The sequence below is a fragment of the Apium graveolens genome, unplaced genomic scaffold (genome assembly GCF_009905375.1).
Source record: "Apium graveolens cultivar Ventura unplaced genomic scaffold, ASM990537v1 ctg5893, whole genome shotgun sequence".
Taxonomy (NCBI): domain Eukaryota; kingdom Viridiplantae; phylum Streptophyta; class Magnoliopsida; order Apiales; family Apiaceae; genus Apium; species Apium graveolens.
The window spans coordinates 7067-79155 of NW_027419140.1; the positions used below are offsets into that span (position 1 = coordinate 7067).

A 72089-nucleotide genomic window follows, 5' to 3' on the forward strand; every position below is an offset into this window, starting at 1 on the left:
ATGCTTCTCGTGGCAGAGAATATCCATAAATATAAGTCCATTTTAATACTCGTCTTTATTACAAAATCTGCTACCAAGCTTTCGTAAAAAAGCTTAGGTGTTCTCACTAACAATGTTTTTTCTCCAGGTTCGAGTTTCTGAAGTTTCTTTTTTTTTTATCTCGCTTAGATCTGATAATGCTTTCTCTCTTGACTTTTCATTTACAGCCCACCTTTTATAAAATTGAGCATATCTCTTGATGTATTCGTGAGCCGATGCTCTAAGTCTAACAACTTCACATTATGCTCTCCTCACAGTCTCCTAATAACAGTTACACGCCTTAGGATCATGTCCATTCCATGATCTTAGGCATATCCAACAAAACTCGTGTTTGCAAGGACGCTTACAAGTACTCAGTAGTATGCTCCAACTGTTCGTACAAACATCGAAAGTTCGTGTTTTATGATTTAGATGATAAATGCATCCAACATGTTTTGAAGACTACACATGTATCATTATTGATTTTTGTATTCTCTCGATAATCACAAGAAAGTTTCTACGATTAAACAACAATACCATGATAAAATCTTACATAGGTTATCACAATTTCCCTGTATATATGACCTTTAAAAGTCATGGCCATACTTTAATACCCAGATATATTTATTTGATTTTCTAATTAGTAAAATATATATTATATTAATTATGTGTTAATTTGTATAAAAAAGCTATTAGAAGAAATAATGAATGGCTTCATCACGGTAATCTTTAAAGTCAATATTAGCAAATTGGCAATGATTACTAAAATCTAGCTTGTAAAGAAAGCTAAAGAAGCTTGACAAGTAAATAGTTATAATATCATTGATTGATCAAATGTAATATCCGGGAAAATTATGTGAATATTATATGTTAAATAAATAAATATTGTGTCTTTTATAAATTTAAAGTAATTATTGCTATGATATGAGGTGTTATAACTGTTATGTGTGTTTTTGTGCGGGCCAGAAATTTTTTTTTCGATTGATTAAAAAAAATGTTTAAATTACAATTATAAGAACTTATTTGCAATCGGGACGTGTATTATTAGCATCTTTATTAAGATACCTGTTTTATTTGATTTTATGTGCGTTTGAATGTATTTTACGTGTTTTCGGGATTTTCTGGTAATTTAGGGATCATTTTTGTTTTTCAAAAATCAACAGACCGGGACGACAAACCCCACAAAATCGATGTTTTTATTTTTATAAAATTATTTGTACTTCAAATACCCTTTATTTTTATATTTTTGAATTATTCACAATTTTTGGGAATTTTGACATTAATTTTTGTATTTTATTGTTTTTAAAATTATTCCCCGTAATTACTATTTTGGGGCCCTAATTATTATAATTAAAGGATAAAAACACCCTAATTTGATTTTAGGGATATAATTTCAGGTTAATATAAATAGCTAATTAAAATCAGTTTAATCCATTTTATTTTAATAAAATTTCAGAAAATAAATTTATTCAAGAACAAGGTTGTTGGGGGTGAAATTTCATTCTTGAACTTTATCTTGTGATTCCAAGAGCGTTTCTGATCCGTTTTGAGCGATCTACATACCGATTTGAAGCTCTTAACGAGCCCAATCTATTGGTACCGATTTCATTAGCTAAGATGTAGTATTTTGTGATTTCGATTTTGGGTAGTTATGGTCTAAATTCATTCTTGATATTGGATGTATTGTTTGATGATTTGGTTGAGTTATAATTGTTTCTGGGATGGTAAGGAGTAGTTTAGCACTTTGTTTCATTAATTTTGATTACGATTTAGGTTAGTTCGAGTTCTTAATTTTCTTGATTTTCCTATTTAATTTCTGAGATTATCGTGATGTTCTTGGTGATTGTGCTGCTTAAGATAGCTTTATATTGATCTGGGCTTTAATTCGAGGGGTAAATCGATGATTTTGGTGCTGTATTTGGATTAAACCCGATTTTGCCGGATTCTGGAACTCGTGGCCGGTTTCTATGGCCGTTTTAGCCGGAATCGACGAACTCCGGTTCGTTTTAGAAGGTTGTTCGGCTGTTCGAGTTGCTGGCTTGGTGTCGTATTAATTCAGGGGAAGAAAGGGGCGAATAGAGGTGTTTGGGGGGAGGTTTAGAACCGCCGGAGTCCGGCGAAGGCCGCCGGAATCTGGGGATTTCCCAGAAACCGGTCGGTGTTCTTCCCGACCCGGTTGGATTCTTTTAACCCGGTTGTGACCCGGTCGTTTGACCCGGGTTCAATTTGATTTCCCCCAAATGCAAACCCAAAAACCTGTTTCTGTTTACTTTTATTTCAAAATTCATTTTCTTACTTTTAAAAATCATTTAATTTGTTTTCAAAAATCATTTAATAATTACTTAAATACTAAAATTTATTTTCTTAATTATTTTAAATTCCTAAAATTATTTTCTTTAATTATTTTCAAAAATATAATTTGATTTAATTATTTATAGTTTATTTTAGTTAATTATTTATGAATTTAATTAATTGATTAAAAATCAATTAATCAATTAATTTTATTTTTAAATAGTTAAATAAATGTAAATTATTTATAATTAATTCAAATAATTTCTGAAATTTTATTTTAAGGTTTTAAAAATTATATTTTGGTATTTAAAAATCAATTATTATTATTATTAATTGATTTAAATCTATTTATTTCTTATTTTAATCATAATAATTAAACCGTTCGTCCGTTTAATACGAAACGAACGCGTACAGACTCAGAAAAATATTGTGCTTCCAATAAAAATACTTTTAAGTCCTAATCTCTTTTGTATTGCAATGTCATGTGAGATATATATCAGTTTGAGTCGGTATCTGATCGGTAAATATTATTATTGAACTGATTTCCATTCTGAACGCACTGAGACGTACCTTTTTAATGATCTGACTTATGTGTTACATGAAATATGTGAGTACATGTTATACGAATACCATGATTACGTGTTACGTGATATACATACTATCTGTTACAGTTTTAAAATGCCATGCTAGTTATAAACGATCGGGTAGATGTTAAGACGTATAGTTACGTCGATTGAGTTTGGTCTATCAATTAAGATAGTTCTTTTGTTTATAGAATCGAGTAGCAAGGAGTGCAGTCAAGTGTTAGACGGAGATAGTAGCCAGCAGTTATAAGCAGAGTTATAGTAAGAAGTTGTCGAGCATACCAGGCAAGTACCCTAACTTCACTTATCGTTCAAGTGATGTTCATTTCGAACTATATTATGCAAGTATTCTCCCCTATTCTAAATTCAGAATTGCTTATTGTTTTACATATTCAAATATAAGAACTGGTTATAAATACTTTGATAGCATATTGAATATCAATATTCCTATATTTATTGACATTCTCGTATTCTAGCAATCATTCTGCTAGAACCAACCTTTTGATTCGATAGATAGTGAATAACTATACTATCCAGATATACTCTATACAGTGAGACTTTGAATTTAGATTAGCGAATAACTAATTGTTCTAGTTATTTCGCCATCAGTTGTTGAGATAACTCCAGACCATGTGACATGGGGAGTTGAATAGATAAGGATATCATTGATCTGACTCCTTTAATCAAAATTGTTTTGTGAATTGATTCTTGGTTAGCACAAGAGACCGAGGCACCGGTCCAGCGTGAGTTATTATACGAAAGTGTAATATCTTTCTAGGCGAATATATGCCTTCTTCATGGATATCCAATAGGTACGGTATGGCTGCGGGATATCGATACCTATATTTACGGTATGGCTGCGGGATACCGGTGTTGTTTCATGACTGATCATCAGGAACAGCATAGTGCATAATTGTGTTTTATTAAACTGTCGCTTAAACTTTAAAGTTTATATCAGCTTCTGATTTTACTCAGATATTATTATTGTTGTTTATTTACAAACTTTATACTGCTTGCTGAGCATTTCTTTCGCTCATACTTGTTTATTATTCTAATATTTCAGCTAAGCCAGAGCAGGCTTGAGTCCCAAGTTTGACCAGAAGTCGAGTGCTTGTAAATAGTTTGGTGTGTTTTCCAGGTAGACAGTTTGGGACGCTTGAATAGTATAAAGGTTTGTAATAAAATTTGAATAAGTTGTAAAACTAATTAGACTCATGGTTTGTAATAACAGTTGGTTTGTATTAGTGCCTGTTCCATACTATAACCTGTGATCGATCCAGTTGCATGCAAGGGGTCATATTTATTATATTATTCCGCTGTGATTATTTTATTATAGTTTATTGGATAGTGACCCCCAAATCTAGACCCCGGGTTTGGAGGGCGTCACAGGTTGGTATCAGAGCTATAGGTTATGGTCACTGAAATAGGCGTAGGATTGTCATAGATGAGTCATAGGAAGATCACATAAGATAGGCGCGTGTAGTTTAGCTTTTATAGGATTAAATTTAGGTTATTGGGTTAGGTTGTAGTTAAGTTGTTTAGGTTTCCAATTTTGCGTTTAGCTTTAGGCCTTGTGTCATTACCCTGCTATTTTGTTGGTTTAGTTAAGATTTCGAGCAAGGATTTAAAAGGTTTGGATAATTCGGAGTAAATTTCCTTTGTGTTATTATTCTCGAGATAATAAGCAGGATTATATGATAATCATGTCGCTTCTGTTAATATGGTAGCAAGTTTATGATATTTTGAGAAGAGATAGTGTTTGCGAACTTTAATATGCTAATGTATTGCTACATATTTGACACAATGCTTGACAAATTATTATATATATTGCTTGTTTCTTACCAGAATAATGGCACCAAAGAGAAGAAATAATTCAGGAGAGGATCGTACCGAGAGCTGTACGGATCCAGTGATTATCCATATGTTGGGACTGATGCAGCAGCAGATGTTACATCTTACGCAGTAACAACAACAGCAACAGCAGCAACAAGCAGCAGCACCACCTGCAGTGACTTTTAAGCAGTTTCAAGCAGTGAAGCCACCTGAGTTCAAAGGAAGTGCTGATCCTGTGGAAGCTAACGCATGGCTCAAGGAGATGGAAAAGGCTTTTGAATTAGTTGGAGCAGGAACTGAGCAGAAGACCAAGTTTGCAATCTACTTTCTGAAGGGCGAGGCGAACTATTGGTGGGAATCCACGCGAGCATTGGTAGGAGGTGAGTTTATAACTTGGGAGAGATTCACAGAGTTGTTCCTGGAGAAGTATTTCCCGAGGTATATGAAGAATCAAATGGAGATTAAGTTCTTGAATCTGACCCAGGGTGATCTTACTGTGGCTGAGTACGAGGCTAAGTTTACTGAGTTAGCAAGGTTCGTGCCAGACCAGGTTGATACGGATGAAAAGAAAGCCAGAAGGTTTAAACAGGGATTGAAGTTTTGGATTCAGAATAGAGTGGCCATGTTTGAGTTGACTTCATATGTGGCAGTGGTTCAGAAGGCAATGGTGATTGAGAGTAGGAGTGATATGTTTCAGAAAGGAAAGGATGGGAAGAAAAGGAAAATGGAAACCTCAGAGGGAGGTCAGCAGTCAAGTAATTTTCAGGGTTGTTTCAACAAAAGGCCAGGATTTCAGGGTAATAGGAATGTGGGATTCAAGAGACCACAATCAGGAAATGGAGGACCAGTCAACCGTTTTCAGAATTCAAATCAGCAGAGGTCCAATCGTCCACCAATGCCAGATTGCAAGTTTTGTGGCAGGAAACTTTCTGGGATTTGTAAAGCTAATTCTGTGTGTTACAAGTGCAATATGAAGGGACATCATGCACATGAGTGCCGCAATCAGATGCAAGAAGTTACGTGTTTCCGATGTGGGAAGACAGGACATTATGCCAACAACTGCAAAGAGCAAGTACAAAGTGTAAATGTTCCAAAGATTGCAGGACCATCATCTCAAGGTGTACCAAAGATTGAAGGAGCACCAGTCAAGAACCAGCCAAAAGCCAGAACATTCAATATGACTATGCAGGATGCTGTTCAGAGTTCTGACGTGGTTGCAGGTACGCTTCCAGTCAACTCCGTAGATGCTAAAGTTTTATTTGATTATGGAGCTACAAGATCATTTATTTCTCAAGATTTTGTCGATAAACTGCATTGTGAAGTTAAGTTGTTAGAACAAGCATTAATGATAGAATTAGCTAATAAGGATCAAGTTTCCGTCGACCGAGTGTGCCCGAAGTGTAATATTGAGGTAGGAGGTCATCATTTCTATGCCAACTTAATACCTTTTAAGTTGGGAGAATTTGATGTTATTTTAGGAATGGATTGGTTGTCAGAAAATAATGCTCATATTGATTGTAAGAATAGGAAAGTAAGACTTCAAACCTTGGATAGTAAGAAGAAAGTGATATTTCGGGGAAATAAACAAGAGAAGAAGTTCTTAACGATCGCTCAAGTGAAGAAGTTATTGCGTCAGAATTGTGAGGCGTATTTGGCTCATGTGGTAGACACCAGTAAAGCAGTTCCAGCATTAGAAGCAATTCCAGTTGTCAAGAAGTTTTCAGATGTCTTTCCAGACGATCTACCAGGATTACCTCCCGATAGAGAAATTGAGTTTGCAATTGATCTAGCACCCGGAACAGAACCAGTTTCTAAAGCTCCGTACCGGATGGCACCAGTGGAAATGAAAGAATTGGCAACTCAGCTTCAAGATCTTCTAGAGAAAGGAGTTATAAGACCCAGTGTATCCCCATGGGGCGCACCAGTATTGTTTGTCAAGAAGAAGGATGGGAGTATGCGACTGTGTATTGACTATCGAGAACTGAATAAGCTAACCATTAAGAACAAATACCCGTTGCCGAGGATCGATGATTTGTTTGACCAATTGAGAGGCGCTGTATGGTTTTCTAAAATAGATTTAAGATCTGCATATCATCAACTGAAGATCAAGCCTGAAGGCATTCCGAAGACCGCATTTAGAACCAGATATGGGCATTATGAGTTTCTAGTGATGGCATTGGATTAACCAACGCACTAGCAGCTTTCATGGATCTAATGAATCGAGTATTCAAGAAGTATTTGGATAAATTCGTGATCGTGTTTATAGACGACATCTTGATCTATTCCAAAATAGAAGAAGAGCACGCAGAGCATTTGAGGATAGTTCTGGAGATACTACGACAAGAAAAGTTATACGCAAAGTTTTCCAAGTGTGAATTTTGGTTAAAAGAAGTACGATTTCTTGGGCACGTGATTAGCAATAAAGGAGTGGAAGTAGATACAACAAAGATTGAAGCCATAATCAACTGGGAGAGGCCAAAAACACCAACAGAAGTGCGAAGTTTCATGGGACTGGCAGGTTACTATAGGAGATTTGTGCAAGATTTTTCAAAGGTAGCTACGCCATTGACAAAGCTCACCAGGAAGAACCAGAAATTTGAATGGGATAAGAAGTGTGAGGAGAGTTTTCAAGAATTAAAGAATAGATTAGTATCTTCTCCAGTGCTAGTCTTGCCAGATGATCAAGGAAATTTTGTAATTTATAGTGACGCATCGTACAAAGGACTGGGATGTGTTTTGATGCAGCATGACAAGGTGATAGCCTACGCTTCAAGACAGTTAAAACCACATGAAGAAAAGTATCCAACGCATGATCTAGAATTGGCAGCTATAGTATTTGCATTGAAGATTTGGAGGCATTATCTTTATGGGGAAAAGTGCGAGATCTACACGGACCACAAGAGTTTAAAGTATATCTTCACCCAGAAGGAATTGAACATGAGGCAGAGAAGATGGCTAGAATTGATCAAGGACTACGACTGTATTATCAACTATCATCCAGGCAAAGCAAATGTGGTGGCTGACGCTCTGAGCAGAAAAGAAAGGTTAAACATGATAACTTCATCTGAGGAATTAATCAGGGAATTTGAGAAGCTGGAAATAGAGGTTAATATTCTAAGTATGTCTACAGAGGTGTTGTGTGCAATGTCTTTTCAACCAGAACTATTAGAGAAAATAAGAAGATGTCAGGAAGAAGTCGTGAGCCATGAACGAGACAGTTTGACAGGAGAAGAAATAGGGAGTCAAAAGGATGATAAAGGGATACTAAAATTTTCTTCCAGAATATGGATACCCAACATAGCCGAGCTGAAAGATGAAATTCTTCGAGACGCTCACAACTCCAGATACTCAATTCATCCCGAAAGTACGAAGATGTATAGAGATTTAAGAGAAAACTTTTGGTGGCCAAGCATGAAGAAAGAAATTGTAGAATGGGTAAGTAAGTGTTATACTTACCAGCGAGTCAAAGCGGAACATCAAAGGCCCAGTGGACTGATACAACCATTGGACATTCCAGAATGGAAATGGGAGCATATCGCGATGGATTTTGTAGTTGGATTACCGAGGACCAGGGCGAATCATGATGCTATTTGGGTTATTATCGATAGATTGACGAAGTCGGCGCATTTTCTTCCTATCAATGAAAGATTCTCAATGGATAAATTGGTTCGGTTATATCTTAAGGAAATTGTGACCCGACACGGAGTTCCAGTATCTATAGTTTCAGACAGAGATCCTCGATTTAACTCAAGATTTTGGAGAAGTTTTCAAGATTGTCTCAGAACGAAGCTGAACATGAGTACCGCGTATCATCCGCAGACAGACGGTCAAAGTGAAAGGACGATTCAGACTATTGAAGATATGCTGAGGGTATGTGCACTAGATTTTGAAGGGAGTTAGGACGAGCATTTGCCATTAGTTGAATTCTCCTACAACAACAGCTATCATGCCAGCATTAGGATGCCGCCTTACGAAGCCTTATACGGGAGAAGATGTAGATCTCCAATATGTTGGGAAGAAGTTGGTGAGAGAAAGATTTTGGGTCCAGAATTGATCCAGCAGACAAAGGAGAAAATAGAACTCATTCAGAAAAGATTAACAGCAGCTCAAGATCGTCAACGTAAATATGCTGATCCTGTCAGAAAGGATATGGAATTTGAAGTTGGTGAAGCAGTGCTATTAAAAGTTTCTCCTTGGAAAGGTCTATCAAGATTTGGGAAGAAAGGAAAGCTGAGTCCGCGTTATGTTGGTCCTTTTGAGATTTTGAAGCGTGTGGGAAAGGTTGCTTATGAATTAGCGTTACCCCCTCACATGCAGCATATTCACAATGTGTTCCACGTGTCAATGTTGAAGCGTTATTTGCCTGATTCGAACCATGTGATAGAATACGAGCCAATCGAGATTCAACAAGATTTGTCTTTTGTAGAGCAACCAGTGCAGATTTTAGATAAGAAAGAAAGAGTACTTAGGAATAAGTCTGTATCTTTAGTGCGAGTCTTGTGGAGGAATCCCAAGGTTGAAGAGTCGACTTGGGAGTTGCAAAGCGAAATGCAATCCAAGTATCCTCATTTGTTTTCTTAGGCTGATTCTGAGGACAGAATCCTGTTAAGGGGGGAAGGATGTAATATCCGGGAAAATTATGTGAATATTATATGTTAAATAAATAAATATTGTGTGTTTTATAAATTTAAAGTAATTATTGCTATGATATGAGGTGTTATAACTGTTATGTGTGTTTTTGTGCGGGCCAGAATTTTTTTTTTCGATTGATTAAAAAAAATGTTTAAATTACAATTATAAGAACTTATTTGCAATCGGGACGTGTATTATTAGCATCTTTATTAAGATACCTGTTTTATTTGATTTTATGTGCGTTTGAATGTATTTTACGTGTTTTCGGGATTTTCTGGTAATTTAGGGATCATTTTTGTTTTTCAAAAATCAACAGACCGGGACGACAAACTCCACAAAATCGATGTTTTTATTTTTATAAAATTATTCGTACTTCAAATAACCTTTATTTTTATATTTTTGAATTATTCACAATTTTTGGGAATTTTGACATTAATTTTGTATTTTATTGTTTTTAAAATTATTCCCCGTAATTACTATTTTGGGGCCCTAATTATTATAATTAAAGGATAAAAACACCCTAATTTGATTTTAGGGATATAATTTGAGGTTAATATAAATAGCTAATTAAAATCAGTTTAATCCATTTTATTTTAATAAAATTTCAGAAAATAAATTTATTCAAGAACAAGGTTCTTGGGGGTGAAATTTCATTCTTGAACTTTATCTTGTGATTCCAAGAGCGTTTCTGATCCGTTTTGAGCGATCTACATACCGATTTGAAGCTCTTAACGAGCCCAATCTATTGGTACCGATTTCATTAGCTAAGATGTAGTATTTTGTGATTTCGATTTTGGGTAATTATGGTCTAAATTCGTTCTTGATCTTGGATGTATTGTTTGATGATTTGGTTGAGTTATAATTGTTTCTGGGATGGTAAGGAGTAGTTTAACACTTTGTTTCGTTAATTTTGATTACGATTTAGGTTAGTTCGAGTTCTTAATTTTCTTGATTTTCCTATTTAATTTCTGAGATTATCGTGATGTTCTTGATGATTGTGATGCTTAAGATAGCTTTATATTGATTTGGGCTTTAATTCGAGGGGTAAATCGATGATTTTGGTGCTGTATTTGGATTAAACCCGAGTTCGCCGGATTCTGGAACTCGTGGCCGGTTTCTATGGCCGTTTTAGCCGGAATCGATGAACTCCGGTTCGTTTTAGAAGGTTGTTCGGCTGTTCGAGTTGCTGGCTTGGTGTCGTATTAATTCAGGGGAAGAAAGGGGCGAATAGAGGTGTTTGGGGGGAGGTTTAGAACCGCCGGAGTCCGGCGAAGGCCGCCGGAATCTGGGGATTTCCCAGAAACCGGTCGGTGTTCTTCCCGACCCGGTTGGATTCTTTTAACCCAGTTGTGACCCGGTCGTTTGACCCGGGTTCAATCTGATTTCCCCCAAATGCAAACCCAAAAACCTGTTTCTGTTTACTTTTATTTCAAAATTCATTTTCTTACTTTTAAAAATCATTTAATTTGTTTTCAAAAATCATTTAATAATTACTTAAATACTAAAATTTATTTTCTTAATTATTTTAAATTCCTAAAATTATTTTCTTTAATTATTTTCAAAAATATAATTTGATTTAATTATTTATAGTTTATTTTAGTTAATTATTTATGAATTTAATTAATTGATTAAAAATCAATTAATCAATTAATTTTATTTTTAAATAGTTAAATAAATGTAAATTATTTATAATTAATTCAAATAATTTCTGAAATTTTATTTTAAGGTTTTAAAAATTATATTTTGGTATTTAAAAATCAATTATTATTATTATTAATTGATTTAAATCTATTTATTTCTTATTTTAATCATAATAATTAAACCGTTCGTCCGTTTAATACGAAACGAACGCGTACAGACTCAGAAAAATATTGCGCTTCCAATAAAAATACTTTTAAGTCCTAATCTCTTTTGTATTGCAATGTCATGTGAGATATATATCAGTTTGAGTCGGTATCTGATCGGTAAATATTATTATTGAACTGATTTTCATTCTGAACGCACTGAGACGTACCTTTTTAATGATCTGACTTATGTGTTACATGAAATATGTGAGTACGTGTTATACGAATACCATGATTACGTGTTACGTGATATACATACTATCTGTTACAGTTTTAAAATGCCATGCTAGTTATAAACGATCGGGTAGATGTTAAGACGTATAGTTTCGTCGATTGAGTTTGGTCTATCAATTAAGATAGTTCTTTTATTTCTAGAATTGAGTAGCAAGGAGTGCATTCAAGTGTTAGACGGAGATAGTAGCCAGTAGTTATAAGCAGAGTTATAGTAAGAAGTTGTCGAGCATACCAGGCAAGTACCCTAACTTCACTTATCGTTCAAGTGATGTTCATTTCGAACTATATTATGCAAGTATTCTCCCCTATTCTAAATTCAAAATAGCTTATTGTTTTACATATTCAAATATAAGAACTGGTTATAAATACTTTGATAGCATATTGAATATCAATATTCCTATATTTATTGACATTCTCGTATTCTAGCAATCATTCTGCTAGAACCAACCTTTTGATTCGATAGATAGTGAATAACTATACTATCCAGATATACTCTATACAGTGAGACTTTGAATTGAGATTAGTGAATAACTAATTGTTCTAGTTATTTCGCCATCAGTTGTTGAGATAACTCTGGACCATGTGACATGGGGAGTTGAATAGATAAGGATGTCATTGATCTGACTCCTTTAATCAAAATTGTTTTATGAATTGATTCTTGGTTAGCACAAGAGACCGAGGCACCGGTCCAGCGTGAGTTATTATACGAAAGTGTAATATCTTGCTAGGCGAATATATGCCTTCTTCATGGATATCCAATAGGTACGGTATGGCTGCGGGATATCGATACCTATATTTACGGTATGGCTGCGGGATACCGGTGTTGTTTCATGACTGATCATCAGGAACAGCATAGTGCATAATTGTGTTTTATTAAACTATCCCTTAAACTTTAAAGTTTATATCAGCTTCTGATTTTACTCAGATATTGTTATTGTTGTTCATTTACAAACTTTATACTGCTTGCTGAGCATTTCTTTCGCTCATACTTATTTATTATTCTAATATTTCAGCTAAGCCAGAGCAGGCTTGAGTCCCAAGTTTGACCAGAAGTCGAGTGCTTGTAAATAGTTTGGTGTGTTTTCGAGGTAGACAGTTTGGGACGCTTGAATAGTATAAAGGTTTGTAATAAAATTTGAATAAGTTGTAAAACTAATTAGACTCATGGTTTGTAATAACAGTTGGTTTGTATTAGTGCCTCTTCCATACTATAACCTGTGATCGATCCAGTTGCATGCAAGGGGTCATATTTATTATATTATTCCGCTGTGATTATTTTATTATAGTTTATTGGCTAGTGACCCCCAAATCTAGACCCCAGGTTTGGAGGGCGGCACATCAAACCTTAATATAGCTTGTAAAGAAGCTAAAGAAGCTTGACAAGTAAATAGTTATAATATCATTGATTGATCGGCCTTCTAAATATTATAGAGCATCCATTTATTCAAGGCATATGTCTACAACTTCTGTGAAAAAATTGGCATTGGTGACTTGATGCAGCTAAATTTTGTGGCTTCATGCTCATAAATATAAGATTGAATAACATTAAAATCTTAATTTATTTAGAATTAAAAGATATTCAAGTTTTAATTAAACAACTTTGCAAACTTAGAGGACTATTCAATTTATTTCTAAAGAGATCAAAATAATACTATATTGAGCCAATTAACAATTAGTCATTTACCCTTCCATTACGCACACTTGTATAGTCCAGTTTCAAAAAAGCCCATATGTCCTTTTGGTGAACCACCAAATCATGAGTATGCATATATCTTAATAATCTAAAAATCATTGTTTCATTTTAAAAATGTATTATCAATAAATATTCATATATTACTACATATTTAATATTTGTCCTTATCATTTTTGTAAAAAAAATGAGTCCCTTACTACTAAAATAATTTATTTTTCGATATACTATCTGTTACTATCCAAAATTGCATAATATTTAAAAATGTTTGTTTTATATTGTTGTTAAGTTACATTGTACCAAACATCCAAAAAATAAGTATATTATGCATTGTGCATTGTATTCAAATAATTTATTTTTAAATATATAAATACCTATCATCAATTAAAATTGCATATTATTTAATAGAAAATGTGTCTTTCATATTATTGTCTTAACAAAAAAGTCCAACTATATTATATATAAATATATGTAAAAAATTGTACTTTATTTTTCCAGCTGTATATAGATTTCACAAATTAAATGAGCATTTATAAAATTTGTATTTCGTGGATGTTATCCTGTTGTAAACATACGTTATACTTTGAAATCAGTGGTAATGTTATTGACTTATTTTTTTCATATCCCTCTATTCTACTATAAATACGTACACAATCTATGTTCCTGCAAATCATAGAGTGTCCTTTTTTTATGTATCTTGTATAGAATGATAGTAAGAAGACCTCTCATATAATGATAGTGTAAGAATATTTAAATTTGTTAACAAAAATGTGTTATAGTTTATCAAATCCATATAATTTGAGGATGTTCATGGTACATCATTATATTGAAATTAATTTTTTTAAGATGATGATGTTTCATAAACAATCCTTAGATTATATAGATTTTGTGTTTTAGAGAAATAGAAATGCATATTAATTGAAGAAAATTAGTGATACAATTTTCTTTTATATTATTGGTTAGTTATATTATTGAGGATTTGTGAATGCAATGAGTTCTTTCAGTAATTTGGAAACTTGAGCTAATCTGATCCTTAACCATATGGGAGATGGGATTGAAAAGTCTTTTTACCATAATTTTTATTTTTCTGTTTATCAATTTTAATTGTGTATATTCATTGGTGAATATAATAGTGGGGTATAGGTGATACATCACTATATTGAAACTGTTAGATTTATGCTTCAAATATTGTCTAGTTAATTAGATTTAATTATTAGATGTTTTAGATATTTAGCAATAGATTAATTATTAGATAAAAATATTATATTAGAATTGTTTAGTTGTGGGGTAGTGGAGTAAATTATGGACATGTAATTTACCCATTAATTATTAGTGGTTAGTTTTGGTAGTAGTTAGTTTTAATATGTTTGTAAAGCCTATATAATGGCTAGTTTACCTTGAGTTTTATAATAAGTAAAAATAGCAGTACAAGTTCTCTGCAAACTCTAAGTGTCTTTTTTTCTCTAAGTTTTTCCAACAAAAATTCAAATATTTAAGTGATGATTTATCATACTTTAGTTTCTAATATAAATGTGTATCAATGGTAGAAAAATAATTACCTAATTTTGTTAATATAGCTATTAGGTACTTTTGTTTCAATCCATTTTTCATTTGATGAAGAGGTCTTTGGAAAATCATCTAATCTCCTTGTTGCCTATATGGTATGTGGTATCTCACATCCTAATTCCATTCTAATCCCCTAATGTGTGTGTAAGGGGTTTTATAAATTTTCATTTGATATGTAAGCGTGGACTACGGGTAATGAGTTTTACTTATGATACTAAAAAAATAACTTGACAACATTCAAATTTGGTATAGGAGTGTTACAAACTACTATTTGAAAATGCTAGTTTATTATGACTACATGTCATATGAGAATTTATCAAATCAATCATCCACTTGTCTAACATATTAGAATGAACTCGGGTGTCTAATACTAAATAACACTGAGAGCTGCAGGGGATTGAAGTTTCTATTTCAGGATGGTGATTTTGTAAGTAAACTCGATAAATATAATGACTTGTAATTTAGAAATTCAGTTTAATTAAATTTATTTGATGGTCCTCTCTTAGTAAAATGAATAATGATACGATCAATACATGAGGTAACTCAAGGGGAAATTGGGATTGATTTTCAACTGTTGTGATGGAACTAATGGAGAAGCAGTCTGCATAAACTACATGGGTTCACTCTTACTCTAACCTTTAGTGTAATCCGTGGAAGCGACCAACATCAATTTATACTTATGGTTTGTGTACAATATTCTCTTAAAAAATTGGTTGAAACATCAAAGAAGCACATATATGTGACGAAATGCATATATTGTATAACATTATGTTTATAGATTCTTCACTTTGTTTAACAGCCTCGCGTATATTCCTTTCTGTTTTTCCTATGTTTCTTTCTGCTTTGAATTATCTCTGCATTTTCTAACGAGTCTGGATATGAAATTTAATAATAAAAATAAATACGAAATTGATGCGTTTCATTTAAGACTTTACAAATATGTAATAATGGTATGTCATCATTTATATGTATAATAATTTGATTTGTGAGCAGGGAATTGGACATCTGTAGTGTGAGAATGTTTCTGTTTGTATAAATGAACGTGTTCGAAGTGGATTGGTACCTTAATCTATTTGTGGTTCGAGATGTGATGGACCTTTGCAGCTCTTCGCCTCCTCATAAAAATCAATTTCTTAATGTCTATATTCAATTGTAATTTACAATAATATTTTAGATCCTAATACGCTTGACCCCCGGGCCACAACCAATGGTTAGAAACAAAGTGGTATGATGTAAGTACAGTTCTATTTAATTATAAGAGAAACCATAATGAATACTTCAAAATAGTTTGTCCAATAATCGTCTAAAAAGGAAAGCCAGCTAGAAAAATAATTGCTGCCAAATTAATGTTATTTGCTACAAAATAATGCTCTCAGACATACACCCTTTCCATTAATGATAAATACCAGACAATGGGATGCTTCAAATCTTTTTGTGTTACTTGTTCCGCTTTTGGGGGTGATAGAGATGTTCTAAACTATTTTTTGGTTTGCTCCTATAATGGCATTTGGTCTAGTTGTATGATTCTTGCTTAGGGAGTGAGATATTCCGAGTTCAATTCTCAGAATTCCCCATTTTCATGACTATTTTAATTTTTTTTTACTGCCCAGCTTATCACATAATATTATAATCCTATAAGTAGTTTTCCACTTTCATATGAGATGTAGCAGAATTAAAATTAGTTCATAAAAATTCTACTACATTAATATTCCAATCGAATTAAAATTAGTTCATAAAAATTCTACTACATTAATATTCCAATCGAACAAACATCAAAATATAGGAATTGTCTAACATAAGTAAAGCAAAATCTAAGTAATATGAAAATTTAAGGTAAAAACAAAACCAGTTCACTTGGAAACAAAGCAGTAGCAACTACTTACTAAATCCCTTAAATTAAGCTGACTTGAAAAATAAGAATTGTTTTTTATCTCGCTACCTTAAAGAAACTCTTACCTCAAAGTTTTTGATTGGTGTCTCTGTTTTAACCCCCTTTACGCACCAAGCACCCTTAGCACATGTTATGGTCACAATCATTTAGGATATTACAATATTGACATTGCCAGGCATCTATCAATTGGACATGTTTTTCTTTCACTAGAGTAACATCAACTTCAGATAGCCCATTTTCTAATCTTTTGAGAAAGTTTGAAAAATATCTTCCAGTTACCTTTGTTAAATTTATAAGCTCGTTACGATTTTTTTTATTAAATTCTTCTGAGCTAGCCTCATCCCTAAAGAATTTTTGCAGCTTATTCTCTGCGTAATCATGGAGCCTTTCCAAAGCCACCTCAGACTCACCTTGTGGTTAATCAAATTGTTTTTTTTTCGTATATGCTTCTGGTGGCATAGAATATCCATAAATATAAGTCCATTTTAACACTCGCCTTCATTCAAAAATCTGCTCCCAAGCTTCCATAAAGAAGCTTGGGTGTTCTCGCTGACAATATTTTTTCTCGAGTTTCTGAAGTTTCTTATTTTATATCTCGCTTAGATCTACTAATGTTTTCTCTCTTGACTTTTCATTTACAACCAACCTTTCATAATAATGAGCATATCTCTTGATATATTCGTGAGCCGATGCTCTAAGCCTAACAACTTCACATTCTCCTCTCCTCACAGTCTCCTAATAACCATTACACGCCTTAAGATCATGTGCATTCCATGGTCCTAGGCACATCCAACAAAACTCGTGCTTGCAAGGACGCTTATAAGTACTCATTAGCATGCTCCAAATGTACATATAAACATCAAAAGATTGTGTTATTTGATTTCGATGATAGATGCATCCAATATGTTTTGAAGACTAGAGCTGTATCATTATTGATTTGTGTATTCTCTGGACAATCACAAGAAAGTTTCTATGATTAAACAACAATGCCATCATAAAATATTACATAAGTTATCACCATTTCCCTGTATATATGACCATTAGAAGACTTGGCCATATAATAATACCCAGATATATTTATTTTACTTTCTAATTATGTGTTAAGTTATATAAAAAAGCTATGAGAAGAAATAATGAACGGCTTCATCAGGGTAATCTTTAAAGTAAATAATGACAAATTGCCAATGATTACTAAAATATAGCTTGTAAAGAAGCTAAAGAAGCTTTACAAGTAAATAGTTATAATATAATTGATTGATTAAGCCTTCAAAATGTTAGAGAGCAACCATTTATTCGAGTCATATGTCTACAACTTCTATGAAAAATTTGGCATTAGTGACTTGATGCAGATAAATTTTGTGGCTTCACACTCATACATATATGATTAAATAACATTCAAATCTTAATTTATTAAGAATGAAAATATATTCAAGTTTACACAGATAATACTTTTACGCAAAATAAGATGAAAGTCGACCCCCGAAACTAGAGTCCTAGCCACCACTTCTCCATTCTTCAACCTTCATCCATCAATCGATCAAGCCCCCCTTCACTCGCCCGTCTCCTCTTTATTTATCTATCATTTTCTCAATAAAACAAAGATCTAATGCTTTTCGGGTGAGATCTTGTCCAGTACCTTGTTATGAAGGTTGTTAGTCCTGCCCAACTTTTTCGGATGTTGGTGTTTAATGTTATGATGTTATTTTATCTTTTGTTTCTGGTTTCGGCCCCTCTAAAAGGGATTTATATGATACTTTTTGAGATGCGTAAGGCTTGTATCACATCTGAGACAATGGTGGATATCGCAAAAGCTCATATTTCACAACATAAAAAGTGTTCATATTTTAGGGGCTTTTGTTGCTCTAATATCAATTGATAGTTCAGAATATTGGGCTACACATAATGCTTATGTGAAGGTCAACTCTTACTACTAATTTCAGAATTGATGTAGGTTGGATTACTCGAGATGTGATTATAATACTTTTTAGATTAAAGAATTTGAATATTGTATGCGTTAAAGAATCTAAAAAAAACACCTATTTGGTGAGCTCATTTTTTGTTTCATAATCAATAGTTGACAGTTAGGGGTTTGTCACCGGTGGGGTTCAATGTTTTAATGAATTCTTCAATTTTAGTTAAACAACTTTGCAAACTTAGAGGACTATTCAATTTATTTCTAAAGAGATTAAAATAATATTATATTGAGCCAATTAACAATTAGTCATTTACCCTTCCATTACCCGGTTTCAATAAAGCCCATATGTCCTTTTGGTGAACCACCAACAAATCATGAGTATGCATATATCTTAATAATCTAAAAATCATTATTTCACTTTAAAAATATATTATCGATAAATATGCATACTCATATATTACTACTTATTTAATATTTTGTCCTTATCGTTTTTGTAAAAAAAATGTGCCCCTTACTACTAAAATAATTTATTTTTTGATATACTATCTCTTACTATCCAAAATTGCATAATATTTAATAATGTTTGTTTTATATTGTTGTTAAGTTACATTGTACATAACATTAAAAAAATAAGTATATTTTGCATTGTGCATTGTATTGAAATAATTTATTTTTAAATATATAAATACTTCTTATCAATTAAAATAGCATATTATTTAATAAAAAATGTGTCTTTCATATTATTGTCATAACAAAAAAGTCCAACTATATTATATATAAATATATGTAAAAAATTATACTTTATTTTTTCCAGCTGTATACAGATTTCACAAATTAAATGAGTATTTATGAAATTTGTATTTCATCGATGTTATCCACTGGTAAACATACCTTATACTTTGAAATCAATGGTAATGTCATTGACTTATTTTTTTCATATCCCTCTATTCTACTATAAATAGGAACAAAATCTATGTTTCTCATACATAAATTACAAATCATAGAGTGTCCTTTTTTTATGTATTCTTGTATAGAATGATAGTAAGAAGACCTCTCATATAATGATAGTGTAAAAATATTTAAATTTGTTAACAAAAATGTTTTATAGTTTATCAAATCCATATAATTTGAGGATGTTCATGGTACAACATTATATTGAAATTAATTTTTTTAAGATGATGATATTTCATGAACAATCCTTAGATTATATAGATTTTGTTTTTTAACCGTTGTATTCACAGAAATAAAAATGCATATTAATTGAAGAAAATTAGTGATACAATTTTCTTTTATATTATTGTTTAGTTATATTATTCAGGATTTGTGAAAGCAATGAGTTGTTTTAATAATTTGGTCTCATTCTTAACCATATATGAGATGGGATTGCAAAGTCTTTTTACCATAATTTTGATTTGTGTGTTTATCAATTTTAATCATGTATGTTTATATTCATTGGTTAATATAATAGTGGGGGTACTGGTGATACATCACTATATCAAATTTAAATATGTATCAATGGTAGAAAACTAATTAGCTAATTTTGTTAATGTAGCTATTAAGTACTTTTGTTACAATCGATTTGATGAACAGGTCTTTGGAAAATAATCTAATCTCCTTGTTGCCTATATGCTATGTGGTATCTCACACCCGTAATTCCATTCTATTCGGCTAATGTGTGTGTAAGGGGTTTTATAAATTTTCATTTGACATGTAATCGTGGACTACAGGGAATGAGTTTTACTTTTGATACTAAAAAATATAACTTGACAACATTCAAATGTGGTATAGGAGTGTTACAAACTACTATTTGAAAATGCTAGTTTAATATGACTACATGGGAAATGAGAAATTCTCAAATCAAATCTCCACGCGTCTAACATATTAGAATGAACTCGGGTGTCTGATACTAAATAACACCGGGAGCTGCAGGGGATTGAAGATTCTACTTCATGATGGTGATATGCCGGTAAGTAAACTCGATAAATACAATGACATGTAATTTAGAAATTCAGTTTAATTAAATTCATTTGATGGTCCTCTCTTAGTAAAATGAATAATGATACGATGAATAGAGGAGGTAACTCAAAGGAAAACTTGGATTGATTTCCAAGTGTTGTGATGGAACTAATGGAGAATCGCAAGCGATGACTTATTCTCCTACGTAAATAGCTTTTGGAAATCTTACCCTTTTCTTTTATGTTCATCCGAAAAATAAAATTATTAAAAAGTGTGATTTTAATTAACACCCAACCTTCGACACAGGATAAAGGTCTCCCCGACTTCTTTTTATAGCTACTTTACTTTAGGTCGAGGTTCTGAAAGAAGAGTTGGCGAAGTAAACAATTCCATCTTCCAACAGTAGCTGCTAGTTCTCGACTCCGCTATGACTCTTATCGAATCCACTCCCGATGCCGGAACCGGTGCTCTGATCAGACAGGATCAGCTATTGATGCCAGATCCAGAGTCGCTCCAAGTGCTAGAAGGATTTTCCTCACGCTGGCCAAGTCTAATCCCATTCATTACAAAACCAATAACCTTTGGCCTTCAACCCCAGCTCGCACTCGACATGATCTTTGACAATCATGAGTCAGGAGGGTCAGCCCAGAAAGAGACTAGCCGGCCAGCCGGGGTTTTGTCTCCGGCTCTTAGACTTATAGAAAGAAGCGAAATCCCGCCGCCTGAAAGCATGAGAGCATCAGCACTCGACGAGTGCCTTGTCTGAGCACCTTTTTTTCTTAGAGAACAAGAGTTGGTTGTGCTTAGCATATTGGTCTGATCCAGTTGAGGATGAATTCCACCTCTGAGAGGAGGGAAAATAAGTCTTGAGAAGAAGATGTCTCCAAACACAAATTAATGGGTACGGACCTTCCAGCTCTTGATGAAATTCCTAGCTTTGTGAAGCGATCTTGTTCCAATAATGAAGAAGGTTTCGATCTGGCACATCTATCTTTATAATTCCCCAGGACTGAGTTCCACTTTCGATTGCTAACGATCAATTAACAAACGTAGGTTTCTGTAAATTCCGGCCCGATCGATTGATTGGTATAACGACCTACGGGGAAGTTATGTTTGTTCGTGCGGGGGGTGCTGTGCTCCTCTTCATTTGCTCCCGTTAACGACCACAAAGGCATACATAGAAGGCAGATGAGAGAAAGCGCTCGATGAACGATGATTGAAGATTGCAGCATCTTTTTTAGAAAGACATCATTATACCACTACATTTTAAAAGCAGAATTCGGCCAGCGCATCGACCTGGGACAAAATGGCCATCTTACTGAATCTGAAAGGTCGACTACGACAAAAACTCTGTTATTCCCCCCCTTTAAGAGATAGGGAAATCGTCCTACGAAATCTATGGTGGTGCTTTTCCCATGGCCAAGAAGGTATTGGGCTGATAAAGCCCCAACTTCCTGTTGGACGGCTTCGACGTGCTGCATAGAGCACACACACCCCGTCGCCGTTGGACATCTGCTTCTCGTATGGGGAAAGTTTAAGAGGGCTGTATTGAACATCTCACTGTGGTACGCGACCACTCGGTCGTCTTGCCATAACACGGCTCCCAAAGCATGAGCAGAAGCGTCCGTCTTGATTTCGAACGGCTTCTGAACGTCTGGCATGGCCAGAACCGGCCCTTCGCAGACTTTCTCCTTAAGTGCCCGGAACGCACGCTCTGGATCCTCTCCCCATCTCGAAAGGAAAGGTCTGTTTTCTTTTCTGGGCCCCGAGTAAGATCAACCGGGAGTCATTTTTTATGAATCTTTAGTGCGGAGGTAGTTGGTCATGCCGAGGAAACTCCTTACCTCCGCCAGCGACTTGGGGGTTGACCATTCCCGGACAGACTTCGTCTTCTCAGGATCTATCTTGACTCCGGATGAGCCGATGATGTGCCCCAAGTATACCAGCTCCCTCATCCCTTTTTGCTCATAAGTAAGCTCTTCTCCGTATGGGCTTTCAGCTGGTGCTCACGCAGAGCTTCTAGAACAGCCTCTACGTGTTTCAGATGCTCCTCCCAGGTATTGCTATAAACCAGATGTCGTCGTCGTAGACCGTGACGAATTCATCCAATCTAAGTAAGGCCTAAGAACATCGTTCATCAGCCACATAAAGGTTGCAGGTGCGTTGGCCTTACCGTAATAGGGCCGAATGGCATGACGACCCATTCATATAACTCTTGCCTTGTCTTTAACGCAGGTCTTCCAACGCCTTCCACCACTTGCACTTGGTGGTATCCCGACTTTAAGTCTATTTTGGTGAAGTAACGGGCTCCCTTAACTAGTCAAATGGGAATCAGACATCTATCCTCGGCACTTGGCAAAGGATAGCGATTCTTTACTGTGATCTTGTTAAGGGCGCGAGAATCCTAATCCACGCACATGCGCCACGAGCCTTCTTCGGCACCAAGACCCTTTAGAGAGAGGGGCGAGGCACAAGAGGATGTACTGGGCCAACCATGACCCTTTTCGAGCAGCTCTTTGCCGCCTGAATCTCCTCATTGGCCAATGTCGACGTCCTGTAACACCGTTGTTGGGTAAGACTGCTCCCTGTGTGAGTTCAATCGAGTGTGCTCCAAGCTGATACAGGCTTTAAATAAAAAAAGAAGCTACAGCTAAATGAAACCAAAGCTTGAAAGCTCAATTCCTAGCTGCTAGAGCTAAATCAAAGGCTACTACCTTAGCTGTTCTAGTAGCTCCTTTGATTTAGCGTAGGGAGGGTGGAAGCTCTATAGGACAACAGCTTTGGGCTATTTGGAAGCTATGCTATATAGGAAGAGATAGCAGTGGCTGGCTACTAGCTTTGCTTTTGCTATTAGCTCGTGCTAGTACTTTAGGAGAGGAGCAACTATCTTGCTTAGGGAGGTATTTAATATCAAAGAATTTCAGATCCTAGATAGCTTAGTAGCTTAGGAGCAGAGCAATTCAATAACTTTAGGAGCCATTTTCAAGCTGTAGAATAGCAAAATAGCCTTGCTTTATTAGCTGTACAACCAAGTAGGCAAAGCTAGTAAGGCCCGCGCAATTACCTTGCAGAACTATCCTTGCTGCTAGAGTGAGCGCAAGAAATAACTTGCGCGAGCAAGTATGATATAAATTGCACTCGCTCAAGCTAAAAGAGTTTTAGAGCAACATTTGCGAAGGATTAATAAATGGACTGCTTTATTGTACCGGTAAGCCCTGCTTATCAATACAATAGTTTCGGAGCAAGCTATGTGGTTCTACACCAAATAAATGGCTCCTAAAGTGAAGCAGCTACTAGAAAGAAAGTAGTCGCCGCTAAGCAAAGCTATTCTATTTTTGTTGAAGGCTCCTAAAGCTATGGAACCTAAGCTCATAAGTAAGAGCCGCAGCAAGCTAGTAGCCGCTCGCTATGTTATTCGACGTTAAGGCAAGCTATTGTGAATTGTTCCTAACCAAAGAAAGGAGAGATATAGATTACGTTCATCTCATAAGTTCCTTTTCACTCCTAAATGAGAGCAAAACTAAACGAGAAATTCATAACTCCTAGCACAAAAGAGTAGCCGCTGCGATGCCTATGCTATTTGATTTCCTATATAGCTTGGGGGGGCCACGCGCAAGCTTCTATCGCAAAGCGCAAAGTAAGTAGCCTTTTTGTTTCTATAGCTTCAAAGCCGCCCCCTACCCTATGATAAAGAAAAGGAACTCAAGGGTTTACGGGTACTCAATTTCGGCTTATAGAGCTTCTTTTTCGCCCTATGGTAAAGCAAAGCCCTATCCCGCCTATGCCTATGCCTCAAGTAAATAAATATGCTAATAGCAACCGCGCGTTGTAGCAGCAAAGAGGAAGGAATTTTCTGCTTCCAAAAGAAGATAGGGAGGTTTCCAATACCAAAGGAGTGAACTTCACTAGAAAGGCTAAAGGCTATAGAAGTACATCACTAGTTTCTATAAAATGAAAGAAATGAAAAAGGCGAATCATAGTATATAGAACGCCCGGTTACTCCCATCTCCTCTTACTTACGCATTTCCAATCAAATCATGATCCCATTTCGATCAATTTCGCATTGATCAAGGCGGGCATTTCCATCCATTTCTATAGAGTAAGGGGGCAGCTCGCGGAGCTTTCTCTCCTGAGAAAGGGCTTTTTCTAGAGCGAGAGGTGAGTAAGGGGGTTGTTGGCTAGCTCGTGCAATCAACGAAAAAATACTTCGCGTTAGTAAGCTAGCTTTGTAAGCCAAGCAAGCCAGGTTCTCCGGGCACTACGGTAGGATGTGGATCGATCATGACGAGAATGGACTTCTTCGTAATATAATAGAAGAGTCACAGTCCAGTTCCCCGGGCTTTCTCCCTTCTCGACCAGACGAGGGAGATATTCATTCCATTCAGGCGGGTAAGGGCTTGTGTGTTCCCCCCCGGTCGGGTCGCAGGCGAAAACTGGCAAAGTTCATCATTCAGCGGTGGGGTGTTCATAGAAAAGAAGGCGTCGCCCAACGAATGGCAGATTTGGGTGGAGTCTCGCTCTATAGATAGAGGAAGAGTACGCGCGCTAGCGCGCTACGGCTTACGCAGTTGATCGGATCAGATAGCCCTTCGGGCAACCCCGACACATCAAATTCCATTCCGATCAACAACTTGGAGGTATGGCTGAGTGGCTTAAGGCATTGGTTTGCTAAATCGACATACAAGAAGATTGTATCATGGGTTCGAATCCCATTTCCTCTGGCACGGAAATGAAACAGACGGGCGAAATTACGTGAGAGAGAGAACCTCTTGGTGGAGTCCAGTCCCTGGATGGCTCTCGGTTATTGAGCATGGTTGAGGGATTAGGCGGCAAAGAGCTGCTCGAAAGCTTGACGAACAAGCGAAAAAGCCTATCAATTCTTTTCTTTTTAGTTTAGGGTTTTTCCCTTACTGGTAAGGTAGGGCGCTATTCGATGAAGAAAACATACTTTAGTCAAGTGGTAAGGTAGTTCAGCTGGTTAGAGCAAAGGACTGAAAATATCCTTGAAGAAAACAGACTTTAGGAAGGTGGTTCAGGTAGCTCAGCCGGTTAGAGCAAAGGACTGAAAATCCTTGTGTCAGTGGTTCGAATCCACTTCTAAGCGGGCGAAGGGTCCAAAGGTCGGGAGCGAGCCGGATTTCAAAATGAAAGTTAAAGAGTAAGCCAAAAAATGTGCGTGCTCCTGCACTATTGGCTTTTTTTGGCGTCGCCCTATCTTGCTGTAGGCAGATAAAAAAGCGGTTGATCGCTCAGATTGGTTCTCGCGTCCCTGCGCCCAAAAGGACGGGCGAGTTCGGTTTGAGTGTTCATCGATCGGGTGGATCTATATGCTCCGGGGTGGTGAGACGAGGTGTAGCGCAGTCTGGTCAGCGCATCTGTTTTGGGTACAGAGGGCCATAGGTTCGAATCCTGTCACCTTGATGTGACGCGAAAGATCATCAAAAAGGATACAACCCCTTTCTCTTTATGATCTCCTAAAAAATAGGATACAATTATGCCAGTCATAAAAAGTAATGCTGTTCTGCAGGAGCTACCAGTTTGTCCGGATATCTTATCGCAAGTATATGAATCACCTAATTTCATTTCCGGGTCCGTTTGTATCCCGGGTGAAATTATGGATCCTAATACTATATCAGCGCTATCGAAGTTCAATAAGTTTTTGCTTGTGCAGCGTTATGAATTCTTTAATGGAACTATACAACCAGATTACATACAATTGATGCAAGGAGAGTTGGACATGACTACTTCAATTTCTCCACTTTTATTCCCCGCGAAGCTCAGCTGGATGCTGAATCGGGAATACCAGAAGTGGTATATAGATTATGCGAAAGGTCTGGATACAGATGTACCATACCATGACTGGTATGTTAGTCAATTCGGTAGTTTCGTTCAATCTCCGTTTGAGCCCCTGTATTATCAACCGTTTTCAATTATTTGGTTTAGTATTATAGCAATTCTAGCTATCGGAATATTATGGCGTAACAATAGAAGGAAGTCTCGGGAGTCGTTTGGCACCTCGATGTCGACTCAGTAGTATGCTCCAACTGTACGTACAAACATCGAAAGTTTGTGTTCTATGATTTAGATGATAAATGCATCCAACATGTTTTGAAGACTACACGTGTATCATTATTGATTTTTGTATTCTCTAGACAATCACAAGAAAGTTTCTATGATTAAACAACAATACCATGATAAAATCTTACATAAGTTATCACCATTTCCCTCTATATATGACCTTTAAAAGTCATGGCCATACTTTAATACCCAGATATATTTATTTGATTTTCTAATTAGTAAAATATATATTATATTAATTATGTGTTAATTTGTATAAAAAAGCTATTAGAAGAAATAATGAATGGCTTCATCACGGTAATCTTTAAAGTCAATATTAGCAAATTGGCAATGATTACTAAAATCTAGCTCGTAAAGAAGCAAAAGAAGCTTGACAAGTAAATAGTTATAATATCATTGATTGATCAAACCTTAATATAGCTCGTAAAGAAGCTAAAGAAGCTTGACAAGTAAATAGTTATAATATCATTGATTGATCGGCCTTCTAAATATTATAGAGCATCCATTTATTCGAGGCATATGTCTACAACTTCTGTGAAAAATTTGGCATTGGTGACTTGATGCAGCTAAATTTTGTGGTTTCATGCTCATAAATATAAGATTGAATAACATTAAAATCTTAATTTATTTAGAATTAAAAGATATTCAAGTTTTAATTAAACAACTTTGCAAACTTAGAGGACTATTCAATTTATTTCTAAAGAGATCAAAATAATATTGTATTGAGCCAATTAACAATTAGTCATTTACCCTTCCATTAGGGACACTTGTATAGTCCAGTTTCAAAAAAGCCCATATGTCCTTTTGGTGAACCACCAAATCATGAGTATGCATATATCTTAATAACCTAAAAATCATTGTTTCATTTTAAAAATGTATTATCGATAAATATTCATATATTACTACATATTTAATATTTGTCCTTATCATTTTTGTAAAAAAAATGTGTCCCTTACTACTAAAATAATTTATTTTTTTGATATACTATCGGTTACTATCCAAAATTGCATAATATTTAAAATTTTTTATTTTATATTGTTGTTAAGTTACATTGTACCAAACATCCAAAAAATAAGTATATTGTGCATTGTGCATTGTATTCAAATAATTTATTTTTAAATATATAAATACCTCTCATCAATTAAAATTGCATATTATTTAATAGAAAATGTGTCTTAACAAAAAGTCCAACTATATTATATATAAATATATGTAAAAAATTGTACTTTATTTTTCCAGCTGTATATAGATTTCACAAATTAAATGAGCATTTATAAAATTTGTATTTCCTGGATGTTATCCTGTTGTAAACATAAGTTATACTTTGAAATCAGTGGTAATGTTATTGACTTATTTTTTTCATATCCCTCTATTCTACTATAAATACGTACACAATCTATGTTCGTGCAAATCATACAGTGTCCTTTTTTTATGTAATCTTGTAAAGAATGATAGTAAGAAGACCTCTCATATAATGATAGTGTAAGAATATTTAAATTTGTTAACAAAAATGTGTTATAGTTTATCAAATCCATATAATTTGAGGATGTTCATGGTACATCATTATATTGAAATTAATTTTTTTAAGATGATGATATTTCATGAACTATCCTTAGATTATATAGATTTTATGTTTTAGAGAAATAGAAATGCATATTAATTGAAGAAAATTAGTGATACAATTTTCTTTTATATTACTGGTTATTTATATTATTGAGGATTTGTGAATGCAATGAGTTGTTTCAATAATTTGGAAACTTGAGCTAATCTGATCCTTAACCATATGGGAGATGGGATTGCAAAGTCTTTTTACCATAATTTTTATTTTTCTGTTTATCAATTTTAATTGTGTATATTCATTGGTGAATATAATAGTGGGGTACAGGTGATACATCACTATATTGAAACTGTTAGATTTATGCTTCAAATATTGTCTAGTTAATTATATTTAATTATTAGATGTTTTAGATATTTAGCAATAGATTAATTATTAGATAAAAATATTATATTAGAATTGTTTAGTAGTGGGGTAGTGGAGTAAATTATGGAAATGTAATTTACCCATTAATTATTAGTGGTTAGTTTTGATAGTAGTTAGTTTTAATATGTTTGTAAAGCCTATATAATGGCTAGTTTACCTTGAGTTTTATAATAAGTAAAAATATCAGTACAAGTTCTCTACAAACTGTAAGTGTCTTTTTTTCTCTAAGTTTTTCCAACAAAAATTCAAATATTTAAGTGATGATTTATCATACTTTAGTTTCTAATATAAATGTGTATCAATGGTAGAAAAATAATTACCTAATTTTGTTAATGTAGCTATTAGGTACTTTTATTTTAATCCATTTTTCATTTGATGAAGAGGTCTTTGGAAAATCATTTAATCTCCTTGTTGCCTATATGGTATGTGGTATCTCACATCCTAATTCCATTCTAATCCACTAATGTGTGTGTAAGGGGTTTTATAAATTTTCATTTGATATGTAAGGGTGGACTACGGGTAATGAGTTTTACTTATGATACTAAAAAAATAACTTTACAACATTTAAATGTGGTATAGGAGTGTTACAAACTACTATTTGAAAATGCTAGTTTATTATCACTACATGTCAAATGAGAATTTATCAAATCAATCATCCACTTGTCTAACATATTAGAATGAACTCGGGTGTCTAATACTAAATAACACTGGGAGCTGCAGGGGATTGAAATTTCTATTTCATGATGGTGATATTGTAAGTAAACTCGATAAATATAATGACTTGTAATTTAGAAATTCAGTTTAATTAAATTTATTTGATGGTCCTCTCTTAGTAAAATGAATAATGATACGATGAATACATGAGGTAACTCAAGGGGAAATTGGGATTGATTTTCAAGTGTTGTGATGGAACTAATGGAGAAGCAGCCTGCATAAACTACATGGGTTCACTCTTACTCTAACCTTTAGTGTAATCCATGGAAGCGACCAACATCAATTTATACTTATGGTTTGTGTACAATATTCTCTTAAAAAATTGGTTGAAACATCAAAGAAGCACATATATGTGATGAAATGCATAAATTGTATAACATTATGTTTATAGATTCTTCACTTTGTTTAACAGCCTCGCGCATATTCCTTTTTGTTTTTCCTATGTTCCTTCCTGCTTTGAATTATCTCTGCATTTTCTAACGAGTCTGGATATGAAATTTAATAATAAAAATAAATATGAAATTGATGTGTTTCATTTAAGACTTTACAAATATGTAATAATGGTATGTCATCATTTACATGTATAATAATTTGATTTGTGAGAAGGGAATTGGACATCTGTAGTGTGACAATGTTTCTGTTTGTATAAATGAACGTGTTCGAAGTGGATTGGTACCTTAATCCATTTGTGGTTGGAGATTTGATGGACGTTTGCAGCTCTTCGCCTCCTCGTCAAAAATTAATTTCTTAATGTCTATATTCAATTGTAATTTACAATAATATTTTAGATCCTAATACGCTTGACCCCCGGGCCACAGCCAACGGTTAGAAACAAAGTGGTATGATGTAAGTACAGTTCTATTTAATTACAAGAGAAACCATAATGAATACTTCAAAATAGTTTGTCCAATAATTGTCTAAAAAGGAAAGCCAGCTAGAAAAATAATTGCTGCCAAATTAATGTTGTTTGCTACAAAATAATGCTCTCTGACATACACCCTTTCCATTAAAGATAAATACCAGACAATGGGATGCTTCAAATCTTTTTGTGTTACTTGTTCTGCTTTTGGGGGTGATAGAGATGTTCTAAACTATTTTTTGGTTTGCACCCATGATGGCATTTGGTCTAGTTGTATGATTCTCGCTTAGGGAGTGAGATATTCCGAGTTCAATTCTCAGAATTCCCTATTTTCATGAGTATTTTAATTTTTTTTACTGCCCAGCTTATCACATAATGTTATAAGCCTATAAGTAGTTTTCCACTTTCATATGAGATGTAGCAGAATTAAAATTACTTCAAAGAAATTCTACTACAGTAATATTCCAATCAAACAAACATCAAAATATAGGAATTGTCTAACATAAGTACAGCAAAATCTAAGTAATATGAAAATTTAAGGTAAAAACAAAACCAGTTCACTTGAAAACAAAGCAATAACAACTACTTACTAAATCCCTTAAATTAAGCTGACTTGAGAAATAAGAATTGTTTTTTATCTCGCTACCTTAAAGAAACTCTTACCTCAAAGGTTTTGATTGGTGTCTCTGTTTTAACCCCCTTTACGCACCAAGCACCCTTAGCACATGTTATGGTCACAATCATTTAGGATATTACAATATTGACATTGCCAGGCATCTGTCAATTGGACATGTTTTTCTTTCACTAGAGTAACATCAACTTCAGATAGCCCATTTTCTAATCTTTTGAGAAAGTTTGAAAAATATCTTCCAGTTACCTTTGTTAAATTTATAAGCTCGTTACGATTTTTTTTATTAAATTCTTCTGAGCTAGCCTCATCCCTAAAGTATTTTTGCAGCTTATTCTCTTCGTAGTCATGGAGCCTTTCCAAAGCCACCTCAGACTCACCTTGTGGTTAATCAATTTGTTTTTTTTTCGTATATGCTTCTGGTGGCATTGAATATCCATAAATATAAGTCCATTTTAACACTCGCCTTCATTCAAAAATCTGCTCCCAAGCTTCCATAAAGAAGCTTGGGTGTTCTCGCTGACAATATTTTTTCTCGAGTTTCTGAAGTTTCTTATTTTATATCTCGCTTAGATCTACTAATGCTTTCTGTCTTGACTTTTCATTTACAACCAACCTTTCATAATAATGAGCATATCTCTTGATGTATTCATTGGTCCTGACCCTCTTGTTTCCCTTACCCTTGTCTCCATTACCCTTCTTCGAATTCGGGCTCGACCATGTCACCTATAAAAAAATAACAATGGAACAAGGATATCATGTTAACTCATCTTATAGCATAAAAAGAATATATGAACATTCAGACTAATAGATACTAGTGTCAGTTTTCAGGGCTCGTTCCTTTCTTAAACACAAAAAACTCAAAAGCAAATTGGGAAGTATTCAGAAAATCAACAATCACAAGCTAACACCTTTGTCAAAGACTCATATTAGTAAATCAACAATGCAGGCAAAACTTTCACCTTTGTACTTGGTAAGGTACAAATTCTGTATATTGCAGATCCCGTCTTGGTGAGAGAAATTAATATAAGCAAAACATTAGACTTGGGAAAGCCTGCTTACTTGCAGAAGGATAGGGGGCCTCTACTACGCAAAGGTCTGATTACAACAAATCAGGAAGTTTGGTCTCACCAGAGAAAAAACATTGCTCATAATCTTTTTGTAGACAAAGTCAACGTACTCCTTATTCATAAGCTTTAGTTCTATATTATCTATTGATTGACTAGTTGAGATTATATACCTTATATAATAATTGGTCGCAGGACATGCTAAGCATAGTGTTAGTTTCCGGGAGCAAACTAATCAAATCTTTGGAGAATGTGGTTGGGGATAGTGGGAAAATTGCAGAGATAAAAGGGGATGATTATGCGAGGGATTTCACATGCCATGTGTTTTCTACTATCATGTTTGGGGAAAACTATCCTATAAACACAGGCTTGTTTTTAAATGTAGAGCTCTTAAACAAGCCTCTGGTTCGCCAACCATACTCAATGGTCGTCCTTTCTACAGGTGAGGAACTCCATACTTGTTCTTTCAGACTAATAACAGTAATTCAGACTAACAATCACAAGTTACTCCGAAAGTTGTTGACAAATTTTTAGTCTGCCCTAAACCAGTTACATATCTGCTAACAGAATCACTTTAAACAAACACCCAAAATCACTAAATCACACATGGCCATAAAAGAATTCACAATTAAAACCACACGAAAGATTCGAAAACCACAACAACTAAACCAAAATCAACAATTAACAAAACAAATAAAGGCCTTTTGAGCAGCCAAAACAGAGTCAACCACCACAGCTTTGACTTTACACAGATGTTCTGTATATGTTGTCTATACACAAATACTAATTTGGGGCACTTTCAAAGAGAACATTAACAAAGTGACATATATATACAGTCCGAGAGACACACAAACAGTCAGAGAGAGAGTAAGAGAGAGAGAAAGAGAGAGAAAGAACATCTGTGTACTTAGCCTCGCCAGTTTCAGCCTCTGATTTGAGGTTTCAGCCATCGTTTGTAAACCCTAGCTGCGCCGTGAAAGAAAGAAGAGAAAGAGGGGAAATGATGTAATTGAAATTTTGGGGGTAAATAAAGTATATACCTAAAAACTAAGTCGGCTAATAATAGTTGAATTTAGCCGTGTCGTGCAATAAGACCTTGTTTGGTTGAAAAAAATGAATCAGAGTGTTCTCCCAGTTAAGCTTCTGTATAAAACCTCCTGTTATCAACCAAAATACAAACACTATCATCCACTTTACAAAAATTTACAAACATTTAATTATATTTCAAATTTAAAAATTATAAATAAAGTAGCAATTGTTTTGATACAAATTTTATTAATAATAATGAATTACACCAAGTCATCATCATCACTAAATTCATCATTTTCCGTTCCATTTTCTTCGTCTTCATCTTCGGCTTCCTTATCATTTTTACTTTCTTCTTCATCATCATGATGTATCGAGTAGTCATTTTCAAACATCCTTAAATCAACAAAAAAATTTGAAGGATCACGAATAGTAACACTTTCGACATGGGAAGATGAAGCATTTGACACTTCATTTTGTAAAGCATCATCGATGATTTTGATATCTTCCTTGGTTGATACACTTTCATCAACTTATCGACTCTTTGTTGTTAGAACCGTGTACCATGATGATTTTGCATTTAAAATATTTGGTGCATAGTACACTTGATGAGCTTGGCTAGCCAACACAAACACGTCATCGACATTTAGTTTTGATTTGACATCCACGGTAGTCATCCGATGTCTATCAACTTTGACATGTGTCGTATGATCAAACCAATGACACTTGAAGACAATCACTTGATGTCCATTATGATAGAAGAGTTTTAAAATTTCTTCCACCCTTCCATAATAGTTTCTATAAGTTTCATTGTAAGAAGTCCCTACAATTATAATTGTTTAAAATTTTGATTAAAAGATAAAGAAAAAGTATGTTTCAAATATTATGAGTAAAAGTCTCACCGATGACAACTATACCGGAATTTGTTGAAGTGAGCTCCTTATCATTTGGCCAACTAAATTTGTAACCATTGAATTTGCACGCTTTATAAGACTCCACTTTAAACATCGGACCTCTTATTAGGTCTAGAAATTTCTTTTTGAGCTCTTCATCATCTTGTACCTAAAACATGTGTGACATGATACATAAATATAAGAATAAATTTAAAGATTGCATGAGAAATATATATAATATGTGTATAGGTGTTTATATATAAATCAAAACACATACCCTTCTTTCAAACCAATCTTTAAAATTTTCTTTTTGGTATTGTTCTTTTTCGGTGTCATTGAGAAGGGGGTAATGTTGTTGCACTAACTTCTGGAATCCACTACATTTTTTTGTTCAAAAATAAGAAAAAATAAGTTGTAAACTAAATTCTTAATTTTTGAAGTAAAGAGGGTTTAGAAAAATCTTACTGCAAGTACTTTCCAACTTCCGGTGAATTAATAAGAACATAGTATGCCACAAGTTCATGTTCATCACCATTCAAGATTCTATCTCTACTTTGTAGACTAGGATGTGTCATATATGTATAAACTTCTAACAATTTCACATCATGAAACTTTCGAGGTGCCTCATTCCGACGTAACTGACCATACACAACTTTTGAATTAAAAAATACTGAGCAAAATTGTACACTTTCCTCCTCAATATAGCGTTGTGCCATGGAACCTTCTGCTCGAGCTTTGTTTCCAACTTTCAATTTCAGGTTATGCAAGTATCTCTCCACAAAATACATCCAACGCCCATTAGCCGGACCCCCCAACTTACACTCGGTAGCTAAATGGAGTGGCAAGTGCTCCATCGGATCAAAAAACCCTGGAATGAAGACAGTTTCAAGTTTTGACATTATTCTCACTATATTTGAGTATTTGAGTATTTGACGAGCATAAATCTTGAAAGAAGTTGCACAACTCAATAATAGGATCAGCTACATGTTTCGGAAGTAAGTCACGACAAATGATAGGCAACAACTTTTGCATGAAGACGTGACAGTCATGTGCTTTCATCCCATGAATGCAATTTTTTTTCCAATTTACGCACCTTGATATATTTGAGGCATACCCATCTGGAGGTTGTAATTCTTTAATCCACTTGAACAGCTTATGAATTTGTTCTTTGGAAAGAGCGTATAACGCATGTGGTTCCGTACCATCATCTTGAATCCACAAATCACGATGCACACTTAATTCTTTACAATCTTTCCTCGCTTTTGTTTATTCTTTGGACTTCTTTCCATCATCAAGAATTGTGTAGATTATGTTGTCAAAGATATTTTTTCAGTGTGCGTAATGTCAATGTTGTGACGAAGGCTAAGTGTCTCCCAATATGGAAGCTCAAAAAATGGAGAACTGTGAGTCCAATTATGTGTCACACCATAATCCCTTGGTTTTCTCTTTGTTGACTTTCCTGGAGAGGGGAATTGTATCTGCTCGCACATGGTCTTTGCAAAAGATCCTGAATGTTTAGCGCAGAATGTTCGGGTCTCAATAATTCCAAACCTTGTACTCCTTCTCAGGGGATCATCTGCTTCCAAAAAATACCGAGCAGTGCCATAAAAAGTAGATTTACCACCATGTTTGAGTTGTTTAGCTTTTAACTCTCCCATGCAAACCGGACATGCCAACTTACCTAAAACATATGTAAAAAACTCAATAAATAAACATATGTGAAATTATATAAAATATGTGCACATATGTGTGTTTATAAAATAAAACACGTACCCTTAGTGGACCACCCACTCAGCATGGCAAGTGCAGGAAAGTCACTAATTGTCTATAAAAGTGCAGCCTTCATCATAAATTTGTACGTGAATATATGTCATATGTTTCCACCCCGATATGCCACAATAATTTCAACTCATCAATTAGCGGTCTAAGATAAACATGTAAGTCTTTTGTAGGATCCATTGGTCCGGGAATAAGAAGAGGCATGAACATGTATGGAGCCTTAGTACACATAGAGGGGGGAAGATTATACACAACAATCACCACAGGCCATACAGTATACTCCTTGGCATGAGCATCGTGAAAGGGATCAAATCCATTAGTACATAGTCCGAGTCTAACATTTCTAATCTCTTTGAAAATCGTGTAAATCTACGATCAAATTGTTTCCATTCATCTCCATCTGTTGGGTGACTTAATTGACCTTCAACAACAACTCTATCATGATGCCATCTCATACATTTTGCAGTTTTCTCAGCCATGAATAAACGCTGCAATCTCGTGGTAATAGGAAAATAACGCAAGATCTTACGCGAGATCTTCTATTTTTTAGGATCCTTTTGCACTTTGTAACGGTCTCTTTTGCATATATCACACTTGGTCTTCTCACTGTGTTCTTTGTAGAATAACATGCAATCATTCTCACAAGCATCAATCTTTTCATACTCCGTGTTCAATCCTCTAATCATCTTTCGTACTGTGTAGTACTTCTCAGGCAACTTATGATCATTAGGGAATACTAATCCAATGAGGTGTAGCAAGTCATCAAAACCATTATTACTACAATTATGCCTATTTTTCCAACGAAGCAACTCCATTACAAACTCCAATGTTGTAAAATTGGCATTATTTGGATATATTGGTTCGGAAGCGGTATTTACCATCTCGTTAAATTCTTTTGCTTTTGCATTCGGTTCTTCATCAAAATCTTCACAATCCTCAAAATCATCATCATGTGCATCATACATATCATTATCTCTGTAGCTAGTATTGCCAAAACTCGTTCCAACATCATTGCGCAACACATCTTTTTCCCCATGACAATCCCATCTAGTATACCATTACATAATACAATGTCGATACAAATCAACTTTCACGGTACTAGGATACTTGTAGTACTCATTACCACAATTTTTGCACCGACATCTTATAAGACCGTTGTCTTCGGGATCAAGATTTTCAATAGTAAATTTAATGAAATTATCCACACCATTTTTGTAATCTTCCGTTAAATATTTTGCCTCGTTAAATCGATGACGACCAATCCAACTACGATCGGATGTCATCTACAAAATGATCAATAAAAATAAATTACCAATTTAATTATGGAAACTAAGATTATCTCATTATTAAATACCATATTAGTCACCAAAAAATAAACAAATAATAATCACATTATTCTTGAAAAAAAATTTAATCTACTCAAATTTATAAAGATTATCACAATTAAACTATTTAAAACAAAAATCTGTAAAATAATTACACTTACTTGATGATTTGAGATTTGAGATGCTCACATGAAGAAGTAATTTTTAGTAGAAAACCAAAAAAAGTAGTGAAATGGGGAGAAAGTATGGAGGGAGAAACCAGAAATAGTCGAATTCAACCAGAAATAGTCGAATTTAGTACGGGTCAATTCCACCAGAAGCGGTCGAATTTAGTAACGCCCTAAAAGCAGTCGAATTTATATTTATGCTACTAGTTATAGTTGTATTTATTTACATTCAACCGCAGCTGGTCGAATATAGTAAGATTTAATTCCACCAGACACGGTGAATTTAGTATGTCAATAAATGCTTCCCACTATAGTCAAATTTAGGAATATTCAACCGCCTACGGTCGAATTTATCTCTGTTCTACCAAGGTCAGTTGAATTTATATAAATTCAACTACCTTAGGTCGAAAATATAATATTCAACCGCCTACGGTCGAATTTATCTCCGTTCCACCAAGGTCAGTTGAATTTATATTATTTCGACTGTTGTTGGTCGAAAATAGCAGAAATTATTCAAAAAAAATTTTTAGAGGGAAATTCCCTGCCCACTGAAAATTTTAAATTAAAGGGCGGCAATTTTTCCCGCCGATCCCACTTATTAAATTCGACCAAATTCAGTCGTGCTAAATTCGACCGAAAAGAGAAGTTAGTCGAAAATAACCGTAAATTCGACTGGGTTATTTCGACTGCCGCTAAATTCGACCAAATGTTGGTCGAATTTAGCCGCACCTACTAAATTCGACCGAATATAGTAGAATTTACGTGCAGTCAAATTTAATTGGTTGAAAATACCCTAATTCTCTTGTAGTGATATTTTGAAGACTACACGTATATCATTATAGATTTTTGTATTCTGTGGACAATCACAAGAAAGTTTATGTGATTTAACAACAATGCCATCATAAAATCTTACATAAGTTATCACTATTTCCCTATATATATGACCATTAAAAAACATGGCCACACTTTAATACTCAGATATATTTATTTGATTTTCTAATTAGTAAAATATATAATATATTAATTATGTGTTAAGTTTTATAAAAAAGCTAATAGAAGAAATAATGAAAGGCTTTATCAGGGTAATCTTTAAAGTAAATAATAGCAAATTGGCAATGACTACTAAAATCTAGCTCGTAAAGAAGCCAAAGAAGCTTGACAAGTAAATAGTTATAATATCATTGATTGATCAAACCTTAATATAGCTAGTAAAAAAGCTAAAGAAGCTTGACAAGTAAATATTTATAATATCATTAATTGATCGGCCTTCAAAATGTTAGAGATCATCCATTTATTCAAGGCATGTGTCTACACCTTCTGTAAAAAATTTGGCATTGGTGAGTTGATGCAGTTAAATTTTGTGGCTTCACGCTCATAAATATAAGATTAAATAACATTCAAATCTTAATTTATTGAGAATTAAAAGATATTCAAGTTTTAATTAAACAATTTTGCAAACTTGAAGGACTATTCAATTTATTTCTAAAGAGATTAAAATAATATTTTATTGTGCCAATTAACAATTGGTCAATTACCCTTTCATTAGGGACACTTGTATAGTCCAGTTTCAAAATAACTCATGTGTCCTTTTGGTGAACCACCAACAAATCATGGGTATGCATATATGTTAATAATCTAAAAATCATTATTTCACTTTAAAAATATATTATGGATAAATATACATATTCATATATTACTACTTATTTAATATTTGTCCTTATCCTTTTTGTAAAAAAATGTGCCCCTTACTCCTAAAATAATTGATTTTTGGATATACTATCTCTTACTATCCAAAATTACATAATATTTAAAAATGTTTGGTTTATATTGTAGTTAAGCTACATTGTACATAACATTAAAAAAATTATATTGTGCATTGTGCATTGTATTCAAATAATTTTTTTTAAATATGTAAATACCTCTCATCAATTAAAATTGCATATTTTTAATAAAAAATGTGTCTTTCATATTATGGTCATAACAAAAATTATTGTGAATAAGTGAATACAGTTCAATCAAACTTGTTAGAGTTTAATGAAATCACTGGGAAAATACACAATGTATGCTAAGTGTTAACTTTTATTATATGAGTGCTAAGTACATATATATGAAAAGCATAAACAGAAACAAATGACTTAGCTACATACAAACTAGAAGAACATGGCAACTAACTTCCTATTACAACTCATTATTCAAACGTAACTGATAAATACCTGATAAACACCTAAAAAGACTCCAGGAATACATTGACTATGTCCAACACATAGACTCCACATTTGCAGATCAACCCAACCAACAAGGACAAACAAATAGCTAAGCCCACAAACTCAGATTAAAGCCCAACAAAAAAGTCCAACTATATTATATATAAATATATGTAAAAAATTGTACTTTTCCAGCTGTATACAGATATCATAAATTAAATGAGTATTTATGAAATTTGTATTTGGTGGATGTCATCCAGCTGTAAACATACGTTATACTTTGAAATCATTGGTAATATTATTGACTTATTTTTTCATATCCCTGTATTCTACTATAAATACCTGCATAATCTATGTTCCTCATATACAAATTACAAATCAAAGAGTGTCTTGTTTATACATTCTTGTATAGAATGATAGTAAAAGGACCTCTCATATAATGATAATGTAAAAATATTCAAATTTGTAAACAAATATTTGTTATAGTTTATCAAATCCATATAATTTGAGGATGTTCATGGTACATCATTATATTGAAATTAATTTTTTAAGATGATGATGTTTCATGAACAATCCTTAGATTATATAGATTTCATTTGTTAACAGTTGTATTCATAGAAATAGAAATGCATATTAATTGAAGAAAATTAGTGATATAATTTTTTTTATATTACTGGTTAGTTATATTATCCAGGATTTGTGAATGCAATAAGTTGTTTCAATAATTTGGAAACTTGATCTAATATGATCCTTAACCATATGGGAGATGGGATTGCAAAGTCTTTTTGCCATAATTTTTAATTTTCTGTTTATCAATTTTAATCATGTATGTTTATATTCATAGGTGAATATAATAGTGGGGTACCGGTGATACATGAGTATATCAAAATTCAAATATTTAATTGATAATTTATCATACTTTAGTTTCTAATATCAATATGCATCAATGGGAGAAAAATAATTAGCTAATTTTGTTAATGTGGCTATTAAGTACTTTGGTCACAATCAATTTTTCATTTGATGAAGAGGTCTTTGGAAAATCATCTAATCTCCTTGTTGACTCTATGTCATCTGGTATCTCACACCCGTAATTCCATTCTAATCCGCTAATGTGTGTGTAATGAGTTTTATAAATTTTCATTTGACATGTAATGGTGGACTACCTCACAATGAGTTTTACTTATGATACTAAAAAATATAGCTTGACAACATTCAAATGATGTATAGGAGTGTTACAAACTACTATTTGAAAATGCTAGTTTATTATGACTACATTTCAAATGAGAATTTCCCAAATCAATTATCCAAGCTTCAACATATTAGAATGAACTCGCGTGTTTGATACTAAATAACACTAGCAGCTGCAGGGGATTCAAGTTTCTACTTCATGATGGTGATATGCCTCTAAGTAAACCCGATAAATATAATCCCTTATAATTTAGAAATTCAGTTTAATTCAATTCTTTTGATAGTCCTCTCTTAGTAAAATAAATAATGATACAATGAATAGAGGAGGTAACTCAAAGGAAAACTGGGATTGATTTGCAAGTGTTGTGATGGAACTAATATAGAAGCAGTCTACATAAACTACACGCGTTCACTCTTGCTCTAGCCTTTAGTGTAATCCATGGAAGCGACCAAGATCAATTTATACTTATGGTGTTGGAACATCAAAAAAGCACATATATGTGACCGACTGCATAAATTATATAATATTATGTTTATAGATTCTTCACTTTGTTTAACAACATCCTGTGTATTCCTTTTTGTTTTTTCTTATGTTCCTTTCTGCTTTGAATTATGTCTACATTTTCTAGTGAGTTTGGATATGAAATTTAATAATAAAAAAGAATAAGAAATTGATGGATTTCATTTAAGAATTTACAAATATGTAATAATGGTATGTCGCCATTTACATGTATAATAATTTGAATTGTGAGCAGGGAATTGGACATCTGTAGTGTGTAGATGTTTCTATTTGTATTAAATGAACGTGTTCGAAGTGGATTGGTAGCTTAGTCATTTTATAATTAAATAACAGCGTTCAAATACCCGAATCTGACTTTAAAATAATTTAATAATAGTTATCGTGCCTTGAAAATAATTTAAAATAATATTTTAAAACTCAAAACTATTTTTCAAAATTTTTAAATCAAAATTAATAAATAAATCTAATTAAAAATCAATTAAAATTAATTATTAATTAAATAGATCAATTAATCAATTAATTTTTGAATTAATTGATCAATTAAATAATTAATTATCCACTAAAATTAATTATTTAATTAATTCAATTTTTTTTTGAATTAAAAATAATTTTCGTAATTAAAATAATGATTTTTGCAATTTTTAAATTATTAAAAACAATTTTCTGAAAATAAATATAGACATAATATCATTTTTATAATTTTTATAAATAGAAATCCATTTTTTATAAGTTTTTAAAACAGGGTTTATAAAAATTTGCCACCTTCTTCCTCGGTCGCCGGCGGCAGCCATTGACGGCCGACCTCAAGCTTGAAAATCTGTCCAGAATTCCCTCAAAAGATGCAGATTAAAAGCAGCGTAGAGCAGGAACATCATCGTGGTTTCTTAGGTCGTAAACGATACTCGAGTCGGCCGGAAAACCGACTGGAATTCACGTCGCTGGTGATGTCAGATTTTCTGACGACTTTCAGTCGACATCCAATAGACAAAATTTTAGCATGGTTTGATTGCTGGTGAGACGATCTACATCTCTACAGTCTGCAAACATGCCCAGATTTAATGGGTTTAAAAATCCGGCCAAAACATGAATTTTCCGATTAATTTTTTCTAGAACACCAAGAACATTCAAACTCGAAGATCAAACCAACTTTTCTACATGTTAATGAACTCACTACAAGGAAAACAAGCTTCAACAACGGTTTATGTCCGTTGTCTGATACCCTATTTTTCCGTTGACTATTGAGCTGCCGTCTGTTAGTTGGATCAGACAACGGCTAAAAAACATTGTCTGAGATTATACAGACAATGATTATGGATTAAGCCCGTTGTATTACATCCAGAAAAGACAACGTTTTTTGCTTGTTTTCGTCGTAACAAGCGACATTACTCAAGTGTTCTCACAAACTCAGAAAACCGTTGTGTAAGGTATAACATTAAAACCAATCCTACAACACTTATTGTTGTATAAACGTTGTTGTGTATTCAGATAGACAACAAAAATGAAATTGAGCTCGTAGAACTCTTGTAATAAATTTCTACACACAACAGTTTTGGATTTTAATGTATGGCATGATCAGATACATATAACTGTTTATTTGTCCAAATGTATTGCATGAATACCTTTGATACAATATCTTAATATTATATAGACAATGGTTTACTAGTGTTGTGAGAGTAAATTTTGCACCAAAGTTTTGTGTTCGAAAGCATTGTTTTAGTATTAAAGACATGATATTTTAATGAAGCTTGGTTCTTAAAAGCGTTATCTTACACAAAATATAACAAGTAATCAAATGAAATTAACTTTACAAATCTAAACAAAAGTTCTAAAGTTAATCCGTGATCGAAAATCACAACAACATAGTTATATAAAAGCTAAAAGCATATTGATATCACTGCTTTCATGATTCTAAGATTTCTACTACAAATTAAAGAAAATATAGAGTCTACAAGGATTTGATGTTGGCTACTCAGAGCTCACTTGGCCTTTTCAGCTTCTCTTCACGTCTTCCGCAAGAGCTATGTTGTCCTTGCAATATCATTACAGCATGTGATAGGCAATTTCCCAATCTGGAGAAAACAAACAATCTTCAAAATAAATCGACAACCACTCTTAAGTTAATATTCTTTTCCTTCCTGCATTATAAGAAAAACAAAGAACTGGATCTCTTAATATAAAGTGAAATCAAACCAAGACATAATAGAAAATAAACAAATGCCCATAGTGTCACCTGGCTCACTTCCATGAAGAGACTGTCAATGTCCTGCTTTCTAAAGATACCACCTCTCCTCGCAGTTGATCTTGGTGAAGATTGCACTGCAAGGAAAACTGGCTCAGACAAGTGTTTCAACCCGTTATCTGATACCTTAAAATTTCGTTGTCTATTGAGCCGCCGTCTCTTACATGGATCAAACAACGAGAAAAAACAGTTGTGTGAGTCATCTCAGACAACGATCAGCCATCAACCCCCGTTGTATTACAACCAGGAAAAACAACGTCTTTCCATACATTCTGTTGTAAGTAGAATAATTAGACATGTGTTAAAAAAACATTGTGTATATGGTCACTAACAGTTTAAGAATAGAACATAACACACAACCCTTATTCTGATATATATATTGTCCTTCACGTTAACAAATAATACAAATGATAACCACCGTTCTTTTACAATCAGAACAAACAATGGCGCGCACATAAGAAAATGTTGTTGGAATGTGGGTATATACAACGATTTACTTGAAATAGACCGTTGTTAGGTTTGTAGTTATTCAAGTAAGAGACAGTTTCCTTCTATTAATATATCTTATTTGTTGACATTAAACAATGGTTTGGTAAGTTAAAATCATTGTTTTTTTTACACACAATGGTTTGACAATAATTATACACTTGTAAAATATACATCTCTTTGACAATACTTTACTAAATATTTCATACAAATATATGAAATGTTTTATATAAAAATATATACGGAACTATATAGAGTTTACAGTGATTTTCTTAAATAAAAGAATACATTTTTCTGTAAATAATTTCCTCCCATCTACAAAGTCCCATTGCGGCAAGAATGTTTGTGCTTGAGCTATTTCATTTAGTAGGTCTTGAGCATAATATCAAATTATGAGGAGATCTTTTGTCCTGGTGTTCCATGTGGAACTAGCAGAAAGTTTTCTGATTTCACATCCCCATGCACAATCTACACAAATAGCAGCTTACCTTAGTATATTAAATGTGATCAATAACTTTATCTAGGGAAGTTATATACAACTTCATATGTTGGGCTGAATCAGTAATAAAAAAAACACGAAGACACACCTAAGTCTCTTTCAAAATGGAAATGCAATTATACATACATCAAAACTGCTTATTGCAGAATAAATGATCCATGAGAGTAGGTAGAAGTCATACATTATTTCTTTGATACACTTCACAATTGGAGACTTTCTATGTGGTTTTAGATTGAACAACATTTCTGCTGCTGCAACCACATGGACAGTGGAACCTTCAAAAAGAAAGTATCATCAGTCTCTAATAATTTAGAAGAAGGGCAGCGGCAATATGATGCAAAAAGTAACAAATCGACCTTTGTTTCGCACAAAAAAATCCTCAATCAATTTGATTAACGATTTTTCACGTAGAGTGCTGCAGAAAAATAATACAATTATTTAGTATAGAACTTGTGAAACAAAGCATATAATAATAGTGTATCAATATAAGGGGGTAAAATAGAAAAGGACCTTATTGGAGATGCCAATGCAGTACAGACATATTCTTCTAAAACCAAGCTATCCAATCTGCCAAGAAACCATACCTATCAAAAAGTATATTATTTTTAATATCAAAAGCAAATGATAAGATAAGATAATATGACTCTACAAAAGCTATTAGATTAAAAATCACTAGGATGTTAAATTGTTGGCCTAAGTACAAGATAACTCAGATTAAGGAATGGAAAACTCAGCCACCTTTGCGTGGGAATTATCCCATTTTCTAGCCGTTGTATCCACCAAGTTTTTAGTATTCGAGTCTCTATTAGCAGTTTTTTCTTGCATCTTCTTTTTAGAGAGAGGCATCTTAACCGTCATAGACATTAGTGCTTCATCGTCTAATTTGGTAGAAGAATCATACAACTTCATATATAACCTGTCCGAGAAGAACATAAAAGCTAATAGATAAAAACAACAGATGCTTGTAATATATTTTCATATGAAAGAAATGAAAAATCATTATTTCATAGTAAAATCCATTGTAATACTAAAAATTGAGCAACGTGTGTATTCACACACTAACAACTGAAAGAAATGGTTGAAAGGCTTTCATAGCCCAGCAAGTGTATATACCATAAAACAACATTACACAACTATGGTGGCGTCATTGCTTGCTCTGTATTTGTGATTATTTGGACACTTGATAATTTGTAAGTAGCATAGGACAGTTGCCCAGTTTGTAAGTAGGCATAAATTTGATGAATTTGTTTATAAACTACATTACCAAGAACATCATCACCAACTACACAGGTGCACAAATGCTTTATAAAGGAGACTTTTACTTGTTCATTCAACATGATTGATTGAAAAGAAAAATAAAGACAATTGACTAAATACTGCTAAACAATATAAGAAAATCACCTAATGATTCCAGTAGCTGATTTATGAAAATATGAGCATGGATCTAGTGGCTCTTGACATCTCAATGATTCAACAAATGTATGAAGAGTCAGTTTCCCTAACTTCTAGAGCCGCTTGACTTGTGTTTTTGTTCCAATTTTCAAGTCTAACCAGAGATGACTCGACTAAGAAATAGCCAGAGGTTATACAAACACATAAACGTAACTAACAACAAAATTTCAGATCCCATGAGAGAAAGGTAAAGGGAATACACAATTACAAAAAATAAAATGAAACATACAAACATATAAATCAATTTACACAGAAAGGTAATGGATACTATACCTCATAATTGAACCCCAAGAAATATTGTAAGCCGTAGTTGCTTGAACCCAAATATATTTTTCCAAATTACTTAAACCTAAAATCCCTTTAACTAAACTCCTCAAATCTAATTGAACAAGAACTTTTTGAATCAAAATTTGTTTCAAACCCTAATTGAAACTAGTAAGAGAGAGAGAGGAGAAGCTCACAGGTGGGTGTGTATATATATAGTGAGAGATTGAGAGAAGGCGGGATGTTTTCCCCAAATTTGTAAAGGGGGAAATGAAAATGATTGAAGGGGGAATAAAAACGGGAGCGGGAGACAAAATTAAAAGAAATGGGAAACAAAATATTAAGATTGGTGGGATACAAAGTTTTAATTGTGTTTTTTATGAATATTCTTAATTTAATATTATAAACATATTTTTTTTAATTTTGAAATAAATTTTTTCACATCAATATTATTTTTTTCATAAGATTTGATTGTCGAAATAATATTTTATAAAATTCTGGAAAGAATTCCGTTTAAGAAAATAATATTTTTACTGGATTTTTGTTAAAAAATTGTAGAAGTTAAATTTTTATTTTTTAATTATTCATGAACATCACTAATATAAGTATGCATTGGCATTATAGACTTACATAATCTAAAGAATTATTTTATAGATGTATATTTGTTATTTGTCACATTAGATCACCTAAACCCTAATTTTAATTTTAATTTTTGGAAAGATAAACCATTGTCTACTGAACCAACTTTTAAATATTTAAAATTCTAATTTTCTTGTTAATTTTACTTTTACCGGATTTTCCTTATAATGTCATGCAAGAAAAGTTTAATTTTTTTATAATTTTTTCACATGACTAAAATCTATATAATTTAACATCCGTACAGTTGAATCATCTAAAAAATAAATTTTTAAAAAAATATTTTGTAATTCGGGAATGAATCTCGTTTAAGGTGGTAGTACAAGTGTTTTATTTTAAAAATACTTGTATAAGGTAGATTAATACAACGTGCTTTTTCGAAAAACACTTGTTTGAATTGAACAATTAACAATGTAAATTTGAAGTGTAATTATTAGGTATATTTGTAGGTTAGCACACATATGATACGCCGAATAATATTATAACGAGTTATATATGAAAAGTAGCACTATTAACATTCGTATATAATGTCAACTAAATCCGGATATCGTTACTATGACTTATATCTGTAAGTTAATATATAGATTATGTGCTGCTTTATGTTGTTATGAGTAATATTCGTAAGTTAACGCCATTAACGTCTGTAGGAAGTCTACAAAACCAACAAATAGATATTACGAGTTATATTTTTAACTTAATCTACACGTTATGTCCTCATCAATATGATAATCTAGTTAACGCTATTAATATTCGCGTAACGTCTAATCCGAATAGGTAAAAGAATTCAAAAAATCTATGAAAAAGATGATTTCAAATCTTAATAAACACAAATTAATTTGGTGTAAGTTATTGGTTACTCGTATAAATTAATAAACGGTGGCATATAATTATTCCGAAAAAAAATTAAAAACTAGTAAAAGTATAGACAACAGTTTTTTCTAAAATCATGTTATAGTAAGTTACTTTACATAAGTGTTTTTTAGGAAATACCGTTGTTGGAATTCTACAACGGTTTTTTCTTTAAGATTGTTGTAGTATTATAAATTTTATAACAGATTATAAATATCGATAACGGTTGTCTGAATGTTACAAGTGTTTTATTTTAAAAATACTTGTATAAGGTAGATTAATACAACGTGCTTTTTCGAAAAACACTTGTTTGAATTGAACAATTAACAATATAAATTTGAAGTGTAATTATTAGGTATATTTGTAGGTTAGCACACATATGATACGCCGAATAATATTATAACGAGTTATATCTGAAAAGTAGCACTATTAACATTCGTATATAATGTCAACTAAATCCGGATATCGTTACTATGACTTATATCTGTAAGTTAATATATAGATTATGTGGTGCTTTATGTTGTTATGAGTAATATTCGTAAGTTAACGCCATTAACGTCTGTATGAAGTCTACAAAACCAACAAATAGATTATCAATGTGATAATCTAGTTGACGCTATTAATATTCGCGTAACGTCTAATCCGAATAGGTAAAAGAATTCAAAAAATCTATGAAAAACATGATTTCAAAAATTAATAAACACAAATTAATTTGGTGTAAGTTATTGGTTACTCGTATAAATTAATAAACGGTGGCATATAATTATTCCGAAAAAAATTAAAAACTAGTAAAAGTATAGACAACGGTTTTTTCTAAAATCATGTTGTGGTAAGTTACTTTACATAAGTGTTTTTTAGGAAATACCGTTGTTGGAATTCTACAACGGTTTTTTCTTTAAGATTGTTGTAGTATTATAAATTTTACAACAGATTATAAATATCGATAACGGTTGTCTGAATGTTACAAGTGTTTTATTTTAAAAATACTTGTATAAGGTAGATTAATACAACGTGCTTTTTCGAAAAACACTTGTTTGAATTGAACAATTAACAATGTAAATTTGAAGTGTAATTATTAGGTATATTTGTAGGTTAGCACATATATGATACACCGAATAATATTATAACAAGTTATATCTGAAAAGTAGCACTATTAACATTCGTAGATAATGTCAACTAAATCCTAATATCGTTATTATGACTTATATCTGTAAGTTAGTATATAGATTATGTGCTGCTTTATGTTATTACGAGTAATATTCGTAAATTAACGCTATTAACGTCCGTACGAAGTCAACAAAACCAATAAATAGATATTATGAGTTACATTTTTAACTTAATCTACACGTTATGTCCTCATCAATGTGATTATCTGTTGACGCTATTAATATTTGTGTAACGTCTAATACTAATAGGTAAAAGAATTCAAAATTCTATGAAAAAGGTGATTTCAAATCTTAATAAACACAAATTAATTTGGTGTAAGTTATTGGTTACTCGTATAAATTAATAAACGGTGGCATATAATTATTCCAAAAAAAAATTAAAAACTAGTAAAAGTATAGACAACGGTTTTTTCTAAAATCATGTTGTGGTAAATTACTTTACATAAGTGTTTTTTAGGAAATACCGTTGGATTTCTACAACGGTTTTTTCTTTAAGATTGTTGTAGTATTATAAATTTTACAACAGATTATAAATATCGATAACGGTTGTCTGACTGTTACAAGTGTTTTATTTTAAAAATACTTGTATAAGGTAGATTAATATAACGTGCTTTTTCGAAAAACACTTGTTTGAATTGAACAATTAACAATGTAAATTTGAAGTGTAATTATTAGGTATATTTGTAGGTTAGTACACATATGATACGCCGAATAATATTATAACGAGTTATATCTGAAAAGTAGCACTATTAACATTCCTATATAATGTCAACTAAATCCTAATATCGTTATTATAACTTACATCTATAAGTTAGTATATAAATTATGTGTTGTTTTATGTTATTATGAGTAATATTCGTAAGTTAACGCTATTAACGTTCGTACAAAGTCTGTAAAACCAACAAATAGATATTATGAGTTACATTCTTAATCTACACGTTATGTCCTCATCAGTGTGATTATCTGTTGACGCTATTAATAATCGTGTAACGTCTAATAGTAATAGGTAAATGAATTCAAAAATCTATGAAAAAGATGATTTTAAATCTTAATAAACATAAATTAATTTGGTGTAAGTTATTGGTTACTCGTATAAATTAATTAACGATGGCATATAATTATTCCAAAAAAAATAAAAACTAGTAAAAGTATAGACAACGGTTTTTTCTAAAATCATGTTGTGGTAAGTTACTTTACATAAGCGTTTTTTAGGAAATACCGTTGTTGGAATTCTACAATGATTTTTTCTTTAAGATTGTTACAATATTATAAATTTTACAACAGATGATAAATATCGATAACGGTTGTCTGACTGTTACAAGTGTTTTATTTTAAAAAAACTTGTATAAGGTAGATTAATACAACGTGTTTTGTCGAAAAATACTTGTTTGAATTGAACAATTAACAATGTAAATTTGAAGTACTTGTGATTATTTTTTTTGTTAATTATAAAGTAGATAATTAAACTATTTTGAAATATAAAATTTAAATATTTAATCTGGATGAAAGTGGATTTAATTAGAATTTGTAGTTTTAAAAAAATTTAAAATTAATTGTTTGGAATTGTTTTTTAAATTGTTTAATATTTTTATTGTAATAAATCAGACAATGGTTTATTTGAACATTTTGTTGTGCAACATGTTTTTAAATTTGGTAAGAAAGATAACTGTTTTAAGAATTAGACCATTGTATGATATAGGTGATATACAATATAGGTAAAACACTTGTCTATGAGGTATCATTTAGACAACACCTAATTTGTACATTGTGCGATTCAAGCTTAAATAACCAATAGAAAAAACACTTGTCTCATTTCCATAACTATTAAACTAGACGTTATCTCAATCATTTTCAGACAATGCATTCTAAAACTCGTTGTGCAAACTTACTCATTTGCACAACATCACTTTAGAAAGGATTGTCTGTCTCCATCAACTAGACAATGGATTTTAAAGCGTTGTATTAATGCTAAAGCCTTCCCATTCGCACAACACCTTGATTTCGAAAATACTTGTCTGATTTGTTTTACTAGACAACATTTTTTAATTGCTTGTAGTAATCAACGTCAGACAACACCAGTTTTTTGGTTGCAGAAAAACCGTTGTATGAAAAATTCGGGCAACACTTTTTTGGTCGAGTGTTGTCTGATCGGTGTTGTCTGATTGTGTTTTTCTTGTAGTGTTGGGAGGTCCTGCTTGTAACAGCTTCATCTTTTCCTCTTTTGTCAACCTCCTTTTTCAAATCATCTATCCCGACAATCTGTAGAGAAAGTCGAAGTACACATAAAATTCACTTAAAATAAGATTGACAAACTACATGCTAGGTTCTCAAAATTTCCAAATAAAAGGAGGCCACAAACATATACAGAAGGCAATTTATAAACCAGGGCACATAGATTTGTAAAGTAATCCATAATTATGCTTCTTTTTTCATAAATAGTTCAGCTGTTTTGTAGCTACCTGATTACCTAAAAATAGTTTCAAAAACCCTTAAACACGGCTCTATAAACTGTTTTCTGGAAACTAGCAATGGTTGCTATAATTTCTCGTAACTGTTAGCATAGAAGTCATTAGTTCAGTCACTAACCAAACAGCAGTCTAGTCAGTGATTGAATGCAGTTTGAGTCCAATGTCTAGTTCTTGATAACTTGGTTAATCTATGCATGTATATAAAACAAAATGATTCACGCTTACTTACCTTCATAATGTAATCCATAACTAGACCTGTTCTCTGGTCTCCCAATGCAATTAACTAGAAGAAATAATACAGTGGTGTCACCGTGTCAGAGAAACCGTATATACTTAAACAAAAACTACAGTATCTAATTAAGAAACTTTCGACCGCTAATACAAACCTTCACGAAAGTATCAAGATCATCATCAAGTTCTATTCCAAGATCCTTTTCTCTTCTCAAAAGTTCCATTAGCATATCTGTATCAAATTCTATATGGTTAGATTCATGATCTAAAATTTACAAAATGAAACTAATCGACAGATAAAAGATAAATATATATTCAAAATCTACACCATTTTCTTTAGGCTTACCTTGCTTGAATCCAAATCCTTGACACCGTCCTGAAAGTTCAAGAGTCTCCCTCACTGTCATTTCAGCAGTGTGCCGATCCCGTTGACTGACATATGCAGAAGTCCTTTGGGCAACAAACTCATTTAGTGAATGCCCATTATAACTGATTTCCCTGGTTATAACGAGTGCTTTAAAAAGAATGCCTCACAATCACATTAAGTATCCATTGCAATCCCTAATTTTTCTAGCACTTGCAACCAGAAAACACTAGAATTTCAAAAGAAAAAACATACAGCAGTAACCATATATCAAAAGAAACAGAGTATTGAGGTGGTATTCTAAATCTATTATTCTTTTGCAATCACTCTCGTCGGCCTGTGCATTCATTATCAGCATTCACCTCATACTTAATAATCTGTATATCCAAGTAATATAAAACTAATGGATGAATATCAGTTAACATGAATCCTTCATATGTTGTTTATGTTTCATATTATTACCTTGAAGACAGGTCCAAAACCTCCCTCTCCAAGCTTATTGTTGTGGGAGAACGAATTTGTCGCCTTTTCAGTTAATCAAAGCTAATTAGTGGCAGTTCCAACTCTTCGCTCTCAATCTTGGTTAGGGCAATACTTTCTGAACTGAATTTCAACCTTTCTGCAAAAAAGAATAAGATTAATATAGAAGGTAGTTTAGTTCTTTATTGGCCAAAAGTCAGTTCATTCTTTGAATGTATTTTCGACTTTTTAAAGTAATTTTAATTAAAATTTGTACCTTCTCTCTTCAGCCTTTTGTTCTTTAATAAGAAGACAAATATCACAGCAAGTAGTACAAATAGTACTACAGAGACTACAATTATCCATACTTGCCTGTGTAATCTGGTTCCCCCTATTTTCTCTATGCAGCCAGATAGTTAAAAGAAAACTTCAAGAAACTTCACTGTTATCAGTAAAAAGTAAAGACCCTTAATATACAGAGCAGGGAGTTACCTAATTCAGATGCTGCCATTCTTATGTAAATATCTGGCCCATCTTCAGAGTATCCTTCGATGTCGATCAAGTCATTAAACCATAAGTAGCATCCACGTCCACCTTTTCTAATGTCTGCCTTCGCATATGCTGTACATGAGTGGTTCTTTAAGCACAACTTCTCGCATTCCTCAAGGTTTATTTTCATGTGATACCAGGCATATCTTGTGTCAGGCAACTTCATACCTGAGTGTTTCATAAATCCTTCCCCAGTCGCACAATCTAATGATTTTCTGCGGACACAACCGTTAGACCAATCACATTAAGTATCCATTGCAATCCCTAATTTTTCTAGCACTTGCAACCAGAAAACACTAGCATTTCAAAAGAAAAAACATACAACAGTAACCATATATCAAAAGAAACTGAGCTTAATCAACATCTAGCTAACTTTTCTTTGCGGATTTTTTGTTTCGACTCCTTTAGCATTTCATCTAGTTGTTCGGATCCTCTAATTGAAACTAGGCCCTCAGCGTGCTTGAGAATTTTACCTGTACCATCTTGGACAGGGAAAATCTCATTCTCTTTCTTCTCCAAGGCCTCAAAAGACGAAACCCATGGAATAAATTAAGCATAACAAACATAGAACCTAACCTTGCAAATGATAAACAAATACTCATCAGTCATGCCCTGAGCTTGAAAGGTCAAATCAGAACTCCAAAAAATATTCCTCAAAATTGTCGCTTTGAACTTGAAAATCAAGGAGATTAGAAATTCCAACCTTCATTTTTTTACTTGAGAAGCTCCACCTATTATTGGAAGTGAATCTAAATAGTTGAGCTGAATTTATAGGTAATTTTGTGAAAGAGAAACAAGATTGGGTGATTGAGATGGTTAGGGTTTGAAAACTCAAAAACCTAACCCATAATAATACACACATAATCCATGTGATTTTAAGCAAAACCAGGTAGAGAGAGGAGAGAGAAGAGTCGTGGGAAGGGGAGAGAGAACCGGTCAGATCTAAGAAAGGGGAAGGGGAGAGGTAATGGGGGGAATGAAAATTAGAAGGGAGGGGGAAATGAAAATTAAAGGGGGGCAAAACCAAAAATTGTGTAAAAAATGGAAATTTAACCAAGAAAGATTTTAAGAAATTAATTATTTAATCAAGAAAGATTCTTAATTTTCGGAGTTGCAATTCTATTCGATTTTCATTATAAAATCATACAAGATAAATTTAAAATTTTTTGAATAATTTTTTATATGATTACAATCGATATATCTCAATACAGTTGGATCTTCGAAAATATCATTTAAAAAAATTACCATATTGATAGGAAAATATCTCAATAATTTTTTCATATAACTAAAATTGATATATCTTAACATCCGTACGATTGGATCTTCAAAAAAATCATTTTAAAAATTAATCTTGTAAATCGGGAACGAGTCTCGTTGTTGGGAGGGGTACTTTTACCGGATTTTTCTAATCCTGACATGCAAAATGAATTTCAATTTTTTTAATATTTTTTTCATATGACAAAAATTGATATATCCTAACATCCGTACGGTTGGATCGTCGAAAAAATCATTTGAAAAATTAATCTTGTAAATCGGGAACGAGTCTCGTTGTCGGGAGGGGTACTTTTACCGGATTTTTCTAATCCTGACATGCAAAATGAATTTCAAAATTTTTAATACTTTTTTCTTATGAATAAAATTGATATATCTTAACATCCGTACGGTTGGATCGTCGAAAAATCATTTTAAAAAATTAATCCTGTAAATCGGGAACGAGTCTCGTTGTCGGAAGGGGTACTTTTACCAGATTTTTCTAATCCTGACATGCAAAATGAATTTCAAATTTTTTAATAATTTTTTCTTATGACTAAAATCGATATATTTTAACATCCGTATGGTTGGATCATCGAAAAATCATTTTAAAAAATTAATCCTGTAAATCGGGAACGAGTCTCGTTGTCGGGAGGGGTACTTTTACCTGATTTTTCTAATCCTGACATGCAAAATGAATTTCAAATTTTTTAATAATTTTTTCTTATGACTAAAATCGATATATCTTAACATCCGTACGGTTGGATCATCGAAAAATAATTTTAAAAAATTAATCCTGTAAATCGGGAACGAGTCTCGTTGTCGGGAGGGGTACTTTTACCAGATTTTTCTAATCCTGACATGCAAAATTAATTTCAAATTTTTTAATAATTTTTTCTTATGACTAAAATTGGTATATCTTAACATCCGTACGGTTGGATCGTCGAAAAATCATTTTAAAAAATTAATCCTGTAAATCGGGAACGAGTCTCGTTGTCGGGAGGGGTACTTTTACTAGATTTTTCTAATCCTGACATGCAAAATGAATTTCAAATTTTTTAATAATTTTTTCTTATGACTAAAATCGATATATCTTAACATCCGTACGGTTGGATTGTCAACAAATCATTTTAAAAAATTAATCCTGTAAATCGATATATCGTGAAGGAACCTTGTTTGAGAAAGTACGCCTTCTACTAGATTTTTGTTATAATTTCATGCAAGATATATTTAAAAAATTTAAATTATTTTTTTACATGAATAAAATCAATATATATCAATATCCGTACAACAATTTAATATGTATGAAACTATTTTTTGTTATATGTTATTATGAGTAATATTCGTAAGTTAACGCCATTAACGTCTGTATGAAATCTACAAAACCAACAAATAGATATTACGAGTTATATTTTTAACTTAATCTACATGTTATGTCCTCATCAATGTGATAATCTAGTTGACGCTATTAATATTCGTGTAACATCTAATCCAAATAGGTAAAAGAATTCAAAAATCTATGAAAAAGATGATTTCAAATCTTAATAAACACAAATTAATTTGGTGTAAGTTATCGGTTACTCGTATAAATTAATAAATGGTGGCATATAATTATTCCGAAATTTTCTTAAAAACTAGTAAAAGTATAGACAACGATTTTTTCTAAAATCATGTTGTGGTAAGTTACTGTACATAAGTGTTTTTTAGGAAATACCGTTGTTGGAATTCTACAACGGTTTTTTCTTTAAGATTGTTGTAGTATTATAAATTTTACAACAGATTATAAATATCGATAACGGTTGTCTGAATGTTACAAGTGTTTTATTTTAAAAATACTTGTATAAGGTAGATTAATACAACGTGCTTTTTTGAAAAACACTTGTTTGAATTGAACAATTAACAATGTAAATTTGAAGTGTAATTATTAGGTATATTTGTAGGTTAGCATACATATGATACGCCGAATAATATTATAACGAGTTATATCTGAAAAGTAGCACTATTAAAATTCGTATATAATGTCAACTAAATCTGGATATCGTTACTATGACTTATATCTGTATGTTAGTATATAGATTATGTGCTGCTTTATGTTGTTATGAGTAATATTCGTAAGTTAACGCCATTAACGTCTGTATGAAGTCTACAAAAACAACAAATAGATATTAGGAGTTATATTTTTAACTTAATCTACATGTTATATCCTCATCGATGTGATAATCTAGTTGACGCTATTAATATTCGTGTAACGTCTAATCCGAATAGGTAAAAGAATTCAAAAAATATATGAAAAAGATGATTTCAAATCTGAATAAACAAAAATTAATTTGGTGTAAGTTATTGGTTACTCGTATAAATTAATAAACGGTGGCATATAATTATTCCGAAAAAAAATTAAAAACTAGTAAAAGTATAGACAACGGTTTTTTCTAAAATCATGTTGTGGTAAGTTACTTTATATAAGTGTTTTTTCGGAAATACCGTTGTTGGAATTCTACAACGGTTTTTTCTTTAAGATTGTTGTAGTATTATAAATTTTACAACAGATTGTAAATATCGATAACGGTTGTCTGAATGTTACAAGTGTTTTATTTTAAAAATACTTGTATAAGGTAGATTAATACAACGTGCTTTTTCGAAAAACACTTGTGTGAATTGAACAATTAACAATGTAAATTTGAAGTGTAATTATTAGGTATATTTGTAGGTTAGCACACATATGATACGCCGAATAATATTATAACGAGTTATATCTGAAAAGTAGCATAATTAACATTCGTAGATAATGTCAACTAAATCCTAATATCGTTATTATGACTTATATCTCTAAGTTAGTATATAGATTATGTGCTGCTTTATGTTATTATGAGTAATATTCGTAAGTTAACGCTATTAACGTCCGTACAAAGTCCACAAAACCAACAAATAGATATTATGAGTTACATTTTTAACTTAATCTACACGTTATGTCCTCATCAATGTGATTATCTGTTGACGCTATTAATATTCGTCTAACGTCTAATACTAATAGGTAAAAGAATTCAAAATTCTATGAAAAAGGTGATTTCAAATCTTAATAAACACAAATTAATTTGGTGTAAGTTATTGATTACTCGTATAAATTAATAAACGGTGGCATATAATTATTCCGAAAAAAAAATAAAAACTAGTAAAAGTATAGACAACGGTTTTTCCTAAAATCTTGTTGTGGTAAGTTACTTTACGTAAGCGTTTTTTAGGAAATACCGTTGTTGGAATTGTACAACGATTTTTTCTTTAAGATTGTTGCAGTATTATAAATTTTACAACAGATTATAAATATCGATAATGGTTGTCTGACTGTTACAAGTATTTTATTTTAAAAAAACTTGTATAAGTTAGATTAATACAACGTGTTTTGTCGAAAAACACTTGTTTGAATTGAACAATTAACAATATAAATTTGAAGTACTTGTGATTATTTTTTTTGTTAATTATAAAGTAGATAATTAAACTATTTTGAAATATAAAATTTAAATATTTAATCTGGATGAAAGTGGATTTAATTAGAATTTGTAGTTTTAAAAAAATTTAAAATTAATTGTTTGGAATTGTTTTTTAAATTGTTTACTATTTTTATTGTAATAAATCAGACAATGGTTTATTTGAACATTTTGTTATGCAACATGTTTTTAAATTTGGTAAGAAAGACAATTGTTTTAAGAATTTGACCATTGTCTGATATAGGTGGTATACAATATAGGTAAAACACTTGTCTATGAGGTATCATTTAGACAACACCTAATTTGTACATTGTGCGATTCAAGCTTAAATAACCAATAGAAAAAACACTTGTCTCATTTCCACAACTGTTAAACTATACGTTATCTCAATCATTTTCAGACAATGCATTCTAAAACTCGTTGTGCAAACTTACTCATTTGCACAACATCACTTTAGAAAGGATTGTCTGTCTCCATCAACTAGACAATGGATTTTAAAGCGTTGTATTAATGTTAAAGCCTTCCCATTCACACAACACCTTGATTTTGAAAACACTTGTCTGATTTGTTTTACTAGACAAAATTTTTTAATTGCTTGTAGTAATCAACTTCAGACAACACCAGTTTTTTGGTTGCAGAAAAACCGTTGTATAAAAAATTCGGGCAACACTTTTTTGGTCGAGTGTTGTCTGATCGGTGTTGTCTGATTGCATTTTTCTTGTAGTGACTCCAAATTTGACATATAATATACCAAAATGAAAAAGATAAAATTATCTACAAGATACAATCATCAATTATATAAAAAACATCAACATCAAAAATTCCTATTTTAATCATTAATTAATTCGAATTAAAATAATTAAATAAGAAAATCACCTAGATTTTTGCACTGAAATGGATGATTGATTATGAAAGAACTTTTCGAGAGCTTCGATTCGGTATATGGCTCGCTTGATTCCGAGTTCGATAACGCTTTCGAATTTGAGTTTGATTCTGAAGAACGTGACGATTTTACAGAGTTTTCTCTGTATTTTCTATATTTTTACTGATCGATTATGATTATATGAATAAAATGAAATAATAAATAGGCTATTTATATTTATGGAATATTAATACGTGTTAGATCATATTGGATAAAAAAATAAGTTACTTTGCCGCTAAAAAACTGCAAAAACAATCCGATTGGACAATGTTTTGGATAACTATCAACCTGTTTTGGATAATTATCAAAACTTTTGGATAACTATTAAAACTTTTGGATAATTATCAAGATCGGGCTTCTTATAAAACACTTTATCTAAAGATAATGTTATCGAAATGGTTATAGTATCGAAAATTTTGCGCCGGGACACGCACGGGTCAAACCGTAATCCGAACAAAAAAGTCAAATCACGGAAAATGTCCGAAATTATCAGATTGGGTTAGGAAGGAATTTTTTAAAGAGTTTCGGGTTGTAAAAATGTAAAAACGGTTGAAGTTGGACGATTCCGGGCTTTATAAAATAGTTTTGTAATTATTCAGAAAATAATTAATAAATTCATAAATCATTATAAAATCGTATAACAATCCAAAAATTACCAGAAAAATACCATAATTATCTATATTTTATGCTGGACATAATAAAATTAAGATGCCTATACTCTACCACATATAAACATCCACACAATAACACCAATCATTAGATAATTCACCAAAAATCACATAAAAATCATATAATAATCACATAATAATTATTTATTGATTGAAACAGTTACACATTATGTCCCGGATATTATAATAGAGGAGGTAACTCGAAATTATAGGGAATGTTGGGATTGATTTGCCAGTGTTGTCATGCAACCAATGGAGAAGCAATCTGCATAAACTACACGGGTTCAGTCTTGCTCTAGTCTTAAGTGTAATCCATGGAAGAGACCACGACCAATTTATACTTATGGTCCGTGTACAATATTCTCTTAAAAAATTGATTGAAACATCAAAGAAGCAAATATATGTGACTGAATGCATAAATTGTATAACATTATGTTTATAGATTCTTCACTTTATTTAACAACCTCCCGTATATTCCTTTCTGTTTTTGCCTATGTTCCTTTCTGCTTTAAATTATGTCTGCATTTTATAGCGAGTCTAGATGTGAAATTTAGATATAAAGAAGAATACGAAAATGATGGATTTCATTTAAGACTTTAATAATATGTAATAATAGTATGTCGCCATTTCATGTATAATAATTTGAATTATGAACGGGGAATTGGACATGTGTAGTCTGAGGATGTATCTGTTTGTATTAAATGAACGTGTTCGAAGTGGATTGGTAGCTTAATCGATTTATGGTTCGAGATGTGATGGACGTTTGTATCCCTTCGGCTCCTCATCAAAAATCAATTTCTTAATGTCAATATTCAGTTGTAATTTACAATAATATTTTAGATCCTAATACGCTTGACCCCTAGGCCACAATAAATGGTTAGAAACAAAAAGGTATGAGGTAAGTACAGTTCTAGTGAATTACAAGAGAACCATAATGAATACTTCAATTCTCAGAATTCCCTATTTTCCCTCACATTCGAATCAAACAAACATTAAAATATAGGAATTGTCTAATATAAGGAAAACAAAATCTAAGTAATATGAAAATTTAAGGTAAATACAAAACCAGTTCACTTGCAAACAAAGCGGTAGCAACTACTTACTAAATCTCTTAAATTAAGCTGAGTTGAAAAATATGAAAAAAATTTATCTCGCTGCCTTAAAGAGACTCTTACCTCAAAATTCTTGAATGGTGTCTCTATTTTAGCCCCCTTTACGCACCAAGCACCTTTAGCACATATTATGGTCACAATCATTTAGGGCAGTACAGTATTGACACTTCCAGGCATCTGTCAATTGGACATGCTTTTCTTTCACTGGAGTAACATCAACTTCAGATAGCCCATTTTCTAATTGTGGCGCCCTCCAAACCCGGGTCAGAAGTTTGGGGTCCACATACACACCTTAATTATAACCTGCTTATAACAATAATAAATATAATAATAATATATACAATGACCCTACTTACCAACCACCACGGACCGCAACAGGTTAAAGTATGCACACAAGCCAAACACACTAATATATATTACAAACCGTTCAAATCCCAACTATTTCAAATTCAAACTGAGTATTAAACATTATTACAAACTTTTACAAACTTAAATTACTCCAAAAGAAGCCTACTAGCTCAGCTTTCTCAACATGAACCCCTAGCTCTCGCGCTGGACTGGGGATCCTCTTTACCAACTGGTTCCTTTTTAACTGGAAAGAATATAAACAACATTGCACGAATGAGCTAACTTGCTCAGCAAATCACAATGACAAAACTGAGAATAATGATCATCATGTGAATATGTTTATGATATTAAGTGAACAATGGATTATGATTTAGAATTGGATATTATACTTTTAATTTAAAAACCAAGGTTAGGCTGTTGATCAGTCACGCACTAACCCCGAGCAAGGCACACAACATTGCTCTAACTACTGGATCCAAGGCACACATTGGCCCAACTTGACCATTATATGGTCTGACCATGAATCTGGTCCACAATTTTATAAAAACAATCCAATTCTAACATAATAACAGAATATGCAATAATAAACAATAACCGAAATCATTAACAATAATAAATGTTTAACAATGAAAGGGTTTAAATCCTTGTAAGGATCAACAAGGTACTTTTAAAGCTTGAATGCTGGGTAATGAAAGAATTGGATAACAAAGGAAACAACGTTTCAGGGTTTCAAGGATTTGGTTTTTCAAAGCATAAGATATCATGGATTGAGTATATAATAATTCAGTTCAGTGTCTGGTATTTAGTTTGTATGTATTTGTAGAGTAGTATCGTAGATTTGTGGTTCTTGTTTGGGTATACAATAATCAATGGATTAGAAAGAATATGGTTCATAGCTCAAGAACAATAACTGAAATCAGGATTTAGGTTTTCGTGCTTCAAAGCACTTGCAATGTCAACAAGACTGTCAAGAATTACAATATCTCGAGAAAGTTCAGAACACTTGCCTGATATTAGCTTATTATCCTGCACTTGCTTTCAATCTCAATCGTCTTACTCCTCAACTACCTGTTTCCCTTTCCTACGCCTTGCCTCTTCTGCTCACATATCATAAGCATCTATCAATCATCAACTCACAGGATTCTATTCAACACATACTTCTATCTACCCTTTGTTTTACCCAAATCCGATTAACGGATTGAAATCTATGCAATAACCAAGTAAACACGGAATATATAGACCGATAGTCAAACAACAGGTCACGTATAACACATAATACATCACATAATCAATGACATATCATCTATAAAGAAGTCTCGGGTCATAAATATGCTTTCGGGTATTTAAAATGATTTTTAAAACATTTTTCGGAATTAAAACGGGTCGTTGGATCAATTTCGAGTTAATAAACAGGGTTCGGTTGGCCCATTCTGGCTCCGAAATAATTTTAGAATAATTATCGAGCATTGGAAATAATTTAGAATAATATTTTAAAGCTCGAAACTATTTTTCAGAATTTTTAAATCATTTTTAAATAATTAAATCTAATTAAATAACTAATTAAAATCAATTAATAATTAATTAAATCAATTAATCAATTAATTTTTGAATTAATTGACCAATTAATAAATTATAAATTAACTGAAATTAATTAACTAATTAATTCAGATTTATTTGTGAATTAAAAATAATTTTCGGAATTAAAATAATAATTTTCTGAATTTTCAGAAATTAAAAATGAATTTTTTTTAATAAAAATAAATAGGAAATATGATTTTTAAACATTTTATAAACAGGAATCCTATTTTTGAAAACTTTGCAAGCTACAGGGACTAAACTTCACCATCTTCAAAAATACAGGGACTAAACTGCAATTTTGCAGTTTCAGTCGTCGGAAAATCGGGGGTGGCCGGAGAAGACGATCCCGGCGTCCTCACCCCACCAACACCTCCAGATCAACACTACACAACACCAGGAACTTGTTCATGCATTCAAAATATTCTAATCATCCCTGTTCTGGCCGGAAATTGGCCAAGAACATCGCCGGTTTCCGGCGAACATCGCAAATCTTTAAAATACAACTCCCTTCGATTCAAGCATCCTCTGTTAATGAGTTATATATCAATCGATTGCAAATTTTATAAGGAACACAACCCACTATAAATCAACAGTTAATAACCCCTGAATCAAGAACCCCCAAATTTCAATTGAAAACATTCATACGGGTTATAAACCCTAATTTTGAAATTCGAAAATTAAACCCACTTTTGAGCATGTTATTGAACTCCAAATCAGACGTATGACATATGAAAATCATCAGGAAAACAAGCTCTACAACATGCAATCATCAAATCATACAAACAATCATCCGAACAAAATTTCATATTTTTAATAAAATAAATTCGAAAATAAATAAATTTTTAGAAAAATATCCTTGATTTCTGCAGTGAAACAAAGCTCAGAATCTGATAGAACACCTCAAATCCTTCGTTTTGGTTACTCAAGCTTTAAAAACAGAGATCGGTAATGCCTTCGTTTTGCTGTTTGATTCTTAGAACAGTTTTAAGAAATTAGGGCTTTTCTCTGAAAATTATATAATTAACTATCTGCAAATGATTTTGATACGAAATAAAATACGGTAAAAGGCTATTTATAATTATGGAAAATTTGTATCCCGTTGGATCATTCCGGATATAAAACGGTACGTTTATTTGTAAAAACTGATCCAAACGGTATCAGTTTTCGGGATAATTATCCAAATCAGTACAATTTGTACTGCGGTCTTGGTCTCAGCGCCTGGTTACACGTATTACGAAGTGATAATTGGGATAGTTTAATAAAAAGCTCCCGTTTATCGAAAATACGGGTTTTATTGATTTACCGAAACCAATATTGTATCGAAAATGTTACGCCGGGACCCGCGCAGGACAAACCGTAAGCCGGATCGAAAAAGTCGAAACATGGAATATACTCGGAATATTACAATTAGGTTAGGTAGGAGTTCTCGGAAGAATTTCAGGTTCCAAAAACGTAACAACGGTTGACGTCGGTTGGTTCCCGTTTTCATAAAATAGATTTTAATTACCCGGAAAAAGATTTTAGAAATTTCATATGATTCTTATAAATCCATAAACCAACATAAAAATAATTAGGAAGATATGACAATTATCTATATTTTATTTTGGACATATAAAAATTAAAATACTCAATTAATATTATTTTTGAATATTCAAATACAGATAACACTTAACAATTAACTCACAGAATAGATACTGAACACACATAATAATTATATAATAGCAAAAATAATTACACGATATATCCCGGATATTACACTAATCCTTTGAGAAAGTTCGAAAAATATCTTCCAGTTACCTTAGTTAAATTTATAATCTCCTTACGAATTTTTTTATTAAATTCTTCTGAACTAGCCTCATCCCTAAAGTATTTTTGCAGCTTATTCTCTGGATAATCATGGAGCCTTTCTAAAGCCACCTCAACCTCACCTTGTAGTAACTCAAATACCTTTGTTTTCGTATATGCTTCTCGTGGCAAAGAATATCCATAAATATAAGTCCATTTTAATACTCGTCTTTATTAAAAAATCTGCTACCAAGCTTCCGTAAAAAAGCTTAGGTGTTCTCACTAACAATGTTTTTTCTCCAGGTTCGAGTTTCTGAAGTTTCTTTTTTTTATCTCGCTTAGATCTGATAATGCTTTCTCTCTTGACTTTTCATTTACAGCCCACCTTTCATAAAATTGAGCATATCTCTTGATGTATTCGTGAGCCGATGCTCTAAGTCTAACAACTTCACATTATGCTCTCCTCACAGTCTCCTAATAACAGTTACACGCCTTAGGATCATGTGCATTCCATGATCTTAGGCATATCCAACAAAACTCGTGTTTGCAAGGACGCTTACAAGTACTCAGTCGTATGCTCCAACTCTACGTACAAACATCGAAAGTTCGTGTTCTATGATTTAGATGATAAATGCATCCAACATGTTTTGAAGACTACACGTGTATCATTATTGATTTTTGTATTCTCTGGACAATCACAAGAAAGTTTCTACGATTAAACAACAATACCATGATAAAATCTTACATAAGTTATCACCATTTCCCTGTATATATGAACTTTAAAAGTCATGGCCATACTTTAATACCCAGATATATTTATTTGATTTTCTAATTAGTAAAATATATATTATATTAATTATGTGTTAATTTGTATAAAAAACCTATTAGAAGAAATAATGAATGGCTTCATCACGGTAATCTTTAAAGTCAATATTAGCAAATTGGCAATGATTACTAAAATCTAGCTCGTAAAGAAGCTAAAGAAGCTTGACAAGTAAATAGTTATAATATCATTGATTGATCAAATCTTAATACAGCTCGTAAAGAAGCTAAAGAAGCTTGACAAGTAAATAGTTATAATATCATTGATTGATCGGCCTTCTAAATGTTATAGAGCATCCATTTATTCAAGGCATATGTCTACAACTTCTGTGAAAAATTTGGCATTGGTGACTTGATGCAGCTAAATTTTGTGGCTTCATGCTCATAAATATAAGATTGAATAACATTAAAATCTTAATTTATTTAGAATTTAAAGATATTCAAGTTTTAATTAAACAACTTTGCAAACTTAGAGGAGTATTCAATTTATTTCTAAAGAGATCAAAATAATATTATATTGAGCCAATTAACAATTAGTCATTTACCCTTCCATTAGGGACACTTGTATAGTCCAGTTTCAAAAAAGCCCATATGTCCGTTTGGTGAACCACCAAATCATGAGTATGCATATATCTTAATAATCTAAAAATCATTGTTTCATTTTAAAAATGTATTATCCATAAATATTCATATATTACTACATATTTAATATTTGTCCTTATCATTTTTGTAAAAAAAATGTGCCCCTTACTACTAAAATAATTTATTTTTCCATATACTATCTGTTACTATCCAAAATTGCATAATATTTAAAAATGTTTGTTTTATATTGTTGTTAAGTTACATTGTACCAAACATCTAAAAAATAAGTATATTGTGCATTGTGCATTGTATTCAAATAATTTATTTTTAAATATATAAATACCTCTCATCAATTAAAATTGCATATTATTTAATAGAAAATGTGTCTTTCATATTATTGTCTTAACAAAAAAGTCCAATTATATTATATATAAATATATGTAAAAAATTGTACTTTATTTTTCCAGTTGTATATAGATTTCACAAATTAAATGACCATTTATAAAATTTGTATTTCCTGGATGTTATCCTGTTGTAAACATACGTTATACTTTGAAATCAGTGGTAATATTATTGACTTATTTTTTTCATATCCCTCTATTCTACTATAAATACGTACACAATCTATGTTCGTGCAAATCATAGCGTGTCCTTTTTTTATGTATTCTTGTATAGAATGATAGTAAGAAGACCTCTCATATAATGAGAGTGTAAGAATATTTAAATTTGTTAACAAAAATGTGTTATAGTTTATCAAATCCATATAATTTGAGGATGTTCATGGTACATCATTATATTGAAATTAATTTTTTTAAGATGATGATGTTTCATGAACAATCCTTAGATTATATAGATTTTGTGTTTTAGAGAAATAGAAATGCATATTAATTGAAGAAAATTAGTGATACAATTCTCTTTTATATTACTGGTTAGTTATATTATTGAGGATTTGTGAATGCAATGAGTTGTTTCAATAATTTGGAAACTTGAGCTAATCTGATCCTTAACCATATGGGAGATGGGATTGCAAAGTCTTTTTACCATAATTTTTATTTTTCTGTTTATCAATTTTAATTGTGTATATTCATTGGTGAATATAATAGTGGGGTACAGGTGATACATCATTATATTCAAACTGTTACATTTATTAGATATTTAATTATATTTAATTATTAGATAAAAATATTATATTAGAATTGTTTAGTAGTGCGGTAGTGGAGTAAATTATGGACATGTAATTTACCCATTAATTATTAGTGGTTAGTTTTGGTAGTAGTTAGTTTTAATATGTTTGTAAAGCCTATATAATGGCTAGTTCACCTTGAGTTTTATAATAAGTAAAAATAGCAGTACAAGTTCTCTGCAAACTGTAAGTGTCTTTTTTTCTCTAAGTTTTTCCAACAAAAATTCAAATATTTAAGTGATGATTTATCATACTTTAGTTTCTAATATAAATGTGTATCAATGGTAGAAAAATAATTACCTAATTTTGTTAATGTAGCTATTAGGTACTTTTATTTCAATGCATTTTTCATTTGATGAAGAGGTCTTTGGAAAATCATCTAATCTCCTTGTTGCCTATATGGTATGTGGTATCTCACATCCTAATTCCATTCTAATCCCCTAATGTGTGTGTAAGGGGTTTTATAAATTTTTATTTGATATGTAAGCGTGGACTACGGGTAATGAGTTTTACTTATGATACTAAAAAAATAACTTGACAACATTCAAATGTGGTATAGAAGTGCTACAAACTACTATTTGAAAATGCTAATTTATTATGACTACATATCAAATGAGAATTTATCAAATCAATCATCCACTTGTCTAACATATTAGAATGAACTCGGGTGTCTAATACTAAATAACACTGGGAGCTGCAGGGGACTGAAGTTTCTATTTCATGATGGTGATATTGTAAGTAAACTCGATAAATATAATGACTTGTAATTTAGAAATTCAGTTTAATTAAATTTATTTGATGGTCCTCTCTTAGTAAAATGAATAATGATACGATGAATACAGGAGGTAACTCAAGGGGAAATTGGGATTGATTTTCAAGTGTTGTGATGGAACTAATGGAGAAGCAGTCTGCATAAACTACATGGGTTCACTCTTACTCTAACCTTTAGTGTAATCCGTGGAAGCGACCAACATCAATTTATACTTATGGTTTGTGTAATCCGTTGAAACATTAAAGAAGCACATACATCTGACGAAATGCATAAATTGTATAACATTATGTTTATAGATTCTTCACTTTGTTTAACAGCCTCGCGTATATTCCTTTCTGTTTTTCCTATGTTTCTTTCTGCTTTGAATTATCTCTGCATTTTCTAACGAGTCTGGATATGAAATTTAATAATAAAAATAAATACGAAATTGATGTGTTTCATTTAAGACTTTACAAATATATAATAATGGTATGTCGTCATTTACATATATAATAATTTGATTTGTGAGCAGGGAATTGGACATCTGTAGTGCGAGAATGTTTCTGTTTGTATAAATGAACGTGTTCGAAGTGGATTGGTACCTTAATTCATTTGTGGTTCGAGATGTGATGGACGTTTGCAGCTCTTCGCCTCCTCGTCAAAAATCAATTTCTTAATGTCTATATTCAATTGTAATTTACAATAATATTTTAGATCCTAATACGCTTGACCCCCGGGCCACAGCCAACGGTTAGAAACAAAGTGGTATGATGTAAGTACAGTTCTATTTAATTACAAGAGAAACCATAATGAATACTTCAAAATAGTTTGTCCAATAATCATCTAAAAAGGAAAGCCAGCTAGAAAAATAATTGCTGCCAAATTAATGTTGTTTGCTACAAAATAATGCTCTCTGACATACACCCTTTCCATTAAAGATAAATACCAGACAATGGGATGCTTCAAATCTTTTTGTGTTACTTGTTATGCTTTTGGGGGTGATAGAGATGTTCTAAACTATTTTTTGGTTTGCACCCATGATGGCATTTGGTCTAGTTGTATGATTCTCGCTTAGGGAGTGAGATATTCCGAGTTCAATGCTCAGAATTCCCCATTTTCATGACTATTTTAATTTTTTTTTACTGCCCAGCTTATCACATAATATTATAAGCCTATAAGTAGTTTTCCACTTTCATATGAGATGTAGCAGAATTAAAATTACTTCATAGAAATTCTACTACATTAATATTCCAATCAAACAAATATCAAAATAAAGGAATTGTCTAACATAAGTAAAGCAAAATCTAAGTAATATGAAAATTTAAGGTAAAAACAAAACCAGTTCACTTGAAAATAAAGCAGTAGCAACTACTTACTAAATCCCTTAAATTAAGCTGACTTGAAAAATAAGAATTGTTTTTTATCTCGCTACCTTAAAGAAACTCTTACCTCAAAGTTTTTGATTGGTGTCTCTGTTTTAACCCCCTTTACGCACCAAGCACCCTTAGCACATGTTATGGTCACAATCATTTAGGATATTACAATATTGACATTGCCAGGCATCTCTCAATTGGACATGTTTTTCTTTCACTAGAGTAACATCAACTTCAGATAGCCCATTTTCTAATCTTTTGAGAAAGTTTGAAAAATATCTTCTAGTTACCTTTGTTAAATTTATAAGCTCGTTATGATTTTTTTATTAAATTCTTCTGAGCTAGCCTCATCCCTAAAGTATTTTTGTAGCTTATTCTCTGCGTAATCATGGAGCCTTTCCAAATCCACCTCAGACTCACCTTGTGGTTAATCAAATTGTTTTTTTTTCGTATATGCTTCTGGTGGCATAGAATATCCATAAATATAAGTCCATTTTAACACTCGCCTTCATTCAAAAATCTGCTCCCAAGCTTCCGTAAAAAAGCTATGGTGTTCTCGCTGACAATATTTTTTCTCGAGTTTCTGAAGTTTCTTATTTTATATCTCGCTTAGATCTACTAATGCTTTCTGTCTTGACTTTTCATTTACAACCAACCTTTCATAATAATGAGCATATCTCTTGATGTATTCATTGGTCCTGACCCTCTTGTTTCCCTTACCCTTGTCTCCATTACCCTTCTTCGAATTCAGGCTCGACCATGTCACCTATAAAAAAATAACAATGGAACAAGGATATTATGCTAACTCGTCTTATAGCATAAAAAGAATATAGTGAACATTCAGACTAATAGATACTAGTGTCAGTTTTCAGGGCTCGTTCCTTTCTTAAACACAAGAAACTCAAAAGCAAATTGGGAAGTATTCAGAAAATCAACAATCACAAGCTAACACCTTTGTCAAAGACTCATATTAGTTAATCAACAATGCAGGCAAAACTTTCACCTTTGCACTTGGTAAGGTACAAATTCTGTATATTGCAGATCCCGTCTTGGTGAGAGAAATTAATATAAGCAAAACATTAGACTTGGGAAAGCCTACTTACTTGCAGAAGGATAGGGGGCCTCTACTACGCAAAGGTCTGATTACAACAAATCAGGAAGTTTGGTCTCACCAAAGAAAAAACATTGCTCATAATCTTTTTGTAGACAAAGTCAAGGTACTCCTTATTCATAAGCTTTAGTTCTATATTATCTATTGATTGACTAGTTGAGATTATATACGTTATGTAATAATTGGTCGCAGGATATGCTAAGCATAGTGTTAGTGTCCGGGAGCAAACTAATCAAATCTTTGGAGAATGTGGTTGGGGATAGTGGGAAAATTGCAGAGATAAAAGTGGATGATTATGCGAGGGATTTCACATGCCATGTATTTTCTACTATCATGTTTGGGGAAAACTATCATATAAACACAGGCTTGTTTTCAAATATAGAGCTCTCAAACAAGCCTCTGGTTCGCCAACCGTACTCAATGGCCATCCTTTCTACAGGTGAGGAACTCCATACTTGTTCTTTCAGACTAATAACAGTAATTCAGACTAACAATCACAAGTTACTCCGAAAGTTGTTGACAAATTTTTAGTCTGCGCTAAACCAGTTACATATCTGCTAACAGAATCACTTTAAACAAACACCCAAAATCACTAAATCACACATGGCCATAAAAGAATTCACAATTAAAACCACACGAAAGATTCGAAAACCATAACAACTAAACCAAAATCAACAATTAACAAAACAAATGAAGGCCTTTTGAGCAGCCAAAACAGAGTCAACCACCACAGCTTTGACTTTACACAGATGTTCTATATATGTTGACTATACACAAATACTAATTTCGGGCTCTTTCGAAGAGAACATTAACAAAGTGACACATATATACAGTCCGAGAGACACACAAACAGTCAAAGAGAGAGTAAGAGAGAGAAAGAGAGAGAAAGAACACCTGTGTACTTAGCCTCGCCAGTTTCAGCCTCTGATTTGAGGTTTCAGCCATCGTTTGTAAACCCTAGCTGCGCCGTGAAAGAAAGAAGAGAAAGAGGGGAAACGATGTAATTGAAATTTTGGGGGTAAATAAAGTATATACCTAAAAACTAAGTCGGCTAATAATAGTTGAATTTAGCTGTGTCGTGCAATAAGACCTTGTTTGGTTGAAAAAAATGAATCAGAGTGTTCTCCCAGTTAAGCTTCTGTATAAAACCTCCTGTTATCAACCAAAATACAAACACTATCATCCACTTTACAAAAATTTACAAACATTTAATTAAATTTCAAATTTAAAAAAATATAAATAAAGTAGCAATTGTTTTGATATAAATTTTATTAATAATAATGAATTACACCAAGTCATCATCATCACTAAATTCATCATTTTCCGTTCCATTTTCTTCGTCTTCATCTTCGGCTTCCTTATCATTTTTACTTTCTTCATCATCATCATGATGTATCGAGTAGTCATTTTCAAACATCCTTAAATCAACAAAAAAATTTGAAGGATCACGAATAGTAACACTTTCGACATGGGAAGATGAAGCATTTGACACTTCATTTTGTAAAGCATCATCGATGATTTTGATATTTTCCTTGGTTGACACACTTTCATCAACTTATCGACTCTTTGTTGTTAGAACCGTGTACCATGTTGCTTTTGTATTTAAAATATTTGGTGCATAGTACACTTGATGAGCTTGGCTAGCCAACACAAACACGTCGTCGACATTTAGTTTTGATTTGACATCCACGGTAGTCATCCGATGTCTATCAACTTTGACATGTGTCGTATGATCAAACCAATGACACTTGAAGACAATCACTTGATGTCCATTATGATAGAAGAGTTTTAAAATTTCTTCCACCCTTCCGTAATAGTTTCCATAAGTTTCATTGTAAGAAGTCCCTACAATTATAATTGTTTATAATTTTGATTAAAAGATAAAGGAAAAGTATGTTTCAAATATTATGAGTAAAAGTCTCACCGATGACAACTACACCGGAATTTGTTGAAGTGAGCTCCTTATCATTTGGGCAACTAAATTTGTAACCATTGCATTTGCACGCTTTATAAGACTCCACTTTAAACATCGGACCTCTTATTAGGTCTAGAAATTTCTTTTTGAGCTCTTCATCATCTTGTACCTAAAACATGTGTGACATGATACATAAATATAAGAATAAATTTAAAGATTGCATGAGAAATATATATAATATGTGTATAGGTGTTTATATATAAATCAAAACACATAACCTTCTTTCAAACCAATCTTTAAAATTTTCTTTTTGGTATTGTTCTTTTTCGGTGTCATTGAGAAGGGGGTAATGTTGTTGCACTAACTTCTGGAATCCACTACATTTTTTTGTTCAAAAATAAGAAAAAATAAGTTGTAAACTAAATTCTTAAATTTTGAATTAAAGAGGGTTTAGAAAAATCTTACTGCAAGTACTTTCCAACTTCCGGTGAATTAATAAGAATATAGTATGCCACAAGTTCATGTTCATCACCATTCAAGATTCTATCTCTACTTTGTAGACTAGGATGTGTCAGATATGTATAAACTTCTAACAATTCGACATCATGAAACTTTCGAGGTGCCTCATTCTGACGTAACTGACCATACACAACTTTTGAA

General features: G+C 32.4%; 2 non-coding genes across 2 annotated transcripts; both read left to right on the forward strand.

Annotated features, from left to right (window-relative positions):
* Nucleotides 1–25485: 25485 nt before the first annotated feature.
* Nucleotides 25486–25559, forward strand: TRNAF-GAA (transfer RNA phenylalanine (anticodon GAA)). The gene has a single exon. It is a non-coding gene; the product is annotated as a tRNA-Phe (tRNA).
* Nucleotides 25560–25801: 242 nt separating this feature from the next.
* Nucleotides 25802–25876, forward strand: TRNAP-UGG (transfer RNA proline (anticodon UGG)). The gene has a single exon. It is a non-coding gene; the product is annotated as a tRNA-Pro (tRNA).
* Nucleotides 25877–72089: the final 46213 nt, after the last annotated feature.